Source organism: Trachinotus anak, unplaced genomic scaffold, assembly GCF_046630095.1.
Source record: "Trachinotus anak isolate AG129_WGS33_773 ecotype Australia unplaced genomic scaffold, CSIRO_AGI_Tana_v1 ptg000003l, whole genome shotgun sequence".
Classification (NCBI taxonomy): Eukaryota; Metazoa; Chordata; class Actinopteri; order Carangiformes; family Carangidae; genus Trachinotus; species Trachinotus anak.
In genome coordinates this window covers 21,928,204-21,980,511 of record NW_027273854.1, presented here as the reverse complement: position 1 = coordinate 21,980,511, position 52,308 = coordinate 21,928,204, and the positions used below count along the sequence as shown (strand labels likewise).

At 43.4% G+C, this 52,308-nt stretch overlaps 2 protein-coding genes across 2 annotated transcripts; both read left to right on the top strand.

Moving 5' to 3' along the window:
* The first annotated feature begins 711 nt into the window (after positions 1–711).
* mcoln1b (mucolipin TRP cation channel 1b) lies at positions 712–10,826 on the top strand. The gene is made up of 13 exons (XM_071474546.1): positions 712–949; positions 1,829–2,076; positions 2,249–2,410; positions 3,465–3,621; positions 4,204–4,279; positions 4,381–4,477; positions 5,229–5,328; positions 5,473–5,579; positions 6,237–6,386; positions 6,530–6,631; positions 6,786–6,908; positions 7,276–7,482; positions 8,337–10,826. The coding sequence occupies exons 1-13, from the start codon at positions 907–909 to the stop codon at positions 8,469–8,471; spliced, it is 1,707 nt and encodes a 568-aa protein (XP_071330647.1). The 5' UTR covers positions 712–906; the 3' UTR covers positions 8,472–10,826.
* A 5,766-nt stretch (positions 10,827–16,592) lies between these two features.
* prr36b (proline rich 36b) lies at positions 16,593–45,976 on the top strand. The gene is made up of 5 exons (XM_071474540.1): positions 16,593–16,939; positions 30,897–31,628; positions 32,155–32,242; positions 41,148–41,371; positions 41,600–45,976. Exons 2-5 carry the CDS (start codon positions 31,004–31,006, stop codon positions 44,854–44,856), a joined length of 4,194 nt encoding a protein of 1,397 aa, XP_071330641.1. The 5' UTR covers positions 16,593–16,939; positions 30,897–31,003; the 3' UTR covers positions 44,857–45,976.
* The last annotated feature ends 6,332 nt before the right edge of the window (positions 45,977–52,308 follow it).

Here is a 52,308-nt window from a genome sequence, read left to right as displayed (position 1 = left end):
ATAAAACTGTTATAAAGTTAAAAAAAAAAAAAAAAAAAAGTGAGTCAGTCATTATCATGATAATTATTAAACCACAATTGAATATGATGAATGGGGCGCGACATTAGTGAGTTATCCAGCTACTGGTCTTACTCAAGTTTAAAATGGCAGTTTTAAGCGCGGTAATCACCATGGAAACCTGCACTAACTTCAGAAGAGTAGATCAGAAGCGGTCAACAGCCCGACCACGAACCAATCAGATCACTGGAAAAACTTCAACGATTCCTACGGGATCTCGACATGGACAAAAGAGTTTAATCCACTAAAGACATAAAATAACTCCTGTACTTCCTACTTTAATCAATTGTTTGTAGTGTTAATGTACAGATTCTTATTCTTTTCTTGTTATGTGCTCATTCTGTTTACATTTCACCCGCTGGAATATTACATTTTGCTATTGATGTAAAAGAAATTTCCGAGACAATTCACGCTTAAATCTCACATCATATGAATCACTTCATCCATGGTTCCTATGTTGCTTCTCTTCAACAGCTCCATCTTTGATAAACTCAGAGGCCGTCAGATAAACCAAGAGTTAACAGAACAGGCAGGTTATCCAAGCCGGCTCAGTGAAGCCAGATAACCCTGGGCGGCCAGGCCAGCTGCGCCCTGTGTTGAGGACCAGCTCTCCTCTCCTTGTTTGGTTACCCGGCAGCGGCGCAGACATACGTCATGTGATGGAGTCACATGGTTATCCGGAAGCGGTGATCTGTTTACCTAGGTTTCATCCACACACTGCGACATCCAGCATCTTTTTTCGAAGATGAAATCCGGACACGCTTCAGTGGCATGAATTCACTCGCTGCTCGGTGTTGGTGCCGGTAATGGCGTCCTCCGTCGTCCCTCTGTGATCCTACAAGCGTCTCCATGGCATCTTCAAGTTACACTTGCATCCAAGACAGTGCCACAGGTTCGTCTGTACACCAATCCTGTTTCTCTTTACGCCTTCATGGCGGCAGTCAGTCTGAGTCTGCTCCACTGTTGTTCCAGATATCACAGGTTACTATTATTACTCACCATTTTCACATAATCGCATCACATCAGGTCCATCTGTTCTTTAGGAGCAGGATCTTACGCTTGGATGTGATTTGTGTCGCTCTTATGGAACAACAAAGAAACATCGTCAGAGCTCTGCCTGATAGATACAGTTTTATTTATTAAACAAGCCCACATTAAAGCAACATCCTCATGCTCAACCCATTTAACACAATGACTGATTTACCGGTGAATCAAAGCTTAGAGGTGCACTTCAGAGGACAGCCTTGATGATTTCATCAGGGTTATCTCAGATTGGACTTAAAATAAACCAAAAATACATTTAAAAAACGATTTTGAATTCTTTCTATTATAAAGAGGTGGTATTTGAAAGAATAGGGCATGTAGAAAAAATATTTTCATCATTATTTTTGTCAATTAAATAAACAACAGTTAAAAATATTCCAAGATGAAGTCATCAAATGTCATATTTTGTCTGACCAACAGCTCAGACCCGAAGGATATTCAGTTTAATATAATGTATGACAAGGAAAAGCATGGACGAGAAAAAACACTGGAACTAGCTAATGTTCAAGTCATTAGTAAAATGACTTCAGCAATGAATTGGATATCTCTGTCTCTGCTGCTTCAATTTGAACCATTGTTTTTTTTTTTTATCTGTCTTTGTTGAGCCCTTCAACTCCATGCAAGTGCAAAATTATATCGAACAATTGCCCCTTTAACATTTTGCTAATGCCAGCGTTTAAGGCTCATTCTCTATCCAAAAGTCATCATGTTTCTTTGTATTTCCCAGAGAAGGACAGGCTGCTCTCCTCCATGGCCAGCTATGGGTCCCAGGACCTTCTCGGGGGCGGGAGCCCGCGTCCCACTGGTCTGTTGGGCTCTCATCAGCAGCAGGAGGAAGAGGAGGAGGAGGAGGAGGCCCTGAGGAGGAAACTCAAGTACTTCTTCATGAGCCCTTGTGACAAGTACCACGCCAAAGGGCGCAAGCCTTTCAAACTGGGCCTGCAGCTGCTCAAAATCATCATCGTGACTGTGCAGGTGGATTCAGCTTTATGCTGTAATTTCACCTACAAAATCATATTACCTCAGAACATGACGAGATGTTGCAGTTCAAGAATAGTCTGTTTCATTTTGATGTGCTTTATTCTGACTGTGTTGTAGCTTCTCTCCTGCAGTTACTTGATTGTTGTTTTTTGTCTCTGTCTCTCAGTTGGTGCTGTTTGGACTGAGCAACCAGATGGTTGTGACATTTAAAGAGGAAAACACAGCAGCATTCAAACACCTTTTCCTGAAGGGTTATCAGGACAGCGCTCCTCAGGCTGTCCACACGCAGACGGAGCTGTACAACCACATCCACTTTGCCATAGAGCAGGTAGTGTAATAATAACCCCAACAGTCATATTTTCTATTGTATCTCTAGCAGCATCTATAGTTTTGGTTTTATTAGCTCAGGTCTTCAGAGATCATGTCTCTTAGATTTCTAGGCATTACTGCTTAAATTACATTTTAACAATTCAGCAGCAACAAATATTTTCAGAAATCATGCCCTCTGCTCCTCAGAGCAGTTTACGTTGTAACTATGTTTTTACTGCAGAAATAGTCCCTATGATGATATGTCAGTGATTTACAGCTGTACATACATGACCCAGGGAATATGTAGAAAGACTGGAGTAGCTCCGCTAACATGAAAAAATAAGATCATTAAATTTATTTAAAACTATATATATATTTATGTGGAGGAAGCTAAACATTCAGATAAGATAAAGAATTGGTGTAGGGCTGGACTAAATATTTATTACCACAATGCCCAATAAAGTACAAACTGCAGTAAGCAGACTGCGCAGACCACACCTCCTGACACTTACACATGCTGAGTTAAAGTGCTTCATAAATGGTTGAAATGTCACTCAAAGCAGCAGTAATATAAACTCCAAACTTGACCTGCTGAAGCTTTTACAAAGACCTGTATAAAAAGAACCCCATGAGTCTGCACACGGGGGGTTTGAGCGAAATGCTAACATGCTCTCTGTGACACTGGTGTCATGCTGTTTAGCAGCTATATTGTTCACCATGTTCACCATCTTAACTTAGCATGTTAGCATCACTATAGAATATGATTAGTTTTGTGGGAACCTGGAGATGAAGAAGATGTTTAGAGGTATTTCAGACGCAGTGACACCGCTCAGCAAAGAGACATCGTTTTTTTTTAAATGCAATTTTGCAGTGCTGAGAGGACCACAGAAAGCTGTATTGGGGTGGACACAGAATGTAGTAAAATGAAAACAATCTGCATGATTAAACTTTTACATTTTTCCACCTTGCAAAGAAGCACAGATAAGCACATTTCATGCTGTTGCGCTTTGATTTGTTCATATGCTTCCAGTTCAGTTTTAACTCCACCTCTTCACACCTCTTTTCCCCTCCAGTACATGGCTCTACCTCAGATCTCGCTGGGACGATATGCCTACGTGTTGGGCATCGGTGAAAACGGAACCGCACTGTCCCTCTGCCAGAGATACTACAGGAGGGGCACCATAGACCCCGTCAATGACACCTTTGACATCGATCCCCATGTTGTGACCGGTAGGATGGCCTTTATGTTTCAGACTTTCTCTCCTCACACTCAGTTCTTGTTCAGTAAGTCTGTCCCTGCACACTCAACATTAAAAGCGACAGCCTTGTTTTTACCCAGTGCTCGTGTTTTCTTCGCCCTTGAGCAGATGACTGTGTCAGTAAGTCATCATGTCGCTGCTCCTGATTTGTCGAGAGGTGCCCTGCAACTGTGCCCTACTTGAAATAGTTCCTTTCACAAAAAAAACACAACATTAGAGCTTTTTTTTCCATATACTGTAGTAACAACACACCATGTGTCTGCCTTGGGAAAGAGGTTATTTGCCTACACCTGCTGATCTGGCAGAGATAGCTTTTGGGAATGCAGAATAAATCCTTTGGAAAAAAAATAAAGCAAGATGAATAAAAATCAATGTTATGCTTCAAGGAGACGATTATGCCTTTAAATTCTTTGAGGAAGTGAAGAGATTTAGTTTAGGCTTCATGTGATGTGGAAAAAGATTTGTCTAGTTTTAAAAAATGACTTCCTCATGTCATTTTTTTTTTCTTTTTAGTTCCTCTAATGCTATTTTCAGTTTGGTTTTTTTTTTTCAGATTGCATCGGGCTGAACCCACTGAATTACAGTTCTGGAAACACTGACTACAAGAATTTCACTCTCAAGTTTTACAAGTTAGTTGTTATCATGTCATTTTTCTGAACTTGGCTTGAACAGAAATGTTATTTTTCTTTTCCAGTTTTGACTCTAATCATTAAATTCTCTGTGTCTCCAGGCTGATCAATGTAACGATTGACTTCCAGCTGAAGGCCATCAACATTCAGACCATCATAAACAATGAAATCCCTGACTGCTACACTTTTGCTATCACGGTGAACTCTCTCTCTGCTATTATTTCTGTTTTAATCAACATCTTTGCATGACAGTGCAGGTCAGATTGAAATCTCTCCTAATTCAGCCACATTTGATCACAACTGTACATTTAGAGTTAACTAGTACAGCTGTGTAAAAAGGTCTATACCCAGTGGTTGTACTTTATAGTGACCTATCATTCTTTGCAGATAGGCACCATTATTTTACTCGGCAGGCATCAGAACTAGTTTAATACAGAGAACTTTTAAATATCTAGCAATGGTGGCATGGAATTCATTACCAAATTGCCTGACAGCAGAAAATAATGTTTTAAAAAAAGTTAAGGTTGTACTTGTTTACACAAGGACTAGTATAGAATGCTATGCCTTTCTTGTTTCTAAGGATTTTATGTTTGTTCTTATATGTTTCTGAATACTGGAAATAGATACAGGGAGCTATTTCATCCCATTACTTTTATTTTTGTAACTAGGCAGATTGAATTGAATTGTTAATGTTTTCTTTTCCCAGTTATTAAATGAAATGATTAAATAGATCTATCATATGTGTTTTGAGTCAGTGTTGGTTGTTGTGCATCATAGGGGTTGTGTTGTGTATTGTGAGTATGATGTTTGATGTGTACTGATGGATCTGTTGTCATGGAAGTGTTTATGGGACCCCAGGAAGAGTAGCCACTGTTACAATGCAGCAGCTAGTGGGGATCTAATGAACTAAGTAAGTAAATAAATATATTGTTCTTGTATGTGCTCTCAGATCGTCATGGACAACAGGGCGCACAGCGGCAAAGTGAAGATCAGTCTTCAGAACCAGGCCTCCATAAAGGAGTGTAAAGACCCCAACGTGTCTGGACACGGTGAGTAACTGGTGGTGGACGAGCTGCAGTGGACACATGATGTATGGAGATTTTCATTTATCTGTCTCTTTGTATCAACTCTGTCACGTGTAATCTTCTTAATTGCCTCTGATCCCGGTCGTTCCTCTCCTCCTCCTCCGGCAGCGGAGAGCTATGCACGGGAGTTCTTTGATGTGCTGGTGGCGACAGTCTGTCTGTTGTCCCTTCTCCTGTGTGGCCGCTCCGTCCTCAGAGGCGTCCTCCTGCAACACGTAAGATAGCAGACCAAATATTTATACAGTATGACAATTTTATGCCCCCCCCACCCATTGCCAACATCCAGGGCCGGAGGCATATTGTTTTCAGGTTGTGAATCCCTACATCCCGTTCTCATGGACACTATCTCAGTAACACCTTGAAGGAACTTCTTCCAGTTTTGTACAAACGTTCACTTGTGCTCCAGGACAAACTGTTTAGATTTTGGTGATCAAAGGTGAAAAGTCAGTGTCACCTCACAAAACACTCTTTAGCCATTCCTCAAGACTTCACACAGCATTGATGACAAAATTTCACACAAATGGTTAATATTTTATATGACTCTGGATAAACACTGATGTAATCTGAGACAAGTCTGAGTGGCAGAGGCACACAACCCCGAGGTGGTAATTCTAGTTTCTTCAATACTGAAACCATTGACAGGAATATGTATAGTGACATCCTTGTGCCCTTGAATGTGCATGTGTGTCCTCATGTGGGAACCTCTTCATAGAAACACTGCTCCATAGTGCAACTAGTCTTAATACAATACAAACAATCGTAATTAAAAAAGAGGTGTGGTCTTGGAATATCACCTTTACAGGATAAGACTGCAGTGTTCTGTATTTTTATGACTGACAGCTTCTCATCTCATCGATCATCTCTCTTCCCAGGAGTACGTGCAGTTTTTCAAGCACAGACTTGGCCGCAGTGTGAGCTGGGGAGACAGAATGGAGTTCATCAACGGCTGGTACATCCTGCTCATTGTCAGCGACGTGTTCACCATCGTCGGCAGCTTCATCAAAATTGGGATAGAGTCCAAGGTAACGTGGCACATGTCATTGTTAAGGCTGCTCCCTGCCTTGAGGAAGGTGTCACAGGAAAATAACAATCTCAGGCTGAAGTGAAGACTTGTCTTTTTCAGCAGCACAGTTTCTGGTAATTAACGATGACTGTTGTGATGCAGAATTTCTCATCCTATGATGTATGCGGTATCCTGCTGGGAACCTCCACTCTGCTGGTGTGGGTGGGAGTCATCCGCTACCTCAGCTTCTTCCAGAAATACAATGTACGGGAAAGACACACGCACACACACACACACACACAATCATGTTAGCAGGAGGTCTTTTTTCCCTCTTTATCTTGTGTGTCTCCCTCGCTGCTCTTTCTTTGAAGTGTAAATATGTTTTGCCCCCCCCACCCCCACCCTCTTTTTCCCACAGATCTTGATTGTGACTCTCAGAGCTGCTTTTCCTAATGTCATCCGCTTCTGCTGCTGTGCAGCTGCCATTTATATGGGATATTGCTTCTGTGGATGGATTGTTCTGGGGCCCTATCATGCCAAGGTAGCGAACTCAGCAATGTCTGAAAGCACAAATGAGGTGGCATCATTCAGACCAGAAGTACAGCCTATTATCATAAAATGCCCTCCAGCATATCATCTTTGTAGCTATGTATAATTAATGAGAGGAGAAAATGGACTTTTACTAAATATGAATCATAACAACATTATGTTGGTTTATTACTTTTAGCTTGTAATATTGTTCATATTGTTTGTAATGTGTTCGAGTAGAAACAGGGAAATCAAATAACCTTAAAAAATAACAGCTAATAAAACCTAACATATTCAAGATAAATAAAATGAAAGAGTTAACTAAAAGCACCCAATTAAACAACTGCTCACCTTTCTAACACTGAGTCTTGTGTATACAGTTTCGCTCCCTGTCCATGGTGTCAGAGTGCCTGTTTTCTCTGATCAACGGGGACGACATGTTTGTAACGTTCGCTGAGATGGAGCAAAGCGGCACGCTGGTGTGGATCTTCAGCCAGATCTACCTCTATACCTTCATCTCCCTCTTCATCTACATGGTGCTGTCCCTCTTCATCGCACTCATCACCGGGGCCTACGACACCATTATGGTACAGTCTTGCTTTCATTTGGTTATGTGCTTGTTTACGTGCATTTTCAGTCGTGCTAGTAGTGTGGCAATGCCGGCCTGTCGGTGTGTCAGTCCAGGCTGAAATATCTCAGCTACTGAATGACCATGAAATTCATAATTCAGAGAGGATAAATAATAATGGCTTTGATGATCCCCTGACTTTTCGTCTAGTGCCATGGTCAGATCAAAATATAAATGTGTTTGGGAGCGACCCAATAGCCCAGGTTGGGCGTGTACCACATGAGTACAAATGCTCTTAACAGGCGAGTCGCAGGTTCAACTCCCAACTGCCCCGACTCTTTCCTGCATGTCATTCCCCCTCTTTCTGGCCCTTTCCTGTCACTCTCTACTTTTCTATCAAACAAAGCCACAAATGCCCAAAAATGTCTTTAAAAAATAAATATAAATGTGTTCAATACTTTGGTTTATGATCAAGTAACTAATGACATTACTATCAGGTTGTAGTTGTACTTCGTGTTTTGTGCTTTTTATCAGATGTTAGCATGCTAATAAGCTAAACTGAGACCAAGTCAAACATATCACCTGCTAAACATCAGCATGTTAGCATTGTTGTTGTTAGCCTGCCAATGTTAGCATTTAGCTCAAAGCACTGCTGTGACTAAATACAATCTCACAGAGACACTACAAGCTACAGATGAGAAAAAATAAAGAGTGTTGTCTGCTCTGAAACTTTAAATTGAACCTTAAAGTGATGATGGGAATTTTGAAAAGCATCAAAGAGCCATTAAGAGCTGCAAACTAAAAACCTGGCTGTGAATCGGTGATGAGGTGGATGTTTTAAAAATGTTCAGCTTGGTGTTTGTCGTCCCACAGGCGCAAACGCAGGAGCAGGTGCGCGTCACTGACCTGCACGCGTTCATCGCAGAGTGCACGGACACGCCCACCTCTGGCAAGTTCCGGGGGCCTGAGGGGTCGTCGTGCTCATTCCTCTGCTGCTGTGATTGGTGAGGAGGAGGAGGAGGCACAGAGGGAGTACGTGTATGTGTGGATGGAAAAGAGATTTTTTTTCTCTCTTTAAACCACCAAATTTCCACTCCAGTGATAGCTGAGTGCAATTTCACTCCTTTTTCCAGATACCCAGCAGGGACTATAAATGCCTTGAAAGTGAACTGACTGACCTTGGACCACATTGTCCTCTGTGCCCATGTTTGAATTTTGCATTTAAATTTGTGCTGGAACGATAGAACACACTGCACTGTCACAAGCCCAATTACCTGCTTCGGCTTGTGTACTGTATGAATAATTTATTGTCTCTTTTTGAAATGTCAGTTTGTTAGAGCTTTGATGAGTAGACGCATTATGCCAGTAAACACATTCATTGCTGTGGACTGGACACAGAGTCCACCATGTAAAATGGATGCAAATGTACACTTGAATGCACCATATACAGGGAGGCATTATTTTTGTGACTCTTGATTATGTTAATATATAAATTTGTCATCTGGATCTTCATAGCAGAGGTAGAATAGACTCAAGATGATAAAAAGAGCCATTATAAAGTGCTGTGAATATGCATTTGCTTCTGCAGCATTTTTAGTCAAGGCCGTTCGTCCATTCTCTTTCTCATTCTTCACCCCTCGCCCCCTTTGTTCATGTCCTGTGGCTGGAAGGAGATGATGGCTGCACGGTGAAGGACAAGCCCTGCAGGCAACCAGTTAGTCATCAATATGTATGAGCTGTTTCTGCTGTAAAGAGCCAGGTGACTGCACACTAATGTCCTGCAAGACGGGGCATTTTCGCCGTTTGGTTTGAAGTGCTCCATGCAAGGCTGCAGAATAATAATTGTATAGAAAACCAGGATACAAACAATGTCCAGTGACGTTTAAAGAAAAAAAGTCTGTCGTAGTAGATCATTTTCACATTGTGCTAGAGCTCGCTGCCTTACAAAGGCAGAGCGCAGTAACTACAGGAACAATAATGCTGAGGAGAAGGGTTTGAAGCTGGAAGGCTTTCAGCTTTCAGACGGGTTACACATCCTTCATATTATTCCTTCTTTATGCTGATAGTTGTCATAGACTTAACATAAAACCCAGACACATACTGCACTCACTCATTTACAGACGAGAATTCCACCAGTCACGTCTTTCACTGCAGTCTGATCCTGCAGGGACGGTAGTTACTGCCGCTCTGCTAAGCTAAGCTAAGCTAGTTAGCATTTAGCAGGACTAATTCATCTGGTGTCACTTTTTCCTTGTGAGTTTAGATTTAGGTACTGTCTTACATATAGATAATAATAAGTTCAATTACTAAGATGTTTGAGCATCACAGTTTAATTTTTAACCCCAGGAAACATTTAAAAGTGGGTAATTAGCGTTAGCTAAGGCTATTTCACCAGCTAGCCTTAACTGGCCACTGCAGTTTGATTTTTACTTGTGAATTTTTCGTGCTGTTTTTATCCCATAAAATTACACACTTCTAAGGTATAATGATTTTTTATGGAAAGATACAACGCGAGGAAGTCAGATTCCTGACTCAGTTTTGAACAAATAAGTGTCAGACTTTGACACTGTCAATACGCATGACTGAAGCCATGTGTAATACCCCGTCTTTTTATTTGTGAATGACTAAGGACATCTCTACAAAGCAGCAGCTCTTCATTGACGCTTTTAAAAGAAATATCACTGTTACTGTGGAAACTTACTGAATTGGTTATGTCATTCCAGCATTGCTGTGTAAGGTCAAATGAAGGGCACGGTTCAATGGAGGAGGGACATTCACTGCATAAAACTTGCATCAGGATAAGAGGGAACAAAGGGATTTGAGATGCTACATTTATGTTTGATGCTTTTGTATTTTTTGTTAATTGCTTACTGACATGTTTACTTAAATTAATTGATATTGTTTACAATCACAACAGGTAGAGCACGTGTCTTCTCTTCGGGTATTTATTTACACGCACTTACTTATTTGCACTTCTTGAAGACTGATGTACAGCTTCATTTAATTTGAATGTGTCACATGGGAGCTGTAGAGCACAATGGAGCTAAGCACTGTGTTTATAATGCATCGGTTAATGTTCTCCTGACTCTTCTGGGAAGGTTCTTCAATGCAATTTTGATTTAATGGTGACAGTATTATTACTCACTCGCTTTGTTTACTTATATTCTCTATGCTGTCTTAATTATTTTACCTCATTCTAAAAATAAGGAAGTAATAGCTAAAAGGGAGTTTATCTGTTAATGTATAAGAGGAAATTGTACAGGTTTTTACCCTCATTTGTAGTGAATCTTTTCTGTGAAGATGCTGCCTTCTGAATGAAAGTACACCATCAGCAAAATAAACTGGAAACACTGAAACTGTCAAGATTGCTGAGTTGAGGCTTTTCTGTTCCACAGCAGACATGTTCTGTGTCCAGTTTTGCAGTCAGTTGTTCAAATTCTTAGTTCAACTATCCATAATATTATAAACATGTGTAAGGATTCTTCAGAACGGTATCTATTTCCACTGATATGTTTATAAAGTAGTGTAAAAAAGTTTATTTATCAACCTGTTGCCACCAAATACCAACACAAACCTTTTTCTGCATGAGCCACTTAACAGTGTTTCAGTCCATCATCTTACACCAGAGTATAGATTAGCATTTTACATTTTAAAATACTACATGGAGCTCCCAAAATGTTCAATATGAAATAGATAAAAAAGACTTAATGAAGCAATCACATGAATAAACCATGTAAAAAAAATGTTTTTAAAAAAAGAACAAATAAACAAATATTATTTTATCATTCTAATTTTCATATAATTATATCGGATATAATTTTTATTTCACTGTAATTTTTTTTTTTAGTTCATTTTATTCCAACAACACTCCCATTTCATTATGGTATTTTTTCAACAGTTGTTGCAACAGTTGTTCCCTCTAAAGCTAGTTAGCTCAACAACTGTGACCAAATTTAGCCAGTTAGCTCCTGTTAGCTAGAATAATAACAAAGCCAAAATTATTCTCAGTCAGCCAACTATGAAATACAATACACATTACACACACACACACACACACACATTTAACTTAAAAGGAATGCTTATGCTAACTACCTAGCAGGTTGTGAGCTTGGATTATTACTGTTTCAAAGTGAGTGGACAGGGTTAGCAGGGTTAGCTGCTAGCTCCTGTTGACTCCAACACTAAATAATAAATAAATAAAAATATAAAATAAGAAAAACTGTTGAAAATAAGCGTTTCATAATAAAGACTTTTAATGATTTCTGAAAATTATTTCATGCGTTTTATTCATTTTATTTACTTCACACTTGGACACTTTGCCAAGTTAACATGGCAATTACCCACTGCATACATTTTTCATGGACTGCCCAGGGTATGCTGTGACAGGATGGTTAAGAAAATGGATACATACAAACACAAAGCTTGGATCTCATGAGGCTGATGAGACCCTGGTATGTTGTGGTTGTCTGAGACCACTAGAGGGAGAGAGCAGGCTCTGTCTGGAGCCACCAGCAAACCAATCACAGGAAATCAATTCAGTCCAGAAACAATAATGAAATGAGAGAAAGCTAAAACACAGGCACTTTGAGGAGGAGAGGAGGATTGAAACATTAAACTTGGTGCCTTCATTAAAGATAAATAATTCTGAAATGCTGTATAATTAAAGTACTCAACCTTGAAGCCAACCGTCATCACAGACTACCTCACTTCTCAGCACAAGGTAAGTAGAGGCAGAGTCAAAATGAAAAAAATAAAATGCACTTTACTGGAGATGCAAATGGACGAAAATAAGAGAGCATAGGGGACTGACAAGATCAAGGCAGATATGTGCACACTCAGTCCTCTTAGTGCGGTGGAGTGGTATAGTTGTCCAATATCCTTAGTACCTGCATGCATTATTTACTCAAGGAGGCTACCAGGGCTGAGATGAAGCACTTAGAATCAGACTGACAGGAACTGGCCTGTTCTGGACATCGTCAGGTTTCAAGGCAAAGCTGATTAAACAGTCCCAGAGAGAAAACACGCTGTGAGCCATGGCCTTGCAGCTGGTTTCTACCTTGTTAACTGCATTAACAGGGCAACTCTCTTCTAATCCTCGAGTAAATGACTAGAATAAAAATCAGAGGGAATCTGAATCCTGGGGACACAGGTTATTTATCTGCATTACCATTAAGATCATCACCATATTCTGTACAGGATAAATGTATACTGTGTCTGGCCCACACACTGCAGAAGGGCATACATGACATATGATAATGGTCCATTAATGAGGTTCCTCAGCATTGCCTGTGCATCCCTCTTCACATGTTGCCTGTCACTGAGTGCAGAAGCATCCTGCATGTTAATGATATGCTGTGCTGGCATGTTGTGCTCTTTAGGGAGTCCATGCTGTGCTAAGGGAGAAGCAGCCGCACCAGCTTGTGCTAACCTGTATCTGCCTGGTATTCATACACACACACACACACACACACACACGCCACCATTTTGTGAGATAATGATATTCGCGTTATTAGAGTGTGAAGTGTTACGCATGGTGATACCTCTCGTGGGTTTTGAAGCTACTTGTGTTAAGAGGGGTTTGATTTGTTAATATCTCAACGAAAAGATGGCGGCTGTGTCTGATGCGATGGGTGTGTCTCTCAGTGCCAGCTGCTTTCTTGAGGGCTTGGCTGTCTAGCAGGAGATTCAGACCTCTGTATAATCTTTCAGTACATGCTGGAATACAAAACACACAATGAGAGCATGACAGTATCTGCTGATAGATAAATAAATAATGTGTTGTCTAAGAGTTTATCAAAGGTAGAAGACCCCTGACTGGAGGCCAGGTTTTAGGGCTTGACTGAGCGCCAGCCCTTTTGTGCTGTGGCTGCCCCAGCTGGACTATGGGCCAGGGGGAAAAAACAATGAGATAAATAACACGGGAACTGTGCAGCGGGGTACACAGCCCTGCCCCTTCCTGTCTCCGCTGCTGCACACCAACGCCTGCGTGAAAAAAACACCTTCCTCTCTTTGTTGCGCCTGGTTGACCATGCCAATACGTCCATCAGCATCAAGCCAGCAGGCATCGAATCCCCCGGAGTCCCCACCCTCTTCCTGGTCTCCTTCCATGTCTTTCATACGTTTGCACACACACCTGCATGCACACTGCATGATCACATGTTCGCACAATGAAATCCACTTACAGTTACAGTGCTCTATGGGGGTGTCACTTTCAGCTCTGTACAACCTGACCAGCTATCTCAATAACTTGATTAATCCTGCAGATATTTCTGTGGGTATGACTTGACCTTCAGTTACGATCAACAGCAAGACAGGTGGCTTTGTAGAACAGCAGATAACACTGAGCAGTAAGAAGAATTTACTGACGGAGGTGCAGCCCTTTAAGCTGATGGAGAGTAGTCTGAGGTCAGTTCACAGAGGAGGACAAACAACACTTCCTCTGGAAATCTGACTGACAGAGATAAAGAGAGACATGAAATAATAATAACCTTTTTTTTTTGTTTCTTTCTTTTGTTTGTTTTTTACCAGTCACGTGCATATGTAGTCTACGTTTTCAGTTTGGTACCATATATTTCCACCCTGAGCTCAGACAGGCAATGCAGGGCCAAATCTCCCCTCTCCAGCATTTGGAAAGAGAAGAGTGCACCACAGGCTCGACATGAAAAGAAGCCCATCCAGTACAGACCAGTACACAAAAGCCTGGCTCATGTAGACAGGGGCAGGCGGCTGCTGGGAGCTGAGCAGCAGTGCAGCAGACAGACAGGCAGACAGGCGGCATGCCCTCCCAGACTGTCTCTGATGATAAGCCCCGTTCTGGTGAGGAGCATGGCACACCGAAACAAAAGCTTTTAAGCCATGAAACAACGCCCCTCAGTGTCTAATTGTGACAGAGAGAAAAGGCACAACTTAGCTGAAAGGCTCGCAGACTATCTGCTGCTCCTTGCTCGCTCAATTTCTCGCTGGCGAGCTCACACTTTTAAATTAGTTTCTTCCAATTTCAGCTCTGTTCATTCATCTCTGTGACAGACTGATGTCGCAGGCAGGTGCACGTTAGGCTGCATCCATTCTTAACAGCCTTTATAGTTTGTTGCTCGCAGGACATTGGACTGTTAAGACAAAGAAACTCAAAATGTGCAAGGCCTTCAATTTCATGTACGTATTGGTAGCATGATTACATCCTAATTTTGAAATAACTTGTTCAAAATCACATCAAAATAATCTTAATGACATCGTTGCAATCAACAGGTCTGAAATGCCTTGAGAGATTTTGAATCCTCGATGCAACAGTCACACTGACGGCGGACAATGCAGGCAACTTGATGCATGTGGGGCAGCAGTAATGCACCATTTAAGTGTGAGTGTGTGCGTGTGTGTGTGTGCAGTCGTGCATGGAGAACAGAAGAAAAGGGTTTGAAGAGGAGAGAAAAAGGGGTGCGGGGGCCTAGGAGGGAGGGCAACAGACAACCAGGAGGAACTCGGGCAAGAGAGTAGGGTGACTTGCAAGAGGTGACATCATCCTCAATTTGAATAATCCCCCAGCCTGGGAGGTGATTGGCCGCTCTTAGAGAAAGCAGAGTTCCCCTGCTATTCGCTATTCACTCCTTTCAATTTCAGCATGGCGCGCTGTGGTGGTGAATGTTGCCTTCATGGGCTCATAGTAAGCTCCTATTTCTGATGTTGCCATTTGTAACAAGGAAAAAGTGCGTTTTTTTTCTCCTTTATTTTCCCCAAGAATATGCAGTGTGAGAATGCGTTAGGCATTGCCACACCAGACATAAGCCAAACCGCCATTCCACCCTCCATTCATTGACTTTAAACACACTGGTGGAGAAGAGAAAGGGAGTAGGACACAACCTCAATTAACAATATGCAAATTATAGCAGTGTTTGCTCATCTTACTGGACTAACAATCTTTGTTTTGTTCACAGTCATGCCTCTGCTGAGAGTGCGATTGATCTCCATTTACTTTTCAGTCTTGTCACACCCATGACTGACCAGCTTGGCAGGGCGGATCCCGCTGCCATTTAAAAGACATCTCTAATAGTGAAGAACTAGACTTGTCAAACAGGTGTAACTTATAACATTATTTAGTAATAGCTGCATCCCATGTAGGTGTGCCATGGAATTAACTTCCCAATGAACTGACAGCTCCCTATTAATACACATCCTTCCAATGTGCATTACTGTACTATACACATTCCTGAAGCTCCAAACTCCAGCTAGGCTACTCCTGTCCAGGATACATTTCACTGAATATTATGCTCTAGCAGCACATACTCCTAAACAAATCTGCACTCTGCTGGCTGTGCACATTGGGTCAGTTCACCTGTAATGGTTGGTGCTAAAAGCCGGTGTTTTCTGTGACTCTGTGGGAAGCTTTGTAAAGTCAAAGCTGAACGTAAAATACACAAATAAATAAAATAATCTGTTTCTCACAAGTCCCCAACTTTATTGAAGTGTACACTAAATTCCCAGGTTACTCCTTTATTTTAATATGGAAATCCAAATGACTAGAGCTGCAGCCAATGGTTGTTTTAATTACGGATCAATCTACTGACTATTTTCTCAATAAACTCAATTAATTGTTTGGTCAATAAAATGTTAGAGAATAGTGAAAATGCACCAGGCTATTTCCTTGCTGGTAACTCTCTGCAGTCTTCCAACGAAGAAATCCCTGTAGTCATCTTTAACACTTTTGTTTTTGTACGTTACAGACAAACTGTATGTAAAGTATTGATTACTGCGCTTCAGATGATTTTGTTGCCTTTGGATAGAGCCAGTCTGGCAGTTTCTCCTGTCATCCAGTATTAACTCTCACCTTAGAAAGAGAATAGGCATATTTTCCAATTTGCTGAGCTACTCCTTCAAATTATTAATGAAGCATCAAGTATGTTAATTTCCAGATTTTTTGTAGCTCAACTGATCGAATAAATTAGTAGTTTCATTTGGTGATCCTCTTTCCCTATAGGGCCCCGCCTTTGGACATGTTTGCTCATTAATGTCACAAGGTACTATAAGAAACGCTGACGATGATCATCGGTCTTCCATGTGTGGAGTTGTGATTTTTCCCACTTTTCCTGCAGCACTGAAGGCGTCGCCCTCTCCTCTCCTCCGCCTGTCCATCCATCCGCTCGCCGGTCTACCGCCGTGTGTGTGTGTGTGTGTGTGTGTGTGTGTGTGTGTGTGTGTGTGTGTGTTGAGTGAGGACTAAAGCGTCGTTCTCCTCCTTTCTTCCTTTCAGTGAAGGCGCATCACTTGTGAAAAACGGCGCTCAAGAGCCAGAAGTTTCTCTTCTGTCGGCCTGACTCGCTCAGCTCCGCTCTCCCGCGATTTCCTTCCATACTTCCCGGTTTCATTTTTATCCCCACATCCTCACTTTCTGGTTTTTTTTCTGACTGGAGGATTCAGTCGGGGTGTACTGGCTAACACTGGGCGTAGCTGGAGAGGATTTTGCTAGCTCGCCGCTGCACTGACTGGTAAGGGCGATATTGTCTTAGCTGTAGCTAGCATGCTAACGTCAGTTTGTAACAACTGTTGGGCTAATTAACGTCCATTAAAGGCGACTTTTAAATTAATGTGAAGTCTGTCGTCCGTTACAGACGTTAGAGTCTCACCGTGGTGTTGGTTGAGGTTCCTGTTTCAGAAACAGTGCATCGGAATCACAGCGTCTCTTTGTGTGAATGAATAATTTTGTTGAAGATGCAGTTGTAACTGTTTTGTTTGAGTGTCACTGTTTGTTTTTGTCGATGAGCCTCCCTGCTTCAGATTCACTCTGGCTCCTGTAGAAAGGGCTTGATGGGGCGGTGGCAGACTGCATGGTAGCTGGAAGTGCTCAGAAGATCTGTGAGGTCAACCTAAAACAGATCAGTTGTTTTAAATTGTGCTCATTTTCGTTTACAGGACGTTTTCCCTGATTGTGTGGTCATTTTGCTTCCTTTTTCCTTCCCTAAACTTTTCATTCTTACCTCCCCTCCTTCTCCATCCTCCGTCGCGGATGCCCATTGTTCTGCGATGGGCCAAGTGGCGTGTGTGAGGGCTGAGAAACGTTTCAGCCGCCTAATAATCTGACGGATGCCCGCTCGGTTTTCTTGTCAACCAAACGGAATAACTTGGGGGCATTTGTGGCATGTTAAAGCAATAATTTCCTCAGACCTTGGAGGGAGCGTGTGAAGCTGAAATATCTCTGAGAGGGGCTGCGCACAGACTCAAGCTGGCATGTAATCAGAGGTGATTAATGTCACCCCCAAAAGTGATCAGCTATTGTGGTGCGAGAGTTAGGGCTGGAGGGGCCCGTAGCTGCTCCTTCACTGGGTCTTTTTGGTGAGTGAGTGCAACAAGACAGATTACACTCCCCTCTGTAGAACAATGGGGAGGAGAGAACACTGCCAGTTCCCAAAGCCTGGCCAAGAGCATTTAATAAACGGCAAACATGCAAGCATTGAAAATCTTTATCCTCAGCCCACAACTCTATTCCCATCCCCTGAGGTGCCGCAGACAGCGACATAAATTGTCTCAAGCTTTGTGGCCACAGTGGGCATGGCTCTTTCAATAATGTGTGGTGATCGACCATGAGGTATTGATGTCATCCCGAGTAAATGGCATCCCAGGGCGACTAATATGGGGGCTTGGATTGGAGAGACTCCAGTACTCTTAAGTCAGAGGTGGACTAAGCCATCAGCTTGTCTCCCCCCACCTTGCATGGATGAGAGAATGGCTGACTCACAGTGTTGGTGAATGAGGCAGGGAAATGGAGGACAGGCAGTCTAATGCAATCATGTGAAATTAAATTTAGCTACCATTAAAAACCACGCTCTGTTTTTATGAAGTTATTTAAGATGATCTTAAAAAGATTATTAGATGAAGAATGAGGATGCCACAGGCGTTCTGTGTGTGAAGAGGTTTTGTCTGAAACTATACTTGAATAAATGAAGCTGATTATTGTAATTGAAATGTATTTAAAAAAATGGGTACAATAATCTGCATTTAATTCTGTAGTGGACTGAGGTTAGTTTCTTCTTTGCTGCTTTGGGTTTTTATCACTCGCTTTGTTGGAAGGGCTAGAATCAAGGGTGTGAGTGTCTACAGTGTTAGCTGCCCAATGCAATGAGAATGAGATCGCACTGCCAGTGTCTGAAACAATCTTTCATATACAGAGGGGGCATACTTTTAGAAACAAAACTACTAATGCTGAAATTGTGATTAAATCAATCAATGGTGGCTTTTAATCCATTGTAATTATCAATATTATTAATAATCAATTATTTAGTAGATTTTAATTAATGATATTTAGAGTAATGATATTCAATAACCAATATTTTTTTCTTATAGGCTTGTAAATGCAAAGAGTTGTTTGGTTTTGTTTGATTTATATAATTTTAAAATGACACTGGTTGCGTTAAAGCTTCAGTTTGGGCTCTGGTAACTCCAGATTGACATTTTTCATGTTGACATTTATGTTCCCAGTGATTTATGAATCACTCAGTTGACCAACAGAAAATTAATCTGCAACAGTCAGTTAGTTATTTCAGTCATTTTTTTTATGTGAAAATGCCAAATATTCAGTGGTTCCAGCTTCTAAAAATGAGAGAATTTGCTGCTTTTCCTCATCATATCTCTAGGATAGTTGGTTGGATAAAACAAGTGATTTGAATATGCCACCTTGGATTCTGGGATGTTATAATAGGCATTTTTCATTATATAGACATTTAATAGATAAAATGGTTCATTGGTTAATCAAGAAAATGGTTGGCAGATTAATTGATAATGAAAATAAGTGTTAGTTGTAGTTCTAACAAATGCACAATGATGAGAGCCACCAACAACATGTCTCTTCTGTTGCGGCTGTTCTATGCAAAATGTGCTTAAAACTGACACAGTATAGTTTCACATTGAATGACTTTCATAAGCTTGTATTTTAGGGCAATTTAAATTTAAATGATCTATTTTGCCCCCAGCTGGCTGCTGGAGGCAAATTAGGCTGCCTCGGTCAAGAGAGGGGCGGTGATTGTTGCATTAATAGACCTGTGTGTCAGCTTGCCCTTAGCCTAAGGACTGGTGTTGGGGTGGGTGTGTGACTCAGAATGAAATCCCCCCCTCAGCTCTGAACTTCTTAGTTGTGACAAGGGCAAGCCTCTGCCTCTGGTCATCCTCAGGCTTTTTTCAGTTTGAACCCGTGACCCTTGCACTTTTTGGCGTCATTAGAAATTACCACCATCATCTCTAGCCCTGTTTTAAGCCATGACAACAACTGCACAGTAGTTTCTTGTTTTGAGTTTATCAAGACAGCAACAGAAACTGTGTGTTTGGCTGAATTTCCTCCTCTGTTTTCTGGGTGATTGAGGCTCGAGGAAACTACTGCCAGCGGCACCACAGTGAATTTGCACAATGAAGATAAAGCAGACATAAACTTTGCTGTTGTCTGTGCTCCCAGTCTTGATAGTGACCATGGTCGGTGGTGTCACAGTTGTCAGGGCATGCAGTTGGCAACTGGCGGCGTGGTTTTGAGGCTGCATTTGCCAGCAGCTGCAGTAATTTGCTGTGTTTGACGCTCTGAATTCCTCTGGTGGGGGATAATGGATAATGGACGTGGTTCACAGCCCTGTTGCTAGGCTTCAAGACCAAAATTTTCATGGCACAGTGTGGTAGCAGTGACTGATTGTTTGCTGTATTGCAGCCTTGGAGATGGTAAAAATAGGGCAAAACATGATGTTTGCTATATCAGTCGTCATGTTTGCTCTACTACCTGTGGCACACAGATACTGATGTCAGCGGCTCCCTCTTTAAATTGGCATCGCTGTACATTTGCTGGTCTGGCCTGGAGGCTGTGGTTGGAGGCTACCCATTCTGCCCTCACCATAGCCATGGGTGGAATGATAGGCATTTGTGCCAGACACTGGTGCTGACAGAATGATAGACACCCTTTACCATAGGCAACTGTAGGGACCAATTTGTTTCTCCTGTCATATCCATTTCCACTAGTGACATTTAAATCTGGCTGTGCCCTGGTTCAGTGGATTTGTCTGCTGCCACAAAGATCATCATCAACTCTCTGTGAAGTGCTAAATGTATGTCTTTATGGTTGTTGTGTATGTGAGCAAAAACTGTGTATAAAAGCCATTTGTGTGGTTTGTGGTTTAGTTCTTAGAAAGCTGTAGTTAGTAGGTGCTGGTGTGGTCAGCCATCCAACCTATCTGCCCTCCTGCGAGGGATCAGATTCCATCTGGAACGTGCCTTGTTCTACTTCAAACAGGAGGACATAATCCTCTTATGGACACAGTCGTTCCACTTGTCCGTGTGTCCGTGTCCCTCGTGCAAAATCTCGAGAGAGAGCGCCGGAGCCTCTCGGGTGTGTTCCTGCCATCCTGTCCAGATGCCTCGGTTCTGCCCTCTTCCTCCATCTCTGTATCTGCTCTATCTGGTGTCAATGATCCAAGCCACCAGCTGGTCCTGGGCTGGCCTGATCTCATTTACCCCCGGAGAGGAGCTTGTTTGTGGGCAGACGGCCCATTATGGAGATGATCCAGCAGCTCTTCAAGTTACAAATTAGCCTTAGTTTCTCTGTAGGGTCCTCTGTCTCGCCTCTTGTCTTGCTGTTACTAACTGGTTCTCTCCGTCTCTGTCCCTTTTTTACCCCCCCCCCCCTTTTTATTGGCCTCTCCTATAACCTTGTCACTGCTATCTCTCTTATCTCCCAGGGGAGAGGACTAACAGCATCAGAGGAACCTGCCTTACTAATGCACTTCCTCTGTCTGTCTGTCTCTTTTTCTGTCCTGCCCATCTGTGGAGCTGCTAGCCCGCCTCCCCGCTTTCTCCTGTGCGATCAATATCCACACAGCTTAGCTCTGCGCTGCCCTGCTGGTCGTCCCTGCAGGCGGTGGAGCTCAGCCAGGCTGTAGTAGGGCCCTCGCTGATGGGGCCTTGTTTGTAGTCGGGCTCTGTCTCAGCCTTTATTGTTTTGGGGCTGATGGACCCTATAGCCCTGCCTCCCCACAGCATTGTCTCGTTTCTGGGACATACTGAGGCCTCTGTTACTGCTGCGTATCCCTCCCTCATTCTTTCTTGTCTTTCTTGAGCTTCTCTCTGTTCCTCTTTCTCTCTCTCCCTGTAGCTGCGTCTGTGTAGCTACTGTTTGAGGACAGTCGAGGCCGACTGTACAAGATTAGCATCTCTCTTTGTCCAGGGTTAACAAGCTCTGTCATGTGTTAATCTGCCTGTCCCCAGGGGGCCGAGTTTCTCCGAGCCCGGACACACCATGGGAAGGACAGGGTTCGAGTGTTTGTATGGTTGTATACGTTGTGTGCATGAGCTTGTTTGGTTGTTTGGTGCTTGTTGGGAGGAGGGGGGTGGTGTGAATGCACACAATGTACATCCCTAAACTGTGGCATTAGGGCGCTTGAATTCTTTATCATGTGTGGCCATCTTACTCGCTTTTTGCTGATCTTCATTACGAAAGGAAAGGTAATTAACAAAGAGATATATTTTTATGTAGCTTTGTAATCCTTTAATTTCAGTTGAGTCCCCACTGGAGGACATTGTAAAATCTTAGTGTGAATCTCCAAAGAGTCCTTAGGATTAGTGCCAGCCTTTCTGATCACATGTTTGTGTGATCCAGGTGTCTGTCCCACAATCTGCTGCTCTCTCTCACACACGCCAGCAGCCAAGTAAACAGGACAGAAAAAGACTTTTTCCTTCCTCTCAGCGGGGCCTTTGTTCTGCCTCAGTTTGTCTTATTGAGCATCCCAGCAGCCCACTGACCCACTGGAAATCAGTGGGTAGGAATGACTGTACTGCATACAATTAAGGAGCTCACTTAACAATCAGCAGGGGAGGAGACTCGTGTGTGTGTGTGTGTGTGCTGGTTGTGGCCCGCTGTCTTAAAGAGGTAGGTCTGGATAACTAATGGCATCAGTGGACATATTTTTATGGGTTTATATTTATCATCCCCAAGTAAGTTTCCGTCAACAGTTGTTTTTATGTGTATTTTGTATTTGAACATAAGAAGAACTGATTTGAAATGTGCAAAAAATACTAAAATAATAATATATAATAATTAAAAATAATGTTAGTGCATTGACAATACACCAGAGGTTTATACAGCATTTATATTTTTATATTACCATTATAAGCATGATGACCAGTTTCACCATCATTTCCCATTTGCTAGATTGATTTAACTGTAACAAAACATACTATTTAGATAATGGTTTTTTTCCCTAAAACATGCTAGAGAAATTCGATAAAACAGGAATAATGTACTTACGTACCTACTTACCTTCGTTACAACAAAACAAAAATTGCCAATTTCTCAGTGTGGGAAAAGCACACTGGGTTGTATTATTAGCCAAATTTTTGACATTTGTTCACAGCTTTGCACAACATTTTGATGGAAGCCTTCCTTCTGTCTCCCTCTGTCCCTTGTGGTTGCTTCCTCTCTCTCTCTCCTGCTCACTCAGCCCTCCCACTGGATGTGAGGAATGCCAAGGAGAAGCAGCAGGCTTTGTTTTGAGTTTATTTGTGTGCAGGACAGAGGCGGTTTCCTGACCTTAGGTCGGGGGTGTTTGGGGAATGTGTGATCTGCAAATTAGCATGAAGTTGATGGAGGCAACAGCAGCACTGGTTAACACCATTTAACTGGGTGTCGTACCTTCAGCACCACTCATCTGACTTCCACACATAAACCCATCTTTTCTGTTCCTCCATCCCTATGCACATCCGCATCCACATTCAAATTAGTTATGTGTTTGGTAATAATCAAGCTCTTGTATCACGGTCGGCCACTTCCTCTGGAGATAAGCAGCAAGCCATGATGATGTGTGTTAATGCTGAGGAAGAGGCGGTGACATGTGGAGAAACCCTCCCACTAAGTGTCATGGGGATAGAGTCAGTGGTTGCAGTGATGGTGGGCTGAAGTGGTATTAGCTTTGAAAGTATTTGCTGTGATCCTGCCACTGCTGTTACATAACTCCTTCACAATAATGGGTTCTAACAAGAACGCTTACTCTATAGGCAGGGTGAGTTTATTTGACATTTTCATTCTAAAACAAATGGCTTCATTGACTGTGGAAATAGCTTCTTTCAGCAACTTTTTATGTCTTGCACTCTGCCAGTGTATGACTGATGGTAGCTGCCACAGCTGTTATTCTGTTGTCAGTGTTCTGCCAACAATTGGCTGAGGGTAATTGAAACCTGCTGCGGTGGGCAGTGGTAGCTGTACATCGTTACTTTTGATTCAGCTAGCTAAGAAATAAAGATGGATCTCTCTCCCTGCCAGCCCCTCTGCCAGCCAGCTTCCCACCACCATTTTAGTTGCTAATAAATTGTAGGTAATTTCTCTACTGATACTGTAATTTGTTTACTGATGACTGATACTGTTTTTCTTGGAATGACATTATAGAAAATGGCATATTAGTGGGTTTTGAACTGACTTGATGACATCACGTAGGGCCTAGGGAGTTTGTGATGGTATGTTTTTTTTAATGCTTTTAGACCTATAAATTAATAGAGAAAGTTATCAATCGAAACAGGTTGCATTTTAAATTCAAAAAAAAAATATTTTAAATATATTATTTTTCCTTATTCTTATCTGGGGTTGGTCTAGATTCAATTATCTGTTGCAGTAGTATTAGACCCATGGCTCTTAGTGGCACTAAATTGGGTGGAGAGTTGACTGAGACTACTGTTGTGATTTAGAGTAGGTTGAATAGACAATCTCAGGACGTGTGCCAGCGTGTGGCGTCTTGAGTCTGACATTCAGAGAGGAGGAGTGAAATACACACTCATCAAAACATATACACATTCCTCTTATTTTATCATTTTTTGCTCACAGTCACAAGTAAAACTACGTCAAATCTGACGCCACTTACATCAGCCCACTTACCCATGAGCAATGGTGCTGTAAACAAGAGAGCAGTAAATTATTGAAGAAGCACTGCAGAGAGTTGTGCTCCTCACAGAGACAAGTTTGGAGCTGCTGTGCCATTAAAAAAGAATCTGAATATGAAGTTTCCAAATAAAGATTTTATTAATTTATTACAGACTTCTATAAAGTGAATATTCACACAAAGAGCATTAGAAAAATCTCATCTTTAGTCTTTTATGGTTTCATTGATATAATTGAACAGCTGTTTAAGCAAAGACGGTGAAGTGCTTCAAAGCATTAGTCTACATAATGAGATGTGTTCTGTAAATCCGACCTTGGATGTGTCAGAGGAAGGAGGATGGTTTATTAGCAGTGTCAAAGAGCAAACGCTGCTGCTCAGTGTCTTGTGTTTGCTGCTTGTGAAGATAAAAGCATGTCAATTACAGGGTCAGAGGCCACTGAATGCTCATTAAAAATGCCTTCAAAACCAGACCCGGCAATCTCACATCCTCTCCCCTCTCTGCCGGCATCTCTGCTCAAACCCTCTATCCTCTTACGGAGGCATTAGTTATGTCTTGAGTAACTCTATCAAGCTTGCACAAGCTCATGTCAGCATTAGCTGAGGGTTACACCGGCCACAAAAGCGCACTTTCTTTTTGCATCTTTTCTGCCGTCTCCCCTACCCCCCTTCCTACCAATGCTTCCTTCCCCCACAATCCCTCTCTTTGACTACTATTTAGAGTAGGCCCCGGGGATAGGAGAAGGCTCACAGAATGCATATGTGTGTGTGTACACAGTTGTGTACTGTGAAAGAAGAGCCGACTTTCTACCACAGCAATTCATACATGCTCTTAGTCGGTTGGTTGGCTGAAGTGAGGGAGTGAGCGGGGGCACTTTGATTCAGGCCTTTGTGTAGAGAAGGCGAAGAGTCTCTTGTTTCTAACTGACAGTGATTGTGATTAGTGGTGAACACACACCACAGCCCAGATTTGACATTAACATTTAGCTCAATAACCAGTGCTACAGCTTCTTAATTTTAATCTGCATGATGAATCACAGCCACCCTGTGCACTACTGTTTTTAATGATTCAGAAATTTGCTATTTTCCTGTAGCAGTTCTTTAAAGTAGCCTCCTGCTGTATTTAAAACAGGCATGGTTAGTGCATGTGCACCCCCCTACACACATGCACAGAGAAGTAGATTGTACTTGATGCACAAATGGGGTCAAAGTACCAGTTTTCTGTTTAAATATGCTGATGACCTGATTATTCAAGAACGGCATGTTTGTGTCTAGACAGTCAGAAAAGCTTAGATCCCCCAGCGGAGCTGGATGCCTTCCAGTTATTGACAGTATTGGCCTAAACACTGTAGTGTGTCTGGAATACGCATAAACATTTGAGCACACACACATTTTGTTTATATCCCAGTGTGAGTATTAAGAAGGGATGATGCCTAGGAGGATGATCTCACCTTGCAGAGCTGGCTTGCCCATCATTAGTTTAATGCTTGAGGCCTATTAAGTGTAATAATAATGACAACAACAACAACAACAGGACTAAACTACACAGCATTTGCCCGGAAGAGAACTGTACAAAATGTCTTGCATGCAGAATCCTTGCACTGATAAAATATAAAAACAAATGTTAAGCAATATAAAGTGTAAACTGTATACCTCACTTGTACACAAATACGTATGAGAATCAAAACTAGAGACTGGAAACAAAGGCTGTTAGATTAAAGTTAGTCTATAGAAATGCATTTAAGATAATAGACCACAACTGGCTGAGGTTTAAACATGATCAGATGATGCATATGACTGATGAGTTATCATCCAAAGAATGTAAATGTGTGTGTGCGACTGCATGCATGTGTGTGTGCGTGCGTTTGTGTGGAGGATGATCCTGCATTCTGACCACTGCCTTTGGTTTTTGTGCGACTAAGTATTCGTGTGGGTTTCTTTTGTTCTCAGTTACTGCGTAGCTCATCATCGAGGCTTGCGGGGAATTTGGAGTGGGATGCTGCTTGGAAGCTCCAACCACATGACTTGGACACACTGTGAAGAGCAATAAACACATTTTTGCAAAGTCAACTACATTCAGAAGTTTACAGTGACAAAACTGCCAGACTTCAAGGATACCAGTGCCAACCTCCCACTCTGCTTCCATACAGCTCTATCTCCAGCTATTGTTTTTAGCTGAATACTGAGGATAACAAACCCAGCCTGTTGATGTAGTTACTCTGCTACATGTCTTTTGTGTGCATGTGTGTTTCGCTCAGGGCAGCTGATAGACAGTGTCCAGCTGCTTGGTCTGAGGTAGGTTGACCAGAAATTCTCTTCCGATTAAACCCTTTTATGCTCTAAACATTTCACACAGTGCAGGGCCCCTAAAATTAAACATGTTTTGAAATGAATCTAATGTAGCTGACATAGCCATCTGTCTAGAATCCACTGCTGGAAATGTGCGCTAACTCACAGACCATTACGTCTCAGGTCATTGAATCCATTTGGTCCCTTATGGGTTGAAAACTCCTGTTTGTGTATGACAGCCTGGGTTGTAGCCTTGACAGGACAAAAGAAGGTGTTAGACAGGATTTTCCAGAGCCAATCAGATCAGGCTTTTCCCTGGGTTTTTGGAGGAAAGCCCAAGTGTTTAGACAGGTGGATGAAGGGCAAATTTTACCTAAGAAGTGATGAGCTTAATGCCCCAGCCACACTTTATTCTGCCTTTATTCATTATCAGATTGGAGGACTACAGGTGACATGCATGGATTGTATTGTTTACCAGCTGAAAAAAATATAATTGAAGGGAGTGCTTATAGTAATATAACCCCAATATAATGTTACGTGTTGTAATGTTGAGTAATGTAAACCACCACCTGCAGCAGCTATAGTTGTGGTGCCATTGAACCAGCGAAACATGTAGTTGTTCTAGTGATGATAGATTAAACTCCCCACAACTTTGCCAATGCTAAATTGTGCCACACAGCTCTATGGTCCAAATATGTGTAATTGTTTGAATGAGAAGCAGAGGAAAGAAAAAGGGAGAATTTCTCTGCAAAATAATCAGATTCCACAGATAGGTGGAAAGAAATAATTATTGAGGAATTAAACCTGCTAATTTAACTTTTGTAGCTCGTTCTTAGAAAACATGGTTCAACTTAACAGTGTTTAATAACATTATCACATTAAGAAATCATTTTCACCCTCAAAATAGGCTTATTTATAACTCTCACAAAATGTGTGCCCTTGTAGCAACAGCCCAGTCAGTTTGAAAGTGAATAACTATCTTCAATCTAATTAGGTTTAATGAAAACCTGTAATGGCATTAGTGGGTTGAAGACATTTCAGTTGGGAGTGCTGCAGCAATTAGGGATGAAATTCAAGATAATATAAAGCCACTGCAATGAAGATTACCATGCAATAAAGAGAGAATTGTATGTCAGTCTAAAGCCTAAAGGGAAAAAAACGCATTGTAGCTTATAAATGATTTCAGATTTCTGTATGGTGGACAAAACAGTGAAGCCCAGGTGTGTAGTGGTAAGAAAAAGATGAAAGATTTAAACCCAGATAATCTGGATAATTTTGTCTGCTGCAATAGTTTGTGTCTTGCTTCAGCTTTGAGCCGCCTCACCTTCAGTTTCTGTGTAGAGTAGATGAAAAAGCCAGTTCCTGCCTTGGTTTCGAGCCTGTTTATTCTCACTGCTGACTGATGGGTCTAGTGACGCAGGGCCGGCTGAATGAGCAATAGAGCCAGATAGAGAAATGCAATCTCACAGCTGTCTGGAGACTTGCAAGAGAGAGAGAGAGAGAGAAATGTTCCTCTGGCAGTGGGCGTGCAATCAGGATTTATCACTCTCTCTAACACACACACACACACACACACACACACGCGCACGCACACACATGCACACACATGCACACCACTAATGTAGGGTACTACTGAAGAGGAACAGTGAAATGAACAGCTTAGCCAGATGCTTCAGTCTACTGTGGGAAGAGCAGAACGCCAGAGTCTGAAAAGATAAAGGAGGGAATGGTGATTGGACACGGGTCTTATTTCCTGGTTCACTGCGTGGTCGAGTCAGGTCACAGTGCTGATAGCTATAACAGGTCTTAGTCAAACTGTGGTGTGCTTTTATTAGATATTTTGGAGGACCAAGTGGGTGGAGTTTGATGCTGAAAAACTTGGAAACCTTTATTCATTCGTCACAAAGGCAACATCTGGTGCTACGTAGCAGTTTGCTCCACGCTCTGTGTGCTGAAACACAAACTAACAACCACTCTTTGACCTGGTCTGGGCTGTAGGAGTATGGGAGGCAAAGAGTGAGTCATATTCATGGTTTCTGTTTCTTATGGAAACTGAAAGTCAAAACATTAGTTGGCCATTTTGGGAAATATTAGAAGAGAAGATTGATGTGTAGTTACTAAGATGTTGAAGTGTTCCTTTATGTGAAATAAGAGTGCAGGAGATTATCAAAAGGCTGTCTCAACCACAGGTTTTTCTGAAACAAAAAACTGTGTGGGACTTACTTTTTATCTTACTTTCTCTCTCCCTCCCCCTCCTCACTCCCACCAGTGCCCACACTGTCCTCCTAATAGCTGTGATTGGTTGTAACATATTTAAACCAACTGTCCACATTTTGTAGCCTCACTGGCATTTAAAAACCTCTTGTGACTGACGGGTGCGGCATGAGTCGCTTCTCGCAGCCACCCGTCGCCTCCCTCTCTGCCTCTTTGGTCGTTTTGGGTGGCGGCCTGTTGCACTGGTTGTTCTTATGCGTTGTTTTGGATGCATGGATATATTTCTTTTCCCCAGTCTCCGTCTCTCTCTCTCTGTCTCTCTCCCCCTCTGGCCCTGCTCAGCTGCTCCAGCCATCTGTGCAAAGGCAAACAGAGAACAGAGGGATGGAAGGAGAGCCGGGGCTGTGGGGGAGGAAAGAAATCGAGGAGGGGGAAATGGTTGGGAGAAAGGGAGGATGAGTGGAAAATGAAAGAAGGCCCTTTGACATGTGAGATTTAGTTTAGAGGATGAGTAAAGAGTGACCGAAGAGGGAAAGAAAGACGAGGAAGAGTGTGCAGGAACTGTTTCCAGGAAGCTAGCAGCATAAAGATGATGTCTGTCCTCTTCTAGAAATAGGACAGCGAGTGTGTGCCTACAAGTTTAGGTCAGTGGAAACTAGGATGACTAGTGATGTCTGGATTTTACAGTTCGACCAGCAATCATCAGCCAGTAGTGAGCTCATTTTATGTCTTGTTTTTTCCCTGTCTCTCTCCCCCCTTCTCTCTCTGTTCCCATGCTCCACAGGCCAAGCCTCTTCCTCTGGGCTGGCCTCTGCCTTGCCTCAGAGTTTGTCTCACCACTAAGCCTCCTGCACAGCCGGCTCCTTGCTCTGTTTGTAAACTTTGACAGGGCAGTTTCCTGCTTCTCCCCCCACTTCCCTTTCTACTTCTCTCAAACTTGGAAAAAAAAAACCTTCTTCTCCTCATCCATTACTTTGAAAGACACTAAGGAATCAGAATAAGCAACAGTTGTCTGATACTGATGCAGATGATGTATGACAGTGTATCACAGATGGTTGCCCTTCATCAGGCTTCATATGCTTCACGTCCCCATCTCTTGTCCTCAGTTACTCATGTCTCTGACTGCTCTGCTTCTGACCCATGAGTCAAACTGTCTCCCTGTCTTTGGGTTCATTGTTCATGCCTTGACCCACTTAGCGAATATATCCAAGCCTGTTTCCCGCACCTTACTTTTCTTTTTATATCCATTTAAGTCTAATCGTTGGAAGTTGCGTGTGTTAACTTTTTACTTATGGTAAATCCAGTTGTGTGTTATGATAATTTGCGTGCTAAAGCTTTTTGCACTCCCTTAAGTGTTGTATCGCAGAAACCTAGTCTTCCACACTAGTGACTCTGATGCCATTTTGTTCCAAGGAAAAAAAAAAGAAGCCAACCCGTAGCAGTTCCACTGGCCAAGTGTGTCACTGAGCTTTTTAGTGTCACAGAGGGGACCATTTGCCACTGCACTGCAGTTGGCATTGAAATTAATGAAGGCTATTTGTAGATTATATTGTTCCTCCAGCAGACATGTTGTCCTCCACCGCCGCTCCTTTTGTGGCCTCTGAGACCTCACAGACATTAAACTGATCATGAAATGTGTTGGTCTAATTGTTTATACTGAGGTTTCTCTCCGAGCATGACTTATGAAGCTGTGATCTATTTTCTTTTTATGGGTGTCTGTATTATGTCTCTCTCTATGTGTTATATTGTCCTATATACGCTTCAGTCCCCCCTGGGTTTATGCAGCAATCCAGTCTCCTATACAGTATTATGGCACATCTTGTTATATTTCTGTGCACAATGTGCCTGCCAACTCTCGGATGCATGTATAAAAATGTTTCTGTGTGTATGTGTGTGATGCTGAAGCTGTAAGAAGATAGAAGCCACTGGTTTATCTGATTCCCAGGGCTAACAACATTCCTGGTGCTCTGTGTACTGATAGCAGAGACAGCAAACTGCTTTTCATGTCTGGTCTTGCTGTTGACTAACTGTATGTTATCCTGTCTCTCTCCAGACCAGACCTTGCTGTCTCCAGAAAGCCTGTAGACCTGTGGCCATTCTGTGAGATTTAAGACGATCAGCCCTGCCTTGCAGAGACGGACCACTACCATTCTAGGGGAGATGAAGCCGGATGGGGTTGCCACGGCAGCAATGGAGCCAATGGAAGCATTGGAATCCAATCCAGAAAATGAGGCAGCACCAGCCGTGGGACAGGACCCCAACCAGGCAGCCAGTCCGGTGGGAGAGGAGATGCCACAGCAGCCTGTAGGAGAGACAGGCCAGGTGGAACCCCAACCGGAACAGGCCAAGGAAACCCCAGCTGCCAAGACCAGCAACAAGACCTCAGGAGACTCCAAAGCCAAGACTACCAACAAGACCACACCCAAGACAAAGCCCACAACCACTAGCCCAACCAAGGCCACATCTGGTTCACGGTCCAACACATCCCAGAGCCGCCTCTCCAATGGCGTGTCTAAGCCTCAGACCAATGGAGTGGCTAAGAAATCCACACCCACTCCAGACAAAAAGAGCGCCCCGACCTCAGCTGCCTCCAAAAAACCAACAGGCACGGCTGGAGCCCCAGCCACCAAAAGCAAAGTGGGTGAGAAGAAAGCCACAGGGGCTGCTCCTGCCACCAATGGTGCAAAATCAACGACTGGACCAACAGCAGCCAAGAAGACACCATCCACAACTGCTAATGGTGTCAAAACCAGCACCACTGCAGCTGCTGCTAGAAAGCCCACAGGTCAGTGAACATGTCAGCACAAGACAAAAAGTTATGATCAGTGAGAAAGTGTAATCCAGAATGTAGGCTATGTGGGACAAATATATCCACAGCAAGTCTAGCATAAAATGTTTTCAGCTTCAACTCTAATCAGGAATAGTCACTGTAATGATGATGTGCAGATAGATGTGGATAGAGTCAGCCTGCACATTAGACATGGCAGAGTGACTGCTGCTGATCTAGAAACACATTTGCCCTAGATCCTGTACTGAAAGAAATATATCTGACCTTTATCTGTTATGTTACTATATAGTATATACTGTAATACTGCACTAGATGATGATGTTCTTATCATACACATATTTTTTACAACTTTTTTCTCTCTCCTCTCCTCTCCTCTCCTCTCCTCTCCTCTGCTCTGCTCTGCTCTGCTCTCCTCTCCTCTGCTCTCCTCTCCTCTCCTCTCCTCTGCTCTGCTCTGCTCTGCTCTGCTCTGCTCTGCTCTCCTCTCCTCTCCTCTCCTCTCCTCTCCTCTCTTCTCCTCCAGCTTCCAAACCTGCCTCTGCAGCTCCCACCAAGCCCAGCTCTACTGCCTCACCTAAGCCTGATAAGCCCCCTGTTTCCAAGACAACCAGGTAGGTGTGACATTTGTGTGGAGCTGAGGCCTCGCCTATGCTGGAGTCTGAAACACAGGCAGCTGTCTATAACTGGTCCTCTTCTCAGACATCCTCTAAGCCAAAATGTTCTAACTGGCCTCCTTTTATGAAAATCCTTTTCAATGATTTGCCAGCAAATCAGCACATTTACTGCAGTGAATCCAAATACCTAACCAAATAGATAGGAATTGCTGGGAATGAGTTCAGCATTATAAATGTTCTGAGTGCCAAGTGTGAAGCAGTTGGTTCAAAAGGCTTCGCTTGGCTACAGGTTCAAAGAAGACCCTGTTTAAGAAAAAACACCCCGGAGGAATGAGGGACAATGATCCCCCACATAGAGGATTGGAGGGGCCGGGTATAAGTAGGCCAGCTACCAGCCAGTGTCAGAACAAGCCTTAGAGGGATGCCTCGCAGGGTTTCACCAGAACAAGCATTATACAGCATTATTAATAAAACAAGTTTTAGGAAGGGTAGGGCGGGGGGTGGTAGCAAATGGAGGAGGGGCAGTTAGAAGAATTAAATGAGAAAAAGAGTATGATCTCAGTGCTTTGTTGCTTTACAGTGAGTGGTTGTCTGTGCTTCTGTACACCAGAGTGTCTGTTTGTGTGCAATCAGGTCAGCATGTGTTCCTCACCTGAGTCACAATGGGCGCATGGTGTTGGGTCCTGAGGTGACTGGGTGAGATATCGGGAGAGGAGGCTGAAGGAGGCCTTTGTCTGAGACAGTGAGGATCTTGATCAGATACTGCCTTCGGGGGTCTGAGTGTTCTTTCAGTAGATTCTTCTCCATCTGCCTCTTCTTGTTTATTTCTTTCAGCAATAGCCAGTTTCTTCCTTACACCATGGTGTATGGTATGATGTGTTATGTCACCATGTTGGTGCATTGTTCAGTCAGAAACAGACCATTTGTAGCAAACTGCAGGAAATCACAGGAAGATGCTTTAAAGCATAGGCTGGTATTTGGGGGAAATAGGCTTATTCACTTTCTTAGCTTAGCTGAAAGAGTGGAGTAGTAGTAGTATTACATATTTAGTAATGAACTTTGAGTGAAGCAGCCTCCTCAGAGCGTGGGAAACACCCAGTGCTTATACAGTTGTGTTAGGTGGAGAAGACTCCACAGATCAATACAAGAGATTAGGCAGGGAGAACAGAATCCATCATTGCATCCACAGAGGAACTAGGCTGATGTTTGTTAGCTTATGGCAGATATACATATAAGATGTTTAAGGTCATTTATAAACCATGTCTCCAGCTCTGATAAGTCCAAAACAAAATGATTTCGATATGTTGTTACCTGATTCGTTTAACTCAAAGATCAAAATTTGTACTGGCCTCAAAAATCCAGTATGGGCCGGCTCCAGTCCACAGCAGAAGAGCAGAGCAGGAATTAAACATACATACAGAATTTTTTGCCATGTCCCCCTGTCTTATACTTTATTTAGCTATTGCCAATAGACTAACATGACAAAGTTGCAAGTAGCATTCTTCCACCTGAGAGCAAGGTGTTTTAGAGCCCATCCTCCCCCTCCACACTCCACGTGCCACTGGTAGCAGTTGGGGCTGTAGAGATTACACTCAGATTACAGTTTTATACAATGGTTAATGTGCAAACATCTCATTAAAACGTATTATACAGAGGCATGCTGTTAATCATCAGTGCAGAACAGAACGCTCATTGTGCGACCTTTATGGACTATCACAGTGATTTCATTCATAGAAATTTACATTACACCTTCCTCATGTTCACCCAGATTTCTGTGGAACATCACCTCCCACCTTTGCTCCTAAAATACCTTACAGCAAAGAAATCTGCAAACACAAATTAAAAGTATCAGAGTTAAGTTCAAACACAGGTCCACAGTCCTTAAAGGCAAGTCTCACCACTTAACAGCCATCTTTGAACACCTTGTGGCAGTTATTTCAGGCTAAGAAGGCCCCTTTTTAAATGAATAGGGAAGGAGCCATAACTCCACTTTCACTGGTCACTGGGACATAAATCTGATGTACTTAAAAGAGCAGCAGTCAAACCTCAAATGATGAAAAACCATGTGAAAAATGAGGTGAAATTATAACGTTTATATTTGTTTCATGTATGAATTTCAGCACCGTTCTAACCTTCTCATTGGTCAATGCAGAACTGATGTAGTTTTTTGTTTTTTTTTGTTAAACTGACTTTTCCATGTCAGCCAAGCATCACAACTTTTTAAAAATGTCTTTTATTTTGCTATATTTCAACTTCTTTCCTGCATTTCCACTCAGGTTTTTAAAGCACAAATTCAAAATGTGCATACAAACAAGTGGAGTGTCTGTGTGTCAACATCACTGATGTGCTGTGAACACCACCTGTTTGTTTGCTAAATACCAACTTTCAGCAGGCTGCACTGCAAGAAGCCACACCCTTAAATAAAAAGACTAATGTAATGTAATGTAACGCCGTCGAATTTATCAAGAGACTGCACTGAAATCTAGCCGAGGCTATTATTGTAATCAGGTTAAGTTCAGAGTATTAGTGTGTATCTAAGTAATCTTTGTGAGTGTATGAGTCAGTAAAATGTGTTACCCACTGTGGATGTGTAACCCAGAGAAGGATTTTGCTGCAGTAGACCTACATATGAATCCCCAGGAGAGAGGTATAACCATTACTGACGATAGGCTCATCTGACAGCACCATGTACCCTTGTAGGCATCCTTCATTAAGTGTGTGCGTGCACATCAGAGTCTGTATATGCAATGTGCTTTGACAAGGCCATAAATTTCTACTTTAATTAGATTTTGCCCTTTTCCTACCTCACTCAATCCTTAATTCAGGCCTGCTATCAGCAGAGTGGTGGAGAGCTCCACAGACTCATTCATTGCAACAGTAGGCACCCCCTGCGTACACACACACACACACACACTCACACACATACACACACACACACAACACAGTGGGTCTATCAATCTACTCAGTGTTTCTCTGGCTCAATTGATTTAATTCCATCTGTAGCAGGTTCCACTTCTCAGACAAATAAAAGGCAGGTTCACTAAGTGACATCAATCTAATTTAAGGCCACTCACAAGTGTTTTGTTCCTCTATTCGGCCAGATGTTTTAACAAAATTAAATTAGGTTGTTTAGTTATTGTCTCTTACAGCTCATTCTAGGTCCAGCCGTTTTGTGACACTCTGCTCAGAGAGAACCTTTCTAGAAAACAGTCTTGACTCCTCTGAAAAGCTCACGTACATAAACAGCTCTTTAGTTGTACACTCAAAGTTGAAAGAGAAATATCCTGTGTGGACGGGTCTGATAGTCACAGCATTTCCCAACCGAAGAAACAAGCCCCCCCTACACTGCACTTTACCTGACTACAAATACAGCAACGGGTCAGTGAGTTTGTAGATGCTGAGCTGACAGTTATATGTTGTTTATGCACCAATGTATGTACAGTTTAAAAATGTTTTTTTTTTTTTTTCATGGGTGTGGTGAGTGTTTGTGTTTGGATGGTTTGCAGTGGCTCTCTTGTGTTCTTTATGAGGTGTGTATGTGTGTGCACCTGCTGTTTGAAGCTGATTGCACGCAGCACGCCGCCTGTGACAGGAAACATTTGAGCCTGATAAGAGTCCAAATGGAGAAAGTAGAAATCATTATGCGATGTTTGAACATCATGTCTATGCGTGCTGCAGTGTATGCTAACTGTTCATGTGCCAGCATGTATGCATGAATATGTACCAGTTTTCTTAGGCAGCTGCAAAGATGATTCGTGTCCAGTTTGCATAGATAATTGGAGACTGGTGTGCAGTGTGCAACCTGCCCAACAGGACTGTGCTGTAAACTGTGCGTACACTATATAGGTGCTTCAGCATATGCACGTATTGTATGCGCTGCTTCCAGACGCCTGCATAGTAGTAGGAGCAGCATGTAATTAGAATGCAGAGCATGTGTTCATTTGCCGACATATTACTCTGTATGATGAGGACGTAAAGGGGGAAGGGAGGCATACATGGTTTACTGGACATGTGGTACATGTGCACGTGCCGCTTAGTTGCTTTCTCCTGCCAGCCCCGCTGTCTGCGGATGCGGCAGAGTTAAAGTAAAACAGAAATGGTGGCAGTGGAGTATGGAAGCTACATGGCTGAATAAGTCATGTGTCCCTGGTGAGCTCCCATCACTGCTGCCAGAGATACATACAGAGTGTTAGGGCTGTGCTTGCAGAGAGTGTGAGTTGTGTGAGTTGTGTGAGTTGTGTGAGTTGTGTGAGTTGTGTGAGTGTGTGTGTGAGAGAGAGAGAGAGAGAGAGAGAGAGAGAGAGAGAAGGCAGCAAGGACCAGAGGGTATCTCTGTGTGAAACAAAAGGAAATATTGCACTTTTGTAGATCAGAGGACAGAGCAAGGGTATTTGGTCTTTATTGTACAAATTCACAATAGAAAATGAGACAAGCTCACTCTTGAGTGATCAGGTGGTTTTCTATTTTTCCTGCCATCCACTCAACCTCTCATGTTCCCACATTAGTCATGCTGTTTTCCTCATTGATGGTCCCTCAGGGATGATAAATTTTTACTGCAGTTGGTTGAATGCAGCCTCTTCATGATCTAACAAATTACTGCTGATGTAATGGTCCAGCACTGGTGTGTGTGGTGGGCAGTAGTCTGGGTCCTTGCCCCAGATACTGTTCAGCTGTCCAGCATAAAGCAGACGACATGTTGCGCAGGCTGTAAATCTTGTGTTCTGCTATGGGTGTGGTCGATGACTCTGTGATGCAGTCTTCCGCTGCCATGATTTTATAAGGGTGAAGCTGGCGAGCCAATTACCAAATGGATTTAGTGGGAATGAGTCTGAGGGAGGGAAGGAGGGAGGACAGAGGGAGGTGGATATGTCTGAGTGTGAGACAAAGGTTTGAGTGTGTTTGTGGGTGTGTTTATGGGTGTGTTCACTCTTGCTGCAGACATGTGGCAGATGTGATAGATACTGGAGAAAATGCTTTCTGGAAAGTAGTGTTTTTTTCTCTCTATAAGAATCATGTATTCACTTCTCTATTTTCAGACCTAATGATGAGCATAAAAAATATTTAATTTCCTGATATTCAGTCGAAAAATCCCTATTTGTCTCAGTCTCTTAACGAATGTAGTTGGTGGTATGTACTTCCTTTGTGACTGATAGATGATTTAATAGGGATAATTACTGGATTATCACCATTATTACGTCCTCAGCATGCATATAGAGATGACTCTGCTAACACTAAAGCCTTATTTCTGTTTTATTCTTCCATCAGAGGAAAGAATGTGACACATTTTAAAAAGACTGAGAAGGTCTGAGGGCTTTTATCATCTTCATTTAAACAAGACCCTGTTTGTAGATTTATTTTTAGATTTTATACATTTTCCTTTAGGAGTGACAGAAATGATAGAGCATCTCACATAACACTGTATATGGTGGACACTCAGTGCCCACTTGGTGCAGTGATTATTTAGTTTGGATTCTACCTACATTTAAAACATAGAGGCACAGGGTCCACACTTCCTGCTTTGCTGCTGCTTCAGAGCAGTGTGACAGGCAGCCACTGTGACTTAATGCTACCACAGTGAGTCCCAACTGGTCTCCATCAAGATACCTGGGGACAGTCGTGATTACGTTTAGAGAGGAGAGCTCTGATCAGCTTCATTTTACAGTAAAACTCCCACAGTGCCCGTAGTCACATGACTACATCCTTCCTGAAGAGGCCGAGGCCACTCTAACCAGGATAAAGATCCTGCCTCCACATCTCTGCCACTTAATTAACACAGCATCATCTTTAATTTGCTGCTTTTCTTGAAAAGAGGGAGGTCCCTCTACCATGGCTTGTTGCCTTTTCAGCGGGCAAGATGTCTGTCTGCACGCTTGCTTTGCTCCTGCTTACTCATTTGCCCCTTTCATGGTGCATCTTATTATCTAAATCATAGCCTAACTCTTGGTGTATCTTAACAAAGCGGCACCAGCAGGCAGCCATGTTCTTACACACATTAATCCTTTTTTCAGCTGCAGTGATGGAGGCAATGTGTAGCTGCAATCAAATTAAGGTGAACTTGCTGTATTTTGCCGTGTGCATCAGCGAGCCTGCAGCGACTGTCAGTCATCTGATTCTTCAGCTCCAGTGCGTTTCTGGGCTTTCTGGTTAACATTCGCATTAACCCCAATTTATAGTGTAGTTTCTCCCAGCAAGGCCTGTGGTGAAATATGAACAATGTTCTTTTTTTTCCCTTTGATACAAGCTGCCCATTGAGTTAAATATAGGCACAAAGTGGCAGTAACACTTTTAGTCTTCTCTGTCATTCAGCTGACAGTGAGCTTCATTACAGACTGAATAGAAACTTGAAATAATTCAAGCAACAATGCATCATTGTTTGCAGACATTGTCACCATGTTAAACAACATCAAATCTCAGAGCACACAAGAGCTCATTTTACTGTGGCCTGGTGTCTTAAGTACCATAATAGTTTTTCAGCTGTGCAGACTGCCTTCTTCGGTAACACACTGATATAAGATAATGTGTAATCGGATGAATATTATCTGCCTCCTCATTCCATCTCTCTCTCTCTCTCTCTCTCTCTCTCTCTCTCTCTCTCTCTCTCTCTCTCTCTGTCTCTGTCTCTGTCTCTGTCTCTGTCTCTGTCTCTGTCTCTTGCCTCGTTCTTTCTCAGTGGCCTGGTTATTTTCCAGTGCTCTTTAAAGCAGTCCTGCCTTTTTGGATTATCCATTTTCCTTTTATCAGACAGATTATTGTGAATACTGTGTCTGAATATCCCTTCAGCATACTTCATCTCCAATGCCAGCCCCTGTATCCTTTAATTCTCCTCATTCTCCTCTCCCTGTAATTCTATTCTTATCTCTTCCTCTCTAATTCAGGCACCACAGAACTTATTCTCATTTCACCTTTTAACATCTAGTTCACAATTTTAGGCTTAAAATCTCAACATCTCACTCACTGTTTCAGAGCTTCAGAGCTTTGTAGTGGAGCACTGTTACACAGAACACATTTTAGATGGAATGTTTTCGCTCAGACTAGACTAAACTTTCCTCAGCCAGCTCTGCAGTTCAGACAAGGATTGGATGCAACTTGGTCTTACATTTTATCGCAGTGCCAGCTGATAATCATTTTCATCTCTCTCTTTTATACTGTCTCTATAACAAAATTGTAACAGGGCTTTGTTTTGCCACAAGAACATTAGCACATTTACTCACATATTTCCTTGTCAGCATTTTCCAGTAAACACAATCTCCTCCAAATACAGCCAGTCAATGCATCACAGATGAGTCTATGCGGTTTTGCTTAGCCAAAAGGGTTTCATATTAGCAGAACTGCGCAGACATGATCCGACAATCCCAATATCACTAACACACCTTTCACTACCCTGAAGCCAATTATAAGTGATAATGATCAGCTGTAAAAGCTGGTTTGAACTTTTGACGTGACCACACCCCTATTGTGTTGCCACCCATTGCCACCCATAACCTGGCTTTAATCTTATTTTTTGTTACCAAACCGTATTCCGTTACATTTGCCAGGTTGTGCACAGCATGCACTACTTCATTGCCCTTAAACAATGACTGTGCTTCTAACACAGCCTGTGGTTCCAACTGGGGGATTTGGAGAAGTTATTTTTGTTCTCCTTTCAGCATTAAAGATTAACGTGGTCCCAGCCATCTTCACTCTCCTCTACCTCCCTCCTGCCTGTTCTCTTTCTGCCAGAACTAACTCAATTCTTTATTTAGAAACATGCAGTTAGTGTAGCATGGGCTCAGGAGATTGCACACCACAGCCTTGTCAGGACTACTAGATGTAGGTTACTTCGCTCAGACGTGACATAGAAGCCAGCTTTTGGGCCAGGCAGGCGGCCAGGACGGGCAAGCTGATGCATACTGCCCCAGGTGTCATTCCCTTGTGGGGACAGGATGCAAACAAGAGATCAGGGACAGGGTTGACTGGGCCTGGGATGCCTCTCTGGGGTCCATTGTGACTCACCTTCCAAACTGCATCGTTTCATAGGCCCGAAGAGGAATTTGTCATGGGGTTGTGGAAGAGTGAGCTGGGCCTGGGCCTGTTGTTACTAGTGTTTCAGATGCTAATACACTAAGAGCCAGTTCATGCTAGATGACAACTAGTTTGTACGACATGTTGTGCAACTGCGTCTGAAGGCAGAAGTGTTTATAGCTTTTCCCAACAGCCTTTCTGGAAGGCAGAGTTTCATAAAGAGGGGCAAGATGTAATAATTGTTTAAATATGGGAGTAACGGCGCATATCAGGAAAAGCTATCTGTTAACAGCCTGCTCTAATGAGGGGTCTGTGTCTGCCCTCCTGTGTTTGGGAGGGCTGATGCCACATCTGTGAAAGGTCATTTAGGTCAGGGCCTTGCCTGCTGGTGCACCCATTAAGAATGGTCTGTTTTCTGCTCATGAGGAGGAAAGCCTTGATGCACTTGTATTGTTTTAGTCCTGTAAGCTTTGTAAACAGCCTCGCTCATGTTTGTGCTGTTTCTTAGGCTACATTCTGGCAGTGACTAACGAGTGAGATGTCACAGTCTTGCTCCCTGTCACAATCACTCTGAGGCACTTGCAGCACAGGGTTAACTGGCACAACCTGATGTTTCCCCCTAGCTGTGAGTGGCTTGACAACTGAAATGCTTGAGTCACCTTAATTTAATTGTCATCCTTTATGTTTTGTAAATAGGGAAACCACCATCTTTTGAGTTCACTGAAATATGTCTTACAGAGATTTTGATGAATGAATGTATAAGTCAGCCTAGAGTGGACCAGCAGAGAGAGAATCATGAGTTAGAATGAGAATATGCAAATGTAGTCAGATTTGTTTCTCTGCTCCAGATCTCTATGCAGTAATATGTCTCTTAACCCTGTTCTTTGTCCCGTTTCTTCAGACCTACAACCGGCACGGCAGCATCACCTCGTCCGGCCACAGGCTCAACCCGGCCACCCACTGCCAGCACAACCAAGAGCTCCCCAGCTACAGCCAAACCTACCACCCCCAAAACTCCCTCCACCACTGCCAAGCCTTCTGCCTCCAAATCAACCTCTACTACCCCCTCTGGTGGCAAACCCCTAGCATCACAAACATCCAGGACCTCAACCCCTGTGAAAAAAGGTAAAAATGAGCAGGAATGCACAAGCATATAGTATGTATTGTATTTCAATATTATGGATTTTAAAACTCCACATTTCTTTTATGTTTTCATCTTTAATTTGAATAGTGATATCTCACAACAGAAAACTTAAATATTGAAATTTGGTCTTTTTTGTAGTTTATAAGATGCTGTGTTTTAGTTACATTATAACATTGTTGAACCATTCTTTGTGCTCTGTTTTTGCCTAGATGTTACCAAACCAGCCACCCCAGCAGCCAAAAAGTCTGCAGATTCTCCCCTTACCCGCCCTTCATCGACAACAAAGTCAGCTAAACCCGAGACCCCCAAAACAGCCTCAAAATCTGACATCACCGCCAAAAAGCCCACTACCACTAAGGCTGCAGACACAAAGACACCTAACCGCTCTAAAACACAAGAGAGTAAGCCCACACCTGCCAAGGCGCCTGCCTCCAAAACGGCCAAGACCTCCAGCCCAAAGAAAACTGTGGGCAGCAGCACCCCAACCCCTGTGAAGCGAGGCCCCAAAGCTGCAACAGTTGCTGAACCTGAAAAGGAAATTGCTGCAGCCGTAGCTGCTGCGGCAGCCATTGCTACTGCAGCAGCTGCCATTGCTGGACCTGAGGAACCAGAACCTCCTGCAGAAGTAGCTGTGGAGCCACCTGCTGTAGCTCTTGAAGCAAAACCATCAGAGCCCACACCAGAACCAGTCTTAGCACCAGTGTCAGAACCCATATGTGAACCAACACCAGAACCCGTACGTGAACCATCGCCAGAACCCGTACGTGAACCATCGCCAGAACCCGTACGTGAACCAACACCAGAACCCGTACGTGAACCAACGCCAGAACCCGTACGTGAACCAACACCAGAACCCTTGAGGGAACCAACACCAGAACCCTTACGGGAACCAACACCAGAGCCTGTAAGGGAACCAACACCAGAGCCCTTACGTGAACCAACACCAGAGCCCGTACGTGAACCAACACCAGAACCCGTACGTGAACCAACTCCAGAGCCCATACGTGAACCAACTCCAGAACCCATGCGAGAACCAACACCGGAACCTGTACGAGAACCAAGTCCATACCAAGTAAGAGAAACATCTCCAGAACCCCTTGTAGAACCAATGTCTCAGCTGTCAGCAGAGCCAGAACTAGAAGCTGAACCAGTCCATGAACCAGCCTCCAACGTTCAGCTGTCAGCCCAGTCGGACCTTTTCAAATTTGAGGAGTCTGCCAACGACTCAGTTCCTTCCCTGGGAACTACTGTCATGTCTCCTCCATGTTCCCCACCAGGCCCCGTCTCTCCTGTCAGAGAGCCACAGGAGGCCTCCTCTCTGCTGGACATGCATGTCCAGTCTGATCCCTGGGACATGGACCAGCCCCTGGCCTCATATGACATTTCTTCCCAGAGTGCAGTCAACATGATGAACTTCCAGATAGAAGAGGAAAAGGAAAATAAAGAACACTTTGAGGCAGAGGAAGAGGAAGAGGAAGAGGAGGAAGAGAAGGAGAACCTCTTTATGCCTCCCTCCATGGCTCCACCTGCAGAGACCTTTAATATGATGGCACAACCTCGCTCGCCCATGGATGATTTCACCTCCAGAGACCTGATCTCCCCTCATGAAAAGGAGGAGGCAGTGGAAAAGGCTGATGAAGAGATTAATGAGGATGATGATGAGGAGGAGGAGGATGAAGATGAGGAACAGAGGAGACTAGGCCATCAGCCTTCATCCATAATCACTGACATGAGCATGTCTCAGCCATCTGATGAGTTCCAGGTCCGGTCCTCAGCCTTTGGCGGTTCAGCGGGCTGGCACGGTGACGACCTGCTGTCTGGGATGGACTCTGAGGATGTGAGCAGCTGCACCAGCAGTCGGCAGCAGGGAGTCTCTGACCTCAGCAGCACCCAGCACACTGCAATTTTGGAGGGCACCCAGAGCTCAGACGCCCTGGTCGACTCAAGCCTCCGTGGCTCAGAGGGAGATGGTAATCTCATGGGTTCTCCCAACGTGGAAACCCTGGCCAATGAGGAAGAGGATGACGAGGATGAAGAGGATGAGCGGGTGGATGATATGGACCTGAGTTCAGAGAGAGTAGAGGAGCATCACAAGGTGTTCCAGCAGCAGGAACACGATGAGGAGGATGATGAAGATGTAGAGATGCACAGTGAAGGCGTGACAGAGAGCTGTGGGAATGCAGATGAAGATGACTTTAATGAGGAGGAGCGTTTAGACAACCTCAATCGCTCTGTTCCTCCGCCTTCCATCCCCCCAGCCTCATCTTGGGGTCAGACCAACCCCTTCTCCGATACCTGGGGTCAACCAGCCTCGCTGCTCTCCGTCTCCTCCCCCAGCCCACTGTCTGACCATGGGGCAGCTGAATCTGAGACACCAACTCATTCTCATGCCCAGGCATATTTGGACAGCAGTGCTCCTTCCTTTGCTCCTCAGTCAGAACAAGAGCCCCAGCAGCACGAGTCAGCCCATGAGGACATGAAGGGTTCGGCCAGCGAGGAGGCCCACATGCTGCTTGCTGCCCCAGCTGTAGGCATGTCTCAGTCCAGCACTCTGAGTGGCACAGGTCTGGCAGCCCACAGCAGCAGCGAAACAAGCACACCAGAGGAACTTCGCGATTACGACAGCAGCTCTGGGGTGGAGTCCCGCTCAGACAAGCAGCAGACCCCAGTGCCTGCTTCAGTCCAGCCTGACATGGAGCAGGACCTGGGTATCCATTTGGAGAAAGGAGATGGAGAAGAAGAGGAGGCTGAGACTCTCCCTGCTGATGAGGTCCTGGGAACTGGACCCCCAACTGCTCCAGCATCCGCCCCGTCTTCCCCCTCCACCTCAGGAGACGAGGCCAGTGATACAGAGGGTGAGATGCAGATAAATGACCCAGATGCACCGATGATGATGGATGAGAGCGCTGGGTTTGAAAGCCCTACTCCCACCTGTAATCTGCCCGCCCTTGATGAGGATGAGGAGGCGGGAGACACACCCGCCGGAGAGGGCGAAGAGGACGGAGGCGGGGCCACCCCTCAGTCAGCCAACTCTGTGGCATCTTACGGCTTCGACTGCACCACATCCAACTCCAACGCCCACTCCATGGCCGAGAGCTGCGGAAAGAGTCCAGGGATCTTCTCCCTGGAGAACGAGGAACAGCTGCCTGAGGAGGCCAAGGACCCCTCCCTCATCAAGGAGCTGACCCTGCCATCAGCTGCTGCCGCCGCCCAGGCAGAGAACCTGCTTGGCAGACCCGTGGACCTGATGCCTTTGGGTCTCCCAGAAGACATCCAGCCCAGTATAGATGAGCACCACTACATGCTGGGGGGAAAGATTGCAGCAGACCACCTTGGGGAAGTTGATCCGCTGGAGCCCAGTCGCCTTCTTGGGGCCGAGGAATCTGGAGACACCGGTGACAGCCAGCCACCGTACTACTCAACCATTTGTGATAAGACTGATAGTTTTCTGGCAGGTAATGTATAAGTCCCTCCTATTACCCCCGGAATGCACCTTGTCCCTGCAACCCTCCCCTTTTACCTGTTGTTCGTTTTCTCTCCAGTTGGGTTAGATGGCTTAGAAGAAAAAAAAAAGGAGAGCAAGATTGTAGGAAAAGATTTTAAAAAATGAACAAAGGAGATGGGAAAAAATGACTGTAGCAATTTTTAAATGAAGCCTCCCTCTTTCATACTGTTATGGTCATGGTTATGAGTGTGTGGCTTAAACTCCTTAATGTACAATAGCCACTACCATTTTCTAGTAGAATGTTCTTTTTAAGTAACACTGCATATTCTGTAGCCCCTGATGGGGTATTGACTGATTGGTCCAATGTGACTGAGCTTTTAAACCGAAAAAGAAAAAAAAAAACAGATGGAATGAAATGGACTCAATGTGTATTTATCCTACTGTTTTTACCGAACAAATGTCAATGATTTGTTTTTCTTTTTGTTTTGTATTTGCTTATTTGTTGTTTTTTTTTTTGTTTTTTTTGTTCCGTTAAAACCTGGTCCTCCCTACCCTGTGTACACACGCTTCATGTTCAACAGCACCATAGCGATAGTCACATGCTCCTTTTTAAAAGGTTGTGTTCTTATTTCAAGACTTTTAGCTGTCAAAATAAAGGCTAGGTATTAACATGGCTGTTTGGCCCTTACAGATTTGTTGAGGTAGGTTTGGGAGTATTAGATTGCAGTTGGTGAAGTTTTTAATGTGTGCTTCAAGAGGTTCTGCGCTCTTTGCATAGGTTGTTAAGGTATATAAAGTGCAGTCACGTACAGTATGTGTTTCAGGCATTTTGGTTTTAAGTGGCTAAGCTTCAAGCCTCAGTTAGCTGATCATTTGTGTTCCAGAACAGACTAACAACTAGCCTATTATTTGTGATGAGACCCTGCATTGTCCTACATCGCTATCACAGCTTTACACTTTCTGAAACGTTTTCATAGTGGGCGTTTGGTTTACTATTTCAACAGTATATTGCATGTTTAACTAACAAAAAGACTGTGTACTACCTTGAAATTTGAAACTATTCTACACTAGACATGTTCATAAATGGATGGTTCACACTAGGTTATCTTTCAAAATTCCATTAAAACATCATTGCAAGGCATTTTGTTCCTGTTTCTTATTTTCCCTATGGATCCAGCATGCCTGAACTGACTCTCCTTGTGTTTGAATCTCTGTGTATTTGTATGTTTGCACAACTAATTTCCCATGGTGTTTCCTATCTTTTACCATGGGAATAACTGGTAAACAGGAAGTGATGCCACATTGTACAATGTTGTATCTAAAATGGAATTTTGGTGGAAATCAAAGAGGTAATCCAAATGGTGTCCCAGTGCCCTGTTCTCCAGCATGCTTATGCCTTCATGACAGTTTCAGACTCAACACAGCAACAACACATGCTTGGTAGGAGAGACTCAATTAAAGGTGCCTTGTGGAGTTTCCTTGTAAACAAAGAAATGTTTTCAGTAAAACACATGTTCATCCTTCAGGTCGAATAAATGTGTTGAGGCATTTCTCTTCTCATAAAACATTTGCAAAGGCAATTTTTAAAAATTCTATATTGTTCACATTCATTGTTTGCAAGATTGCAGTCTTCTTCTGTGCCTCTGTGGGAACTCTGCAGCATTTGTTGGTGAATTGTTGCCACCAACTGTCAGTCAGGAGCCCACATAGTAGTGCAAACAAACCCACTAGTAAAAATATTACTCCACACTTCTAGTGGTCAAAAATTTCACAAGGTACCTTTAACAGCAATCAGACAGGAAATGCACCACACACCTTACTTTTCCGTCTTCAGGAATTGTATGCACAAGTGCAACAAACACTCAAACAAGGTGAAACCTGCTCAGACTTGCCTGCATCCTCCTGAATGTTCCACTCACACATTCAGCACACAGAAACACAAACATGCACACAGACATACTGAAGCATCTCCTCTGTGTACAAGCCACAAGAATGCATCTGAATGCTGAAGCTCAAGAAGACCACACACTCTTCTCCCTTTTGTGCCTTTTTCCTCTGACCCGCCTGCTCCTGTTCAAAAACCCCGACGTGGAAACACTCCAGACCCCCGAATGAAAATCACACACACATCCCTACACCTGAAACTTGTTAATATATTCTAGACTGTGTAAGCTCTGTTTCAGGTTTGTAATTTGGGGCAGCACTTCCTGCCTTTTGAAAATATGAAAGTTACAAAGCGGAACCCAAAATTAGGTGAATCAGCTGCATAATTTTCACGACTGGGCGATCCTGAATGGCACAAGACAAGATAACGGAACACATGTAAAGTACACCATCATATTTTCATTAACATCATGTAGTCAATTCTGTGTGATGTTTCTGTCAGTTTTATTCCCCATGTGTTCATTTGTCTGTTCAAATACCTGTCGTCTGTATCATACTGTGTATTTATGGCTGCCGTCTTGATAACCAACATATTCCAAAAGGACAAAGCAGAAAGGTTTTGCACCTGTGTACTGTAGTCACAGAAAAATAATTGCAGTAAAATATGGTTATATTAAAGGAAATACAACTTTAGAGAGAAAACAGTAACGACCTTATGATGTGTTCCTCTTTCCTGGTTTGTTGATACAGTATACAGTATGGTATTCCTGTGTCATGGATGTGTCTTTATTTCGAGAACCCCTTTCTTTTTGCGTCACACCTTCGCCCTCCTGTCAGATCTCTCCTGAACCTTCTTCTTCCTGGCCCCTGTTGTTGTTCCACCCGTTCTGTTTGATGCATGCATCTCTAATGGATGCACCAAGTGACCTTGACTGTCTCACAGGAGACGTGAAGAGAACTGAAGTGGATGGAGCCCGCAAGCTGCAAACACACTCACAGGAAGACAACCAGAACCAGAACCACACTACCACTGTTCGTGTAGCCAATGGCCACTACTTGGCATTGGTCCCAGGCAACAGGAGGCCCATTGATCCGACTCTTGCAGCACATTTTGCCAAGATCGCAGCACCTCCTCCTTTGATAGAAACCGGCACTGACAGTTGTGGCGGTGGGGAGCAGTTGAGGAGGCTGGAGCAGCACCAACAGAAGCTGAGAGAGATGCAGCACCGTCAAGAACAGGAGAGGCAGAAGAGGCAGTGGCTGGAGGAGGAGCGGTTGAGGCTGGAGCAGCAGAAGCAGCTGGAGAAGCAGCGCAGGGAGCTCCTCCAGCTGCAGCTTCAGCAGCAGCAGCAGGAGCACCGGCAACGCAGGCAGGTTCTGCAGTGGCAGCTGGAGCTGGAGCAGCAGTACCGTATGCAGCAGAAACAGATCCAACAGCAGCAGCAGCTGAGGAGGAGTCCGACTGGGGTCATGGTCTCTCCGTCCTCAGGTCTCTGCACCATCTATGAAGCCATGGAAACCAGTGACGAGGAGGACGAGGCCAGAGGAGAGCAGAACAGGAACAGGCAGGTGGTGGGGAAGAGGGCGCCATCCTCCCACAGCGTCACACAGGATTTCCACAGGCAGCTGCGTCCAGTGCCACCACAGGACCTGGAATGGAACAAGAAGGTGGACATGGTGCAGCAGCTCATCAACCAGACCCTGATGCTGTCCGGAGATGGGGAGTGCCCACCTCTCCTCCTCCTCCCTGTTGGGACAGGGGGCACCCTGAGCCCCTTAGAGAGCAGCATGTGGCCCAACATGCTGCCACAGTTCAGCCCTCCTACCGCTACAATCACCTCCGTCAGCAGCTACTCCCCAGACAGTCAGGGCAGCTCCACACCTGGAGACTGGACTGTGGTGGAGGTGGAGACCCAGCACTAACACAACCAGCAGGTTGATAAACCAATCACAGGAATAGTTTGACATGTTGGCTTTCTGGTGGAGAATTAGATGGGGAGACTAATACCTCTCACATGTCTGAATACTAACTATGAAGCTACTAATTAGCTTAGCTTAGCTTTGCATAAAGACTGGAAACGGGGAGACAGCTCGTCTGGCTCTGTGCAAAGGTATCAAAAGCTCTAAAACTCAGTGTTATAACTAACACATTATATCTTGTTTATTTAATCTGTACACAACCAAAGCACAAAAATGACAATTGTCCATTTTATGGAGGGGCTATGTGATTATTTATTGGCCAAGAAACAGTTGAGCACAGAACCACCCATTAAACGTAAATGGTTGTTTTTAAATGTCCATTTAAGAAACAAGATGAAACATGTTAATTTGCGATGGTTGGAGGTGCTGTTTTATTTTTTGTTGTTTTTGTTGTTTCTGTTTTACCTTCAGACAGATCTGAGCTAGCTGTTACCAGTCATTATGCTAAGCTAACAGACAGATAATGAGAGTGGGACTGATTTTCTCACCTAAATCTCCATGAGAAAGCCAATAAGCATATTTCCCCCAAAATGAATGATTCCTGTAATCATGGATATGCAATATCCACCCCAAGACTGAAATTGGTGACAGATTTGTATCTATACTTACAACACTACTGTAAAACATATCACACAATGCAGTCATATCTGAAGCCATACAGGGATTTCAAGGGTTAGAGTAGTGATCACATCATAAGGTTTTTAATTCAGTCACAAGTCAGATCATATGACCACACAAACTAGACTTCCAATTGATTTCAGATCAGCATCCTTTTTATTTGAACAAATACACTGTAGATACACTGTGTCATTGATTAGTTACCCAGACATGCATACTGTAGCCTCACATTAGAGCATGTTTCCGTACCAGAGGCTCTTAATAGCACTTAGTAGCACTCTTCATCTGTCTTACTTTGAAATGCACTGTAACTGCTTTAGAAACACTGTTGTCATGTGTTGTGTGGGGCAGAGCTCCACTGTTAGTCTCTTTTATATGCGTCACAACCAGATACTGAGACCAAATATTGGTCACCCTCTCAAACGAGGGATTGAGCTATGACAAATTGCACTTGTTTTTTCTTCTATTTTTTGTGTGGGCCAGAGTGTTCATACAGGTAAGTGGCAGTACTGTTAATAGATTTACATGTTCGTGGACCCATGAACCCAAAATCCTGATGGTGAAGTGTGCGAAAAAATATATTTGAATCAACCTATTGTGTGCATGGTGTGATAAAGCCTGTGGGAAGATGATGCTGTGGTATAACCCCCCCCCCGTCACACCCTCAATTCATCCAGTCTCCAGTCAGTAAATGTTACTGTGACTTCACTGGACAACCAGGTTTTTATGGACTTAATAGAGCCGTCAGTCATGGAGGAAGAGAGGGGGCCTGAGGGAGAAGAAGGCTCTCCTTGTTCTACGGCAAGTGGAGGGGGGACAGAGGGGAGGCTAGCAGGGTGCCGGACTGGTGGGGGTCAGGGTGCTGGTCGAGGTGGAAGGGGTGGGGGTGTCGTTGTTGTCTTCCCTCTCACATTCCAAAGTTGTAACCTCATTTCCTGGGTCGGCCAGTATTCAGGGAGTCTCCGAGGTTACCAATGATGTCATTGGTGGGAGAGAAAGGAGGATGTCTGAGATGAGACAATGTGCCACTCTGGAAAGGCTGACGGCGGGGGAGGGAAAGGTGGAGGGCAGAGGGCAGAGGGGGGTAGTCAAGTACCAACACTCAGCCCCTGCTTAACACTTAATATGCGTTCTCTATAATATACAACTGTTGAGAGTTTCTGCACGTTGTCCATATGTTTTTGCTGCGTTTTGTGATTTGTGCAGTTTATCATTAACATGTTTGATGCTCATAACAGGACAAATCAGGTAATCAGAACATATCAGCATATCTTATATCAATAACCGTCATTTTAAATGTGTTGTGTGGAGAGAAAAAGCACCTGTGTGTTTCTCTTTGTGTCTGTAAAAGCTAGGTGAGGTCAGTCTGAGCTCATGGAAAAAGAAAAGAACAACACTGCCACCTGTTGGCTCCATGAGAGAGACACTTACCTACGCGTTCTACAACGTCACTATGATGTTGATGTACAATAAATCAGATCTGTGTTCCCTTTTCGGGTCTATAGTTTAATACCCTTTACTTTCATGCACTGCTGCTATCATTAAAATGCACGTTTTTATAGAGGCGCAAGAATCCCAAATGAATATTTATGACATTTGAAAGCAGCATGTACAGAATATAGTTTTATAAATCATTTCTACTGCAGCTACACTGTGCATGTTCTATCAGGGTATGTTTGTGTAAAAACAGTAAACGTAGCCACTGCTGTTATATGCTGCTATATTATCATATCTAAGAGTTTATTTTAGCTTATGAAGAGGTTGAACCTTATATGTGAGCAGACACTTAACTATAACAATGCATGCATTTCTGAGTGGACCTATATGTGAACCTATATTGTTTTAATAAAGTCTACAGTGCCTGTAAATTTCCTTTTCATTGATATTTTTGTGTAATTTTGAAATGAATTCTCATATAATACAATTAGAATATAATATAATTGTTATTAATATTATTATGATGATGATATTACTATGGTTACTTACAGTATTAATATTTTAATATTTGTTTCATAAATGTTTGCCATCATCTTCTTTTGTATTGCAGCAACCTCTGGTGTGGTGTTGTTGTGCCAGTTGCCAAATCATTTTCAGTATGAAATGGGAAAAAAATCACTGCTCTGCATATGAAATAAAATAGTTTGAAATCTACTGTCTTTGTCTGTTTGTCTGAGTTTTGAAAAACTCCTGAAACAGTTTGCAGTGAGTATTATTATCATTTATGTAGCACTTACAAAACAGTGTTATTAAAGAGCTTCACAGGAGAAGAGTCAGTAAGTAAGTGGCAGTACTGGAATTAGGGGAGCACCGAGTGGAAACAGCGATCAACTGCATACATGTGTGTTTTTTCTGCACGACCTGACATCAAGAAGAGCTGGAAAAGGTAACGCTCCCCTGATTTTCTGCCTGCTGGTTAAACTGTTTCTGCAAACTTTCACTAATGATGGGAGCTTGTTTTGAATGTATGGAGGGAAACTGGAGCCGTGGTCACACAGTTCCTGCTGGTGAATTGTGGCCTGTACTCTGAGTGACATGTGAAGTACACGGTAATTAGAAGCTGCTCTCCTGCAGTGATGTGGCCCAGATGTTGAGCGGCTCAGGTGATGCTCTGTGTTTTCTGAGTGGCTGAGTCTACCTGTACAGGTATGAACTCCAGTGACACATAACCTGTCCTCCTGATACATCTCACGTCGTACAGTCGTCAGTTACAGTTTCCAGCTCCTTAAACACTGTTAAAAAAACAAATTCTCCCTCAGGAGTATCCAGATTACACAGTTTGAGTTCTGGCTGTTTGACCAGTGCAGGAAAACTTTATTTACTTGGGTACTAAGAACAATTTTGAGGCACTGCTACTCCACGAGAGCATTTCCATTTTACACTTTTTTATACTTCTTATCCTCTCCACAATTTCACAAAAAGCTAAGTTCAGAGAAAAATTTCATATGAATACAAAATTATGTATCAGAGCTTTTATTTTTTTCTTCTTTCCTG

What these genes read in the sequence shown, in the direction of transcription:
- mcoln1b (XM_071474546.1), top strand. Translation starts at nt 907, where the DNA reads ATGGCATCTTCAAGTTACACTTGCATCCAAGACAGTGCCACAG. An exon ending in TCCACTTTGCCATAGAGCAG is followed by an intron (nt 2,411 to 3,464) that starts GTAGTGTAATAA and finishes TTTCCCCTCCAG; the next exon opens with TACATGGCTCTACCTCAGAT. An exon ending in GGGCCTACGACACCATTATG is followed by an intron (nt 7,483 to 8,336) that starts GTACAGTCTTGC and finishes GTCGTCCCACAG; the next exon opens with GCGCAAACGCAGGAGCAGGT.
- prr36b (XM_071474540.1), top strand. Translation starts at nt 31,004, where the DNA reads ATGAAGCCGGATGGGGTTGCCACGGCAGCAATGGAGCCAATGGAAGCA. An exon ending in CCTGTTTCCAAGACAACCAG is followed by an intron (nt 32,243 to 41,147) that starts GTAGGTGTGACA and finishes CCGTTTCTTCAG; the next exon opens with ACCTACAACCGGCACGGCAG. An exon ending in CTCAACCCCTGTGAAAAAAG is followed by an intron (nt 41,372 to 41,599) that starts GTAAAAATGAGC and finishes GTTTTTGCCTAG; the next exon opens with ATGTTACCAAACCAGCCACC.